The sequence below is a fragment of the Phyllostomus hastatus genome, unplaced genomic scaffold, assembly GCF_019186645.2.
Source record: "Phyllostomus hastatus isolate PE091 unplaced genomic scaffold, TTU_PhHast_1.1 phas_scaffold_345, whole genome shotgun sequence".
NCBI lineage: Eukaryota > Metazoa > Chordata > Mammalia > Chiroptera > Phyllostomidae > Phyllostomus > Phyllostomus hastatus.
The window spans coordinates 24,082,136-24,150,695 of record NW_025334024.1 but is presented as its reverse complement, the minus strand read 5'-3'; the positions used below and the strand labels follow the sequence as shown (position 1 = coordinate 24,150,695).

The window sequence follows — 68,560 nt, the reverse complement described above, 5'->3', positions numbered from 1 at the left end:
TGTCCCTGTATCTAAGAGCTTATTTATATGTTTATTTTTATTTTTATTTCTGGAGATTCCACATGCAAGTTCGATCACACAGTTTTTGTCTTCATCTGCTTTGTTTCACTGGGCCTAGTGCTCCCTGAGGACCCCCCCAGGCCCATCGACAGAGTAGAAAAGGGCAGGGTTTCATTCCTTTGTGTGGCGGAGTCGTATTCCGTTGTATACGCGCACACTTGGCCCTTGAACGACATGGGTTTGGGTTGCACTTAGAGGCGGATTTTTTCAATAAATATGGTAAGTACATTTTGTCTTTCATAGACTTTATTGTGAGAATACAGGATGGAATACATAGAACATACAAAATCTGCGTTAATCGACTAATCAGTAGGGCTTTTGGTGAAGGGTCGGCTCTGAGTAGTTAAGTTTTGGGGGACACTCAAAAGTTATACGTGGGTTTTCAATTGTGCGGGGGGTCAGCGCCCCAACCCCCACAGCAGTCAGGGGTCAAGTGTAGACCATGCATCCTTTATCCATTCGTCCACCGGTGGACACCCCAGCTGTCTTCCTACCACGGCCGTTTCAAACAACGCTGCGGCGGACACGGAGGTGCGGGGGTCTTTTCCAGGCGGTGTTTTCATTCTTTCTTTCTGGATAAACGCCCCGACGTGGAACGGCTGGATCCCACGGCAGTTCTAGTTGCGATTTCTTGAGGAAGCTCCATGCTGCTTCCCACGGTGGCCGCACCAGGTTCCAGGCAGTGCGGGGTGGCGGAGGGTTCCTTTCCTCCGCATCCTCACGAACACTGGATATTCCCTGCCTTTGGGATAGTAGCCATCCTAACGGGTGGGAGGTGACATATCCAGGTGTTCCTAAACCCAAACAGCAATTTTAAAAAGTCCTGAAAATAACTCTCGTGTCCACCGACCAGACCCTGGGTGGATAAATGTGGCGTTATCTGGCGGTAAAAAGGGACGGTCCACGGCCACACTTGTGAATGTGGGTGAAGCCCCCCGAAATAATGTTCAAGGACCCTTGTGGCTGCAGTGGCAGCAGCCCGAGCAGGTGATTGTGACAGGGAGGGGCACAGGCTCTGGACTCAGACCACGGAGCTTCAAGTCCCTCCTTGGCCCCTTACTACTGTGTGTTCCTAAGCCAGAGCCTCGGTTTCCGCACCTGTAGGACAGGAAGGGTCACGTACCAGCCTCACAGGGCCATCGTGGGGACTCAATGGACTAATCTGCCGAAAGTATGTGACACGGTGTCCGCCGGGGTCAAAGGCAGTCCCTGTCACAAAGGTGTCTTGGGGAGGCAAAGGGGTGGGAAGGAGGCTTGTGGGGGCTGCGGATGGGGGGCCGAGGTGGCAACTGGGTCTTATCGTGGCGGCCTGGCGGGAAAGCTAGGCCCAGGACTTCACCCCGCGTACAGTCAGGCACGGAGCAAGAGGTCTGAGCCAGGGAACAAAACCAGGTTCAAGAGGCAGTCCCCTGGCCCAGCAGCCTGCAGCCTTGCCCAGCCCGAGAGCCGCACCGACCCTGACATTGCACCCCTCCCCTGCAGATGCTGGGTGCAGAGCCCCGGGGTGCATGGGGCCCTGGTCATAGGCTACGGCGGCCTCACGTCCCTTTTCAACCTGGTGGTGCTGGTCTGGGCGCTGCGGGTCCTACGCAGAATGAAGGCTCAAGAGAAGGCACCAGGCTCCCGGGCCTGCAAGGACACGGTCACCGTGCTGGGCCTCACCATACTGCTGGGCACCACCTGGACCTTGGCCTTCTTCTCCTTTGGCGTCTTCCTGCTGCCCCAGCTCTTCCTCTTCACCATCTTGAACTCGCTCTACGGTGGGTCCTGTGGGGGGCCCGGAGGAAGCCCTGGGGGGCCGGGCACACCTGGCAGGTGTTTACTGCTGAAAGGCTCAGGTCGAGGGGTGGGGTCAGGAGCTGGCAGCTAGCCCCCTGGCCAGCTGGGAGGGGCCTACCTCCTCCAGGAGGAAGGGATGTGACTCGTAATCTGCATAAGAGGAAGGGGCGTTGCCTTGTTATCTGCACCCTCTGGGTTTGCGGTGACTGGGCCCTCCTTCCTCTGCGCCCCTCCCCTCGGCCTCCAACAGTCGGGCTTTCTGAGAATTACTCGTGGGCCTCTCTTCCCCACAAGGAGGTCCCTGGTTTCTGGGGGAGGCCCCATGGCACTCCCACAGTGTTCTCATGAACCAGCCTTTCCCTCGCAGGTTTCTTCCTCTTCCTGTGGTTCTGCTTCCAGAGGTGCCGCTCCGAGGCGGTGGCGGCAGCAGAGGGGGAGATGGAGGCGTTCAGCTCCTCCCAGATGATGCAGTAGCCTGGACCTCTTGGCCTGGAACCGCCGGCCTCTCTAGCTGCCTGCACCCGGAGGTACTGGCTTCCACCAGCGAAGGTGGCAGGCCCGCTGCTGGCCACCGGAGGCGCTATGCCCTCTTGGGAGGCGTTTCACCACTGTGCCTTCCCCAGGTCCAGAGGGAAATGCCGAGAATGCCCTTGGCATTCTATGCTGGGTCAGGTCCAACCCCACCAGGGGGCAGCAACCTTGGCCCCGGTGCTTGGGGCCAGCGGGCCGGGCCTGTGCACAGAGCTCTGGCCGGGGAGTCAGGAGGCCATGTTTCAAGACTAAGTCCTGTAGGACTTCGGCCTGTCGTTTCTAAACTGACCGTCAGTTTGCACATCGACGTGAGTCAGATGGCTCTGGTCCTGGCTAGCCTAAGCTTTGGGAAGACTGAATGAGACTGGGGAAGAAGAGGGCCGTAGTGGGCCTCATGAATTCCCCCTGCTGCTGGGGTCAGGGTCCCAGCCAGCCTGCTGGGCCCTGCCACCTTCCTCCTGCCCACATCCGTGCCCCGGGCCCAAGGCTTAGGGACCCACCCACTGTCTGAGACCTCACCAGCCTATGCCCGAGGCCTCTTTTCCTTTAACCTCCCTCCCAAATTGTGATGACCCCAATGCCATGCCCACCCTTCTCACAGATCAGAAAGTCCAGTCCTTCCCAGAGGCTCCTCCCTCCTGTGTTCTCAAGTCTCCCTAGGCCATTTAGACCGGGGCCAGGGCCACAGAACTTCCAGAGGGTGGGAGGGGAATGTCTCTTTCCCCTACACCTGAGCCAGCAGGACCTCAGTGACCTGGCTACTTGACGATAGGGTAGAGCTGAATTTCCCTTGGTAAGCGTGAAAGTGTGGGTTCTAAATCCAAGCTCTGGCCACAGTTGCAGAGAATCAACACTGCCCCTTGACCGGCAGGGGCAGAGCAAGTGGGAAACGCTTGAAACCAGAGCTTTCCCCAGGTTGCACACCAGGGGGCACTGTTGGCCTGTGCTCAGAAGCTATTGGCCCCAAAACTGCGCTGTGTCTGGAAACGCTGAGATCACCTATCCGTGATCGGGACCCACCAGAGAGAGAGGTCCTGCTTCCAGGACTGCACCTGCTGAGTGACCAGAAGGAGGAATGTCCACACTGTTCACACAGCCATCTGTCTCTTTACCCAACACAGCTGCCTGCTCCGGCTCTCGCGATCTTGTGCTCTAGGGCCCGGCTGGCCCTAGTGCAGTGAGTGGGACAGGCTCCGGGCCCCCGGGCCCACTGTAAGGACTCTGAGTGGCACAGGGAAGGAGCTAGAGCGGGACCCCTTCTGTTATGCCCTCTGTTCATTTCTCGAGGCACACAGCCCTTCACGGGGCGGGCAGCGGGGCCAGCTCCGGAGCCAGGCTGCCTGGGCAGCTCTGCCGCTCGCTGACCAAGCGGCTGTGGACGAGCCGCTCAGCCTCTTCGTACCTCAGTTTCCCCACCCGTGCCTGGGGACGACAGCAGGACTCGCTTTGAAGGTTAAATAAAACAATCCACAGGAAGAGCCTTGGCACAGAGTACGTGCTCAGAAAATGGTTGTGGTTCTCACGAGTGTGTTCGCTATTTTTATTCACAGTGGTGGCTGAGTCTCTGCGGCCAGCCTGTCAAAGCCCCAGCCCCAGCCCCAGCCCCAGGTCGGCTGGTCCTCACAGCCCCCGCCGCTCACTGGGCACCTGCCGCTGCCCCTCAGCCTGGCCGCCCCCTCCCCCTCTGCACAGAGTGGTCTGTGCTCCAGTCTAGCTGGCCTCGTGTCGCTTTGGGAATGTTCCCCGCACAATGCCGTTCCCCTGCGTGCCGTCGCCCCACGCCCCCCATGCAGACTCTGTCTCCCAGCCCCCTGCCCCATGTGGACACCAGATGGCTCGGTGACCGCTTCTTGCGCGGAAGCACCACAGAGGAAGTGTCTCTCCCACTCTGACTCCACGCAGAGTGCACCCTCACTTCTATTGGGGGGATGGGAGCCCCGATTTGGTTTAGGTTTAGCCTAGCCTTGTGCAAGGCTCCCCAGGCCTTGGGGTGGTCCCTATTCTAATTAGGGCGCTATGGGGTCATGGAAACTTCCAGCCCCTCTCCTGGGCGGTGCCAGGGAGCAGTGACCCAGGCCGGGGGAGTGGGCAGCCCAGTGCGGCAGGGCCTTGCCTGGGACCTCCCTTTTCACCCCCAGTCTGGGCCTGGCTTCTTAGACCCTGCCAAGGGCTACTCAGCAGAGGATGTGGCCAGCCATGGTGACAGGGGTCTGGTGGTTCCCGGAAACAGTCCCAGGCCTGTGGCCCTGAGCCCCATTGGGGTCCAGACTCTGGGATGCGACCACTTCCTGGAAATGCTCCCCCGGATGTGGGGGCAGGGATGAGTGAATTTTATTATGTGTAAATGTACTTCAATAAAACCAACTTAAAGATGATCAAATAAAGAGAAACCAAAAAATCCACCATCAGCGAGGAATAGTTCAAGTGCTTCTCAACGACTGATGGCAACGCTGGAGAAGTTGGGCCGTGGACAGATTTGCACAGCGTGAGCACAGAGCTCGATCTAATGGACATTAATTGAACCCTGCGTCCAGCCAAATTGTTCTCAAGCACTTACGGAGCATTTTTTAAAAATTAATTGCATGCTAGCTTTGAAAGCAAGCTCCCCAAAAGTTCAACAATAGATATTGTACAGAGAGCACTTTTTTTTTAACCTCAGTGCAATGAGGTTAGGCAGTAATAACAAAAACACAATGAAAACCCCCCTGTATGTTTAGAAATTTGTCAGGGGGATAAGCGGACCGACCAAGGGCACAGGAAAGAGAGTCTGGAAGCAGACGGAGGCGTCTTAGCCCTCAGCAGCTTGCACATCAGCGAGCAGGCAGGAGGGACCCTTGGGGGCGTGGAGCGGGTCAAGCTGCTCGTGGACGAGGCACAGCAGGTGCAGCTGAGTCACTGCTTCACCGTGTCTTCAGGGACCAGGCCGTGAGAGCGCAGTGCAATGGGTGTGAATGAACTCGGGTGCAAAACTGCCGTGCGTCATTGTTAATTTTTGTATCACATTAGGCTCCAACACCCTCCACCCTCCGCATGAGGAGGACACTCGGCTTGTCGTCTGTGGAGGAGGCCCTTGCGTTCAACGACGATCTGGGAGGCTTACGTTTCTTCCGGAAGGAATCGGGGGACAGGGCCTGCGGCTCAGCTGCAGCCCCTCCTGGTCACCGGTCACTGCGGCCATCCTCGTGGTCAAGCCCATGGGGTGTCTCGTGCTGGCTTCCCCCCTGTCCCTCCTCAGGCTTCCCGGTGTGGGGGGAAGCTTTGCCTGAGGCATCTCAGACCTTCCCCTTCCTTCCAGTAGTCCCCAACGGTGGGAACCTCCGGTCTCAGGCAGGTCCTGGCTTCATTCGCTCAGCCCAGATACCCGGGATGCAGAAACACAAACCTTCCCGGAGCCGGAGCCGGAGCCGGAGCCGGAGCCGGAGCCGGAGCCGGAGCCTATGGGTTGGGTATTTCCTTATCGGGGGGGTGTTAAATCAGGGTGGGGGGTGTTAGGTCAGGGTGGGGGGTGTTAGGTCAGGGTGGGGGGTGTTAGGTCAGGGTGGGGGGTGTCACCCCACCCAACAGGAAGGTTTCTTATGAGAAGGGACTTGTAGTTGAGACCTCATGCTGAAGAGGGTGGGACAGGGGAATGGGGAAGGTGAGAAGTGTTTGGGGCAGAGGCTTGGGGTTGGGGTGTGAAGGAGACAGAGAGAGTGAGAGAGAGAGTGAGAGAGAGAGAGCAAGTTAGTGGGCTTGGTGGGCAGGATGGCGGTGGAAGGGGTAAGCAAGGGGCCAGCAGGGAGAGTAGGGATGGAGAGAGGGGCCGCCGGGCTCTGAGAGGTGTTGGGAGGTGGGTCCTCCACGGCGTGGAATGCCTGACTGGAGGTCAGGTGGAGGGGGGGTCATCAAAGCTGACACTGGGGGTCCTGGGTAGTGGGGGTGGCCTGTCTCTAACTCGGGTGGGGAGCCCAAGAAGGAAGGACAAGTGGCGGGTGTGTCGGTTTTATGTAACTGTTTACTTTAAACATTAAAAAGAGTGTGAGCCATCGAGGACACACACAGGATACACACACAGTTCGACGGCCATTATACAGCGAACCCCCACATCACCGCCACCCAGAAGCCCCCAGGCGCCCGCCCTCCATTCCCCACCTCCCCGCACTGGAGAGGGAAACACCCCAACATTTAGAGGAGCTGTTCCTCACCTTTTGACAGTTTTTTTTTTAAAGATTTTATTTATTTATTTTTAGAGAGGGAAGGGGGAGAGAGAGAGAGAGAGAGAGAGAGAGAGAGAGAGAGAGAGAGACATCAATGTGCGGTTGCTGGGGTTTATGGCCTGCAACCCAGGAATGTAGCCTGGCTGGGAATCGAACCTGGACTTTTGACAGTTTTACCACCTGAATCTGCACGGCTACATGACAGAGTTCTGGTTATGCCTGTCTGGGGAGGCGGTACAATGTAACAACAGAACCTGCCTTCTTTCAACTCACCGTCCTGTTTGCGGGAGCCACCTGGGTTGCTGCATGCAGACACGGTGATTCTGTGTTCACTGCTCTGTGCCATTCCAGCAGGGGCCAGGCCGCAGACTGTGGGCCCACTCTCCTGCGATGGGCACCCGGGACATTCTGCAGGCTGGGCTGCCGCTGTAAGCAGGGCTGCAGGGGCACTCTCATGTGCAGGTTTTGGTGTGTATACCTGCGGCTTTCTCCAAGTGCCATATCTGGGAGCAGAATTTCTGGGCTACAGGTCGTAGGTGGCTTCAGCTTTACTGGATGTTGCTAGTTTTCTGAGGCGGTTGGACAGAGCTGGAGTCCCACCCACCCTGGGTGACCGTTCGTTCCCGTGACTCCCCGGTTCCACACTGGGCACGGCTGACTCTTGGTCGTCTGTGGAGTGTGCGGCGGTACCTCCTTGTTGCATTCATAAGTTGCGTTTCCAAGGCAATTGGTGAGCTAGAGCCGCTCTTCGGGTATGTGTATTGGCCAGCTGGATTTCCTCTTTTATTATTTTTTTGAAGTGCTTATTCACATCTTTTGCCTGTTTTCTATTGGGCTGATGCCTCTGGTGCCAGTGTCACTGTGATTTCAGCCACCGTGTGGTGAGAAGCCAGGTTCCCGATGTCAAAAGCCTGGCCTTCCACTTTCTCCCCCAGATCTCCTCCAACACTGTGGAGGGTCGGCGGGTGGAAAGTAGGTTCTCCAGCTTTCCGACCTTCGTAGCAGCAACTCTGGAGGCCCTCAGAGGTGCTGGAGAAGACCCCCTGCCTTCCACAGCGACCTTGATGATGCCCTTCTATTGGGGTGTCTGCTTACGTGTCCCGTCGTCCCCACCACTGGCTGCTGCCTCTGGCAGTTTCTTCTAGATACGCCGCCACAGTCCAGTGCTCATCCCGGGCTGCCTGCTCACCTTTTCCTTACTGGTGTGTAGCGGACATTCACACATTCTGGGTACTACGCTCTTGTCTGTTGCATTACTGCACATGTATTCTCTCCCTCAGTGGTTTGGGGGTTTTTTCCCTCACTTTTTTCCCCCCGTCCATTTTTGATAAACAGAAATTCTTCAGTTTCATTTATTCACACTGATTTAACGTTTTCTTTACAGCTAGTGATTTTGTGTTTCAGAAACCCTCCCCTGCTTCAAAGTCAGGAGGACGTCTGTCTACGTCGTTGCCCCAAAGTTTTACAGCTTCTCACGGTGAGACACTGTCATTCACCTGCAAGTGATTTTCATGAATAGCGGGTGCCAGGGTCAGACTCTGGTTTTCCGACACGGATACCCAGCCGTCCCAGCCCCGCTCACTGAGCAGTCAGCTCTTTCTGTAAGGCTCAGAAACGCCACCTCGGTCACCAGCCAGGAGGCCACATACGGGTGGGACCGTTGGTGACTGCTGCAGTCTGCTTGTGCCCATCCCGATTCAGTTCTAGAATTTCCCCCTGAGTTTTGCACATTTCTGGTTGGGTTTATTTCTAGTTACGTGACGTATTTTGAAGTAGTGTCAAGGGTGGTTGTAATAGTTATCCATTTGCATGTTAACGAGTCTCGCTCCAAACTTAGTGTCGACAACAACAGACGTTTTCCATCTCCAGTTTTTGTGGGTCGGGCACCGAGCCGGGTAGCACCAGCCGAAGGTCTTTCCTCGGATTGCAGTCAAGTTCATGGCTAAAGCTGTGGTCTCACCTGGAGGCTTGACTTGTGGAGAGACTCAGGGGGCTGCCTCATGACATGGCAGCCAGCTTCCCCGGGGCCGGAGGGGCGGGGGAGCTGAGGGGGACAGAGCACGCAAGACGGAAGCCACAGTTGTTTAATAACCTGATATCGGAAATGACGCCGTATGCTTTCTGCCATATTCTACTCATTAGAAATGAGGTACTAACTGCAGCCCACACAAGGGGAGGGGACCACATAAAGTCGTGGCTACCAGGACGTGGGGGCATTTGGGACCAGCTTAGAAGGACTTTTTCAATGATTTAAAAAATATTTTATTGTCTAATGGTGGCTACTATACAGTGTTGTATAATGATGTTTTAATATTGATTTTTGTATCCAACCTAAGTAAACTCGAATGAATTCTAATAGTTTATCTGTAAATATTTTTATGAACTCAAATCATCTGTGACTGATGAAGTTTTGGTTTTTCTTTCCACTTCTTGTGTATGTTATTTCTTCTCCTTTCCTCACTGTGCAGGCTAGGTTTTACATGACAATATTGAACAGCTGTAGTCAAAGCCTACTTCCTTATCTCACTATCAGTTTCAAAGGGAAAGTTTTTTTGACAGTTTTGCCTTAAAATACATTTGCTATAGGGGTTTTTTTGTTTTTGTTTTCTCAAAACACACCCTTGGTGTGGCAACCGGGGCCTGGAGTGGGGGACTTTCAGGGCCCCCAGGGGACACCACAGCAGCAGAGGGGAGGCAGGGCGTGAGAGGGTGGGCTCGGAGCAGGTGGGCTGTCGGCTGGACCAGTGCCGCGCCCCTCTCCCTGGGTTGCAGGAGGTCTCCAGGAGCCCCGCCCCAGCCAGTGTCTTGGCCAATGGGAGCGCGGTCCTTCGAGGGAGCAGCCCGTGGAGAGCCTCTGGGTGCACCTGGAGCGTGCCCCCGGGCCCACCGCCCCTTCCGGGCCACGCAGCAGGCCGCTCCCACACAGCGTGAGCCCAGAGGAGTCTGTGTTCACCTTCGATGGCCCGTCCAGCCTGAAGCATCTTGCTGGGCAGAGGCTAACTTTTCCTCCCCAGCATCTGGATGGACCACGGTGTATGTATCCGTTCATCTGCCGCTTTCAGGATTTGGTGACGATGAATAAAGTTGCTGTAAACCTCCCCGACTTTTGATAAGCTGCTGCCTCCCTTACGGCCGAAGTTCAATGAGGCGTTCAAACTTCATCCACCTGTTTCCTTTACTCCTGCAAAAAAGGACCAGATCCTGGGATTTTTCTCCAAACGACGAAGAAAGGGGAGGAGGGAAAGTAAAAACAAAGGATGACATTACAAGCCCGGCCAGAAGGACTGGGCAGGTGTCACTAAGGTCACAGACCTGTACACAGGAACAGGGGTCTATCAGGGGTCACCTGCGTGTGCCCAGCCTAATCCCAGGAGCACTTTAACAAGCACCACGTTCTCTCCAGCTGGACTCGGAGGTGCAGCATGTGTGGGGGACTCGCCCCGCTGTTGCTGGAGGGAACAGAAGGAAAGCAGGAGAAGGGAAACCAGCGGCTTCTAGGAGCAAAACTCAGCCCTGGCGGCGAGCCAAGCCCAGAAAGCGGAGCTCGGTCCTGCAGTGAACCGCGAGGCACTGAACTCAGCCCAGAGCTGGGACCCGGACTCGCTGCTCCCAGAGTCTCCAGGGAGCTGCGCAGCCCCGCCGCCGAGAGGCACCAGGGTTTCCACCGCGGCAGAGAGCCTGCTGCGCCGTCCTGGGCCCGGCCGACCTACCGGGGGGAGGTGATAGATGGGCTTCCTCTGATGCCGTCGCGCTGTGGTCATTCCCGGGGCCGCAGAAGAAAACGAAAGTGTGTGTGGGAAACAGACAGAGTTGTACCCACTCAGAACACAAGACAAGGCAGGCCCTTTATCAGGTGGAGGGAGTTCCTTCCTAGTTCTAGTTTGCCGAGTGTTTTCTTTCTTGAATCGTGGGTGAATATTGGATTTTGATGAGCATCTATTTTGTGTATATTTGGATGGTGATTAGGATATTTGCCCTTGATCTATTAATGTTGTGAATTACATTTTTTTTTCTAATGTTACATCTACCTTACAAAAGACAATGTTGATTTCTGTTGCTTTTCTTAATTGTATGTTTGCTTTCTGTTTCATTAATTTATGCTATTATATTTATAATTTTTTTAGGTTTAATTGACTCTTCTTTCTCTACCTCCTTGAGACAGATGTTTACCTAATGAAGGTTAAGTCCTTATTCGTTCCTAATATATGTTATATATTTCCTCACATGTATTACTTTAGAAAAATTGACTACTGGTTTTGAATGGTGCTATTTTCATTATTGTTCTGTTAGAAATTTAAAATTTTTATTTTTTACTGACTTGAGAGAGAAAAAGGGAGAGAGAGAGACACTGATTTGCTGTCCCACTTGTTTTTTTACTCAGTGGTCGCTTCCTGTCTGTGCCCTGCTGGGAGGTCCATCCTGCAGCCCTGGCATATCGGGCATGACACCCCACCTGACTGAGCTACCCAACCAGGGTGAAATATTTTTATTTTTTAATTGCGACTTCTTCTTTGACCCACATGTTATTAAAAAGAGGGTCTTTACATTTTTCAAAATATATGGAGATTTCCTAATTATAAAATTATCTCAAGCCCTGGCTGGCGTAGCTCAGTGGATTGAGCATGGGCTGCAATCCAAAGCATCGCAGGTTCGATTCCCAGTCAGGGCACATGTCTGGGATGCAGGCCACAGCCCCCAGAAGCCGCACATTGATGTTTCTCTCTCTTTCTCTTTCTTCCTCCCTTCCCTCTCTAAAAATAAATAAATACAATCTAAAAAAAAGAATATGAAGGAACCACTGCATCAGTCCTGACACCCCCAATACTTTTTAAAAAATTATCTCAATGATTTAAATCCCTTGCAATGAGTTGAGATTTGTTTTATTGCCCAGAATATAGGCTGTATTTATCAATGACTGTCTGGATATTCTCGGAATGTGTATGTGCAGGGTTTTGTGTATGCTCGTTAAGTCTAGCTCATTAACTGCGTCTTTCAAATCTGCTATGTCCTTGTGTCCGTTCTCTGTGAACTTGAAAAAGGTGTCTTAAAATCTCCTATTGTAACTCTTAATTTACCTATTTTTCCATGTAGTCCTAGTAAATTTGCTTTGTATATTTTCATCTTATGTTATTAAGTACGTACAAATTTAATTTTATGTCCTCCTAGTCCAATTAAGTTTTATCCAGATCTTTACCTCTGGCAGTGCCTCTTGCCTGAAATCATACTTTGTCTTTTAGGAGCAGAGGTACATCGGTTTCTTTTTTTTACGACGATTTAATGTTATTACTTGAAACTTTCCTCTATTCTTATGTTTCAGATGTGTCTGTTCATTTTCAAACAGCATACCCCCTCCCCTTCACACATCTGAAATCCTTTGCCTTTGAACTAGATAGAGCGTTTAGTCCAGTTACAGTTGATGTAAATGTATGTGTGGGTAAATTAAAGGTAACGTGCATCTACTGCAAACATTTAGAATGAAATCTTACTTTATGCCACTTACTTCATTCATTTTCATCTTTTGTTCTTCTTCCTGAGCTTGGAAAAAATTGTTTGCATGTATTTTATCATTTAATTTTATTCCCTTAACTAGTTTGAAGTGATAGACTTTGTCTCTCCTCATTAACTGCAGGAGCTGAGAAGCTTTTTCTGCAAAGGGCCAGATGGGAAATATTTTTAGCTTTTTTGCGCCAGTCGGTCACAGATTCTTTGTTCGAAGTTTTATAAACTTTTTGGTATGTAGACACCATTCTTGGCTTGCAGGCCATACAAAAGCAGACCGCGAGCTGGATTCGGGTCACGGTCAAAGTGCCCTGACCCTTGTTTCATTGCTCACCCTGAACATTATAACACACACACACACACACACACTAAATTTACCAGAGTCTAAGATTAACCAAGACCCTTGCCCTTCCTCTGGATAGCACTCTGCTATTAGAACATTTTGGTTCTACAGTATTTACTTCTACCTCCCAATTTATGTGTTATGTATGTTGTCTGGTATTTTCATTACATTTTAAAATCTGCTAGACTTTATTATTGCTGTTTTATACAGTTCATGTTTTATACATTTTCCTACATACTTACCACTTTACCTACTCTCTGTTCTTTTTTTTTTTTTTGTACCTTTAGCCTTCCGCCTAGATAATTTTCCTACGGCCTCAAGTACATGTTTTAGAACTTTCTTTAGTGAGAGTCTGCTGGTGATGAACTCTCTCGGTTTCTGTTTGCCAGCAAAAAAAGTCTTTGTTTTGTCTTCCTTCTTGAAAGATATTTGAGCTGACTATAGATTAGAGGTTGGCAGTTGTTTCATTTCAGAAGATTAAATATTTTATTGAACTGTTCTCTGGTTTCCATCCTGGCTATTGAGAATGATCTGTAAGTCTAGTTACCATTTCTTCCTTTCTTTTTCTTAAAAAAAAGATTTATTTATTTATTTTTATAGAGAGGGGAAGGGAGGGAGAAAGAGAGGGAGAAAAACATCAATGTGCGGCTGCCTCTCACACGCCCCTGCTGGGGACCTGGCTGGAAACCCAGGCATGCACTCTGACTGGGAATCGAACCCGAGACCCTTTGGTTTGCAGGCCGGCACTCAGTCCTCGGAGTCACATCAACCAAGGCTAATTGCCATTCATTTCAAAGTGAATTTTCCCTCTGGATGGTTTTAATATTTTCTCATTGTTTTTATCTTTCTGTTAAGTATCAATTTCTTTGTATATTTTCTGGTTGGGCCACTTGAGTCAGAAGATGGATATCTTGCATCGGTCTTGGAAAATACTCAAAGTATTCAGCCACTGTCTTTGGATATTTCCTCTGACCCATTCATTCTCTTTCCTTGGGATTCTGATCAAATAGACATTAGATTTCTCTCTCACTAATCCTCCAAGTTTCCTACACTCTTACCTTCATTTTCTATCTTTCTGTCTTTATGCAGTACATTCCAGATAATTTATTCTAATCTATCTTCAAGTTTGCTCATTTTTTCTTCTACTCTGTCTAGTCTGCTGCTAAATGTGTCCACTGCATTTCTATTTTCATTGACCTTTGTTTGAATTTCCAAAAGTTTTCTTTGGTTCTTTTTAACATATGCATGCTACTTTTTATAGTTTACTGCTCCCTGCAGGTATTTTCAGGTTGTTGCTCACTTTTTTTAAAAAGGTAGTTATTTTATCCTCTTTATCTGGTCCTTATAATATTTGCAACAACCACGGATCTACCCTGCTGATTCTGGCTTACATCCCCCCTTGTCCTTGTGTACTTCGTCGTCGTCTTTGACCTTGTGATGGTCATTGGCTTTGAAAAATTATCTGTGGGGCTTCCCCCAATGTCTGGAACGAATGTGGCTCCCTTCAGCCTTGCATTTGTTTCTGACAGGCAGTTGGGACGCTTACATGTGGAAACTTTTCAGGCTACTGTTCTAGGGGTGGCAAAGTGCATAAGTAATAGTCTGTGGCCACCAGTTCTCAGAACGGCTTTCTTCCACTTCCTCTTCCCCTTTGCTCCCGCTCTTCCCTGTCCCAAATCACCTTCCGGGGCCCCAGGGAGGGGCATGATTCAGTTCTGGTTTGAGGTGGGGGACCCGGTCTACGTGGAAAGGTGTTGCTCCTCTCTTGCCTTGACTGGCCCTTGGCCTTCTCTTCCATCCTGCTCACTCCGAAAGCCCCCCAACTGAAGGCCCAATGCATGGCATCTGCAAACACCCTAATACAGAAGTGGCTTCGGTGATTCTGTCATTTTGCTGACATCCCTGGGTTTATGTTTTTTTCTTTGAATGTGGCCTGCTATTTCTCCATAATCACTTAAACTCTTCAGTCCCTTAAGACATTTCACTCGGCATTCTAAACTGTGTCCCGTGGGAAGAGCAAGTCTGCCGTCACCGGCGATGAGTGTCTCAAGGTCAGTTTTAGATTCACGGAGTCTGAGGGCCCCTAAGGGGACGCATCCGTCGAGGGGCCGTAGCATGTGGAGTTGCATAAAAGAAAATACTGTGCCCTGGCTGGCGTAGCTCAGTGGATTGAGCATGGGCTGCGAACCAAAGTGTCACAGGTTCGATTCTCAGTCAGGGCACATGCCTGGGTTGCAGGCCACGGCCCCCAGCAACCGCACATTGATGTTTCTCTCTCTCTCTCTCTCTCCCTCCCTTCCCTCTCTAAAAATAAATAAATAAAATCTTTAAAAAGAGTGATTTCCTAGATCGTTGACTAGTGACAAAAACAAAACATTAAAAAAAAGAAAATACTGTTTTTGTAATGCCAGTTTCTGTACGTGTCCAACCGGCAACTTGTCACCACTTTGGTGTCCCCGTTGCTAGGAATTCGTGTTCTCTGAGGTGACGTGAGCAGAAGTAAATTAGATGTGACGGGCAGGGCACAGAAGGGTCAGAGGACTTCCTTCCCTGGGGAGGCAGATAAGTGGACCCCAACTCCTCAACTACAGGCACATCTCTCGGGGACTTCTCCTATGCCTGCCTGGCCCCACACAGCTGCCCCGAGAGCCTCCTTCCTCTTCCTCCCTGGCTGGTTTATGACATGGGGGCGTGGGGGGGGCTGGTGAAGAGTAAGGGCTCTGAAGCCAGGCTGGCCAGGTGGAAACCCTAGCTTCCTCATGAGGGAGTTATGCAAACCCAGGGAAGTGACCTCACCTCTCGAAGCCTCAGCTTCCAGATCTGCAGTAGTGAGGGGTGATCATAATTGTACATTGTACCTCACAGAGTTGGTAGGAGAATCGGGTTAATTATTGTCATGCCCTTAAGAGAATGCCTGGTATATAAATAAAATCTGCTTTAAAAAATGGGATTGTAGTCCTGGCTGGTGTTGCTCAGTGGATTGAGTGCCGGCCTGTGAACCAAAGGGTCACGAGTTCAATTCCCAGTCAGGGCACATGCCTAGGTTGCAGGTCAGGTCCCCAGTAGGGGGCGCTCAAGAGGCAACCACACATTGCTGTTTCTTTCCCTCTCTTTCTCCCTCCCTCTCTCTCTAAAAGTAAATAAATTAAATCTTTTTTAAAAAATGGGATTGCAAAACTGCCTCAAGCTCCCCTCCAAGTCAACTGAATGAATGGACACAATATACTGTCCTGCTCACTCCTCTCACCTAGGGCGACCCCTTCATTTTATAGATGAGAAACAGATTCAGAGAGGGCGGAGAGTCAGCCAAAGCCACCCAACAGGCCGCTGGCTCCCTTGCCTGGAGAGCGGCACTCGGGGGTTCTAGTCCCAGCCCTGCCACCACCGAGCGGCAGTGTGACCATGGCCTGGTCTGTTTCCTCTCGGGACCTCAGTTTCCCCATTGGTAAACCCAGAGGAAGGGCCGGTCATCCCTCTGTCTGCCTCCAGCTCCATCCGACCTTCGGGGGTGGGTGTGTTACAGCCAAATGCCAAGGTCTGTATTGGGAGGTTCAGGGGTTGTGGTTGCTGAGTTTTCCCCCAAATGGTTAGTTGGTTGAAGCTGCCTACAGAACCCACAAGCTTGAGAACTGCAGGGCCCCAAACCAATTGCCTTCACACCTATATCTCTAACAAGGGTGTCACCCAATAGTTGGCTTGGGTGAGCAACTTCTCACGGCAAGCGACAGCGCCGGGGGACAACTTCCTGCTGCCCTCTGTCCTGCCTTCCCTGAGCTGAGGCGGGTTCTGGCCTCCAAGTCTGTGCTTGAAGCCAGTCCCTGTCCCATTCTGGGCCTCGGTCCCTCATCAGTGAAAAGGGGTGAGGGACACCATACAGAAGTCTCAAGGGCCCCACCTGCCCTACCTACTCATCAGGCCAACCAGTGTGTGATGGTCCCTCCCAGTGTGTGGCCCGGACTCCACCTCCCCCACTGCAAGGGGACAGGCAGCACTGAGTGTTAGCACGGGGACCCCGGCCCCAACCTTGTACTGTGTGTCCTCTCTGAGCCTCCTTCCTTCTTCCCTGAGTACACAGGGCTGGGATTACGTGAGCTAACCCACCCAGGGCCTGGTGCAGTGCAAACTCTCAGTAATGCAAAAGGTAATTCCCACCCGCCAAGGCCCCCTCCCTGCCCCCGTCAGGCCTGAGGGGCTGCAGTCAGCTGCCAGGCCCTCCCTGGTCCCGGGTGTCCACATCCATGGGAGAGCCTTGGGTGTGGCGGTTTCAGAACCGGTGCCACAGTTCCTCCTCTGTGGCCAGGGCTCCCACACACCCAAATTCCGCAGGGCCTGCCTCCAAGCCATGCTCCAAATCCGTTATCATTCAGTTAAGGCCGCCAGCCTGCAGGCAGTGAATTGCTCCTATTAGCACGATAGGAAGATTTTAATGAGCAATTAATTCACTGGTGACTGGAGAGCCACTTCCTTCAGCAGGGACTGATTTTATTAACTACTCTGTCCCCCGGGCAAGGGCTGCTGTCTCCAAGATTGGCACCCTCCAAGACCCCTGGGGATTCAAAGGTGACCGGCCAGCTGTCATTTACAGAGAGCGAGACCGCGCCTAGTGCTGCCGTTTGCAAACCGCACGTCGCTCAGGCCTTACAATAAGGGACTGTTATTCTGCCTGTTTTACAGGTGGTGAAGTTGAGGCTCAGAACGGTTGTTTTCTTCCCCCAGGACCCAGAACTAAGTACAGTGGGTCCCAGTCTGTCTGACTCCAAAGGTATGTTCCCCTGGGTGGCCCCCCCAGATACTCCTGTTTTCTTTTACGGATGGAAGGCCCCAGAACCTGGGAGCCGAGGGGCTGTTGCAGGAACAGGGTGTGTGGACCCAGGTCTGTTCCCAAAGCAACTCCAGCGCTTTAGTGATGAAGGAGGCCCCCAGCCCCTCAGACGGGAGGGGGAGGGCTTGTCTGGCCCCCCCCCCCCCAATGCTCTCCAGCCCCTGAGGGCGCAAGCCTCCATCTTCAAGTTCTGGATCCTTCCACGGCTGCTCACTTACCTCTTTTGCATCAGGGGTTCTCCCCATGAGGCAGTATCAGTGCAATCTTAGATGACCCAGGGAGAGTGGTTTTTAATTTTAGTCTCATGAATAGCCTTTCGTTAATGAGGGCATGTGACCCTGGCTGCTTAACACAGGATATTAGGTTTTCTTTGAAAAGTAATCACTTTGCATCCCACTTAAAAAGATCCATAGATCTAAAAAGAACCTACGAGGTAAATATTTGGCAGATTTGAGTTGTAGACCTGGAGGAAAACGTGAGAAAGAACTTGCCTGGCTGAAGGTGGGGAGACCTGGCCTGGGATACCCGCTCTCTTCCCACCGAACAGGCCCAGGGAGGTGGCTGGGAGCCCCAGGAGAGGAGTCCTTCTCTGGAGGGGAAGTCGGCCTTCCTTCCCGGCCAGCGGGCTCATGCTGCAGCTGGGCGGCTCGCTCCTCTGAACGTGTTATCAGCACTCTACACGCGCACGGCTTAAAAAGAATTACGGTTGCCTGGGCCGGGAGTGGAGGGGAGGTTGACAGCAAAGGGGCCCAGAGGAACTTTCTGGAGAGATGGGAAGGTCGTATATCTTGATTGGGGCGTCTGTTACACAAGGTACCCATTTGTCCAGTCATTGACCTGTGCATACTTAAACTGTGGAAATTGTATTGTAGGTATAGAAAGTTAATTTGAAAGCCAAACCACCCCTGGCTGGTGTGGCTCAGTGGACTGAGCACCAGCCTGCAAACCAAAGGGTGGGGGGTTCGAATCCTAGTTGGGGCATAGGCCTAGGTTGCAGGCAGGGTCCTCACTAAGGGGCAAGAGGCAGCCACACATTGATGTTTGTTTCTCTCCCTCTCTCCCTTCCTTCCCCTCTGTCTAAAAATAAATAAAATATTAAAAGACGAAAACAAAACCAAAGCCGAAGCCACAAGTACTGTATTTATGTCAGGAGCCACTCAGATTCATCGTCAGTCCTGAGTTCTGAGACCTGCGCTTTGCTGCCCTGTAGTACATGCTGCTTCCCGTCTAGAAGTCACTTCAGCTGTTCCCAGAGTCAACATTTACAGTTCTGCCGTGTGCCAGTCGCAGGAAGCCTGCTTACGGTGGCAGGGAGTTCCTTTTGGCAAAGGGACATCACGAGTCACCAAGGAAATGACCGGTTAATCAACACCTGTGGTTGGGGCAATTGGCTCCCCTTTAGGAGGAAGTACAATCAGACCCTCCCTCCCATCCTACACACACAGGTGAGCGCTCCAGGGGGCTTCGAGGTGGGTGGGCTAAGTGTCAAACAGAACCATGAAAGTATCACAGGAAAATAACAGGGGGATTTTTTTTTTATAAATGCCAACAAGGGAAATCTCCGTCTATGAAAGCCAAAATTCATAAAGGATAACAACCTTTAATGATATAATAATGTAAAGCTTTCTATGACCAGAGACACCAAGAATGTCTTCTAAAAAGCCTGTCACAGACCACCAGAAAATACTGCCTCCTGTGTATTAAACAATTAAGGACATCCATATGAAAAGAGGTCCTATAAACCAGTAAGAAAATGAATGAATCTGTGACAAAAAGCCAAATTAAACACGGGCAAAGGACCTAAACACCTGTTTCGCACACGAAGAAACAAAAACGCATCAGGAAGTTAGGAGAAGGTGTCCGGTCTCCTCCCCCATCATAAACGGGCACGTGGCCACGGACACCGCCCCTCTGTAGGTTAGCAAGGGTTGAAACGCAGCAGTAGGGATACGAGGAAATGGGCACCTTCCCACAGTCCTGGAGGGAATCTGAACTGGTGCCGCTTTTTAAGGAGGGCCATTCAGCAGCACCTATAAAAGCGTGAATTACACGAGCTGTGACCCAGAGATCCCCCTCTTAGGGATAGCCTTCAGAAATGGGCCACAGGTGTGCCCCAGGGTTTACGTGAATTGCTGAGAAGCGTATTATACTAAAAAATAGAACCTGCCTGCATTCCCTTCCGTAGGAGGTTACGGGTAAATAAATATTCCATTCCGTGCAGTGGAATTCTTGCATCAGTGGGAATGAGACGGAACTCTGTGCACGGATCTGGAACAATAGTCACGGCATCTTGGCAAGAAGAAAGAAAGCAAGTAGCACAGTCTGTGTGTAGCCACATAACCCCGTTTCTGTAAAACAATTGCTCGCAAGAGTTACAGGCATACATAAATAATTATGTCTCACAAGAATACAAGCCAGCACCGTGGGGTGATGATTATTCCCATTCTGTAGACGAAGAAACTGAGGCCAGAGTGGTTAAGTAACCGGCCCCAGGTGGCACAGCTCATCAGTTGCCGAGTGAGGGTTTGAACCCCAGCAGCCTGACTCGGCAGTGAGGACACTTGACCTTATTTTGGCTTCTTAGGCCCAAGAATACTTCTGTTAACAGTGGTGGCCTCTCCAAACAACACTGGCGAGGCCGGAGTCACTTTTTAATAAATAGATATTAATAAACCTGAACCGGTAAAGAGGACTTATCGAAAGGCCCAGCTTCCTGCCCAAGGCCCCCCGGGAGGCCAGCCCTGTAACTGCTGCGGCTGGCGTTGGGCGTCGGGCGTCTTCGGGGCGATAAATAACACCCTTCTGCTGCTGTTTCCTGGTGTGCGAACCTCGGGCATTCTCTACTGACTGCTGCAAGCTCTGGAAAAAGGAAAAATCGGCTTAGCTTTTTTTTTTTCTTTTCCTGTTATGGTGCTTCGCGGCTCTGCCTCTAGGCTGGGTGCTGGGCTGGGCTGCTTTGTCACTACGTGGAGGCCCACTGAGGCGCAGAGTCCGAAGGAGACTTGCCCACGGTCACTACGGGGCAGAGGAAGGGGGACTGGACCCTTGTCTGTGTGTCTCCGGGGACGGGCTGTTTCTGTGACGCCCTGCGGCCCACCTCTCTCACTCTGGCGAGGCTCAGCAGAGCCGGGTGGGGTGGCCCTGGCTGGCGGCCAGCAGGAGGCCGGCCCCGGGGCTCCTGCCGCCGGGAGGTGGTGGCTGTTTGCGGAGCTGCTGGGGCAGCAGCTCTCACAGTGTTTGGCCATGAGAGGTCTTCATTCCCCACCACTGACCAGCCCGGACTTTGACCCTTTGGGGTCTCTGACTTTCACATCTCTGCCCCCATGTACCCCACTCCTCCAGGGGGGAGGCTGAGCCACTCACTGAGGCTGGGGGAGAGTTGGGTGCCTGACACCCAAACCCCCTGGGGAGAAAGCCCCACCCTCTGCGTTTCCTAACCCTGGAGTCACCTGGCGGGAGAAGCTTGGAAACAAATTGCCAGCACTGGGCGCCGTCCCAGACCCACTGAACCAGAAACTGCGGGGGAGGCCACGAGTGTCGGTGGAGAGGAGCCCAGAGAGGACAGTGACTTGCTGGCGGTCACACAGCACCGGTGGGAGGAGCACACGGGGGCCTGGGCTCGAAGGGGTGCCTGGCGAGCTGGGGGCAGGCTGGGGGGGGCGGCTGTGGGGAGAGGGGGAGGGGCAGCCTTGCAGAGGGAATGGTGTGTGGGGGAGGCGGCAGAGCTGTGGCCCCGCGTGTGGGTTGTGGGGAGGGCCATCCTGGCAGGGCCCAGCATGATAAAGGCAGGAGGGGAGGGGCAGGGGCAGCCCTGCAGGGGTCCACATGGACGGGGCTCCAGCCCAGCCCCCTCCCCAGTCACTTACTCCTCAGCAAGAGCCGCGTGTGGGTGGGTGCACTGCGCCCTTTCAGGGGTGTGGGTGGGTGAAGAGTGGGAGGGCAGAGCTCTGAGGGAAGGCGTGGAGGAAGTGGCAGACATGTCAGGGGTGCCGGCGGGAGTGGGGGCAACGTGGCAACATAGCCCCAAACCCAGGGCAGCCCCTGCCCTGAACCAGAGCTTAGCAGGCTCTGCACCCCCAGTCCCGACTGCAGGTGGCTCCGTGGACCCCTCCTTCTGACTCACAGCAGATGGGGGCATCACGTGAGCAAGCTTGGCAGCTGGGGTCCAGGACCGCAGGGAACAGGCAGATGGTGGGGCAGGGGCAGGGTTGGCACAGAGGGGCCTCTCCAAGGGGGTCCTGGACCCCTTGGACATGGGGGTGCCCTTGTCTGGGCTCAGCCTCTCTAGGCTTGCCCTCTGCCTGTCTGGTCCTCAAGCTCCATTGGGAGCTCCTGAGGTTCCTGGGGAGCCCTGCAGGCTCTGGGGTCCAGCCTGGGCTGCTGGGCAGAGGGGCCATGGGTCAGGGAGCAGCTTGGGACACACCGTTTCTGAACCCTGCTCCGTTCCAGCCTGCCCCGCCACAGGTGGGCTGAGGCACGCCCCGGGGCCCTCGAACCCCAGACTCTCCCTGGTCCCCTGGGGGCTCGGCCTGGGCCAGAGCCCTGCTTGAGCCCTCAGAGCCTCGCGGGCCCCGGGCTCCGTGCTTTGCAGGCTTTGAGGCTGGTGTGCGTGCTGAGCCCACTTAGAGGCCAGGACCCTGAGGGGCAGGAGGCTCGCCTGTGCGTGACCATTCGTGTTAGTCCTCCCATGATCTCCCTTTCGGCTGATGGGTGCCCTTGACCCCATGACCTCACAGCTGCAAAGGGAATCAGGGGGTGATGTCTCTAGTTGGGGGCCTGTGAGCTCAGCTAAAAACCCGAGGTTCTGGTCCTCTGGAAGAAGTGGGTATGGGGGCGCACCCAGAGCGTTTGGCCCGCGTCCAGGGGTTGCCGGCTGGAGGCCCGGGGTGGGGTCTGACCCCACACAGGCTTCAACAGCTTCTTAAAGGGCTTTAAATCCACTTGAAAACGGAAGGTCAGGGCACTCTGGGCCCAGATCCCCTCAGGCGACAGTTCGCTGGAGCTGGGTGGTGGCCCCACAGTGACCTGTACTCTTCAGTTCAGCCCCACCCCCCACCCCCAATGCCCCCTATTGCCTCCCACCCACCCACGGCTTCTCCCTCACTCTCACTGGCGTGGCCGGCCTGGCCCCTGTGGGCACTGCGGTTGGTAACTTCTGCTCCCGAACAGCCGTCCACTTCCGCAGACGAGGGACTGAGGCACGGAGAACAAAAGGGACTTGTCCAAGGTCGCCCAGTGAGCCTGGACCGGAGTTCGGATGCCGGCTCCCTCCTGCAAACTCAGCCTGTGCGCCCTCTGCCACGCCGGTCACCTGAGGGTCAGCCAGTTTCCGGGGCCCGTGACACCTGCCCTCGGAGCCTCATTGTTTCGGCCATGACCGCGGGACACAGGGTCACAGGAGGACTGAAGTGAGGTGCCGGGTCCTCGACACCCAGCAGCAAGTGCCTCCTTAAATTTTGCACCCCTGGCGCGTCCCTCCACCCCCCTGCACGAGACACACTCAGTATTGGAACACAGCTCGGAGATCAGCTGAAAAGCTGATTGGAAGGGCGTGGCAGCCCCTTCCGAGTGACGGGGACGACTCTCCTCCCCTGGGGCTGTGGCAGGGGAGCAGATCTGTGTCAGCCACCGAGGCGGGCCTGCGTCCCACCGGGCTGAGCTGCCCGGGAAACGCAGACGCCCTCTCTGAGTCAGGAGCCGTGCCTGCCGCCACCTCCTGTTTCCTGAGCTGGAGCCCTGGCTCAGGTTTTGGTTCTCAGATGACTGGGCCTGACCTCAGGGCACTGGCTCGGTCTCCTACCAGCGCTTGTGATGCTACGGCTCCAAGAAATGTCACGCAGCGGGGCCGGCCACAGCGTCCGGGGGGGGGCAGCACCCACCTGCACCCCTCCCCACCACAGCCCTGCACTGGGTTTCACACTCTGTTTATATACATCGCACATAGAGAAGTATGGGTTCGGTTTTGTTTTGACTGCACCGCTGACATAAGAACAAACATGATGGAAACCATTCTAAAGTGGAAAGAAATATCCACAATCCTGCCCGCTGACCTTGCTTTCCAACAGTGCCACTGAACAGCAGGTGACAGATGGAGAAACGGAAGCAGGGAGCTGTCGGGTCACCTCCTCAAGGTCACACCGCTGGCGTGGGGGAGAGCTGGGACTCGAACCCACTCCAGTGCCCGGTGCGCACCCACGCGCTCCTCACAAGGGCCTCCCCTGTCCGCGCCCCCTGCATCCTTTAGGCTCGACCCAGAGGAACCGAGTCTATGGCTCGTTCGTGCTCTGCAGGGCATTTCTGAGTGACCACCGGGCACCAGCCCTGCCTCACGACAGGGAAACAGACCCTGGGGACATGCGGACACATCACCTTCCTTCCCTGCTTACCGTCACCGAATTAGGTATTTATAAACACTGCTTTATTGTGACTGCATGCCCACGAGGGACAGGCGGCCCACTGTCCACTCTGCCAGGGACTGAGGCACTTCCGGGACCCCGAACTTCCAGTGCTCATGCAGGGACAGCCCCAGGCAAACAGGGATGTTTGGTGGCCCCGGGGGACAGAGCTAGGCTGTGCTTTCTGAACCCCTTGCTGGTGCCGGGCCCTCGGTCTGTCTGCAGCCCTCGGTCAGGCAGGCGGGCCGGTCTGCGACCACAGCACCCCCTCCTCAGCAGCCGGTGGAGGAGATTGGGCTTTGGGGGCTCCTCAGGGGAGGTGTGCAGGACACCAACCCAGCTTCCCTGGTCTGAGATGGCGGGAAGGTCAGCCAGGGACGTGGGGCGGGGCAGAGAGGAGAGAGGGGGACGAGGCCCATGGCGTGTTCTAGCCGCTCACACGGGCCCTGGGGAGCTGGTTGGGTTGTCACGTGCAGCCGCCGTGTGAAACAGTGCTTTCGGAATGGAATCACATACACTTTAAATTATGTTAAACATGGCGACTACTCGCACTATATTACTTTCTAATTATCACATCCCACTTGGCTTTCCTCTGTTGTTATGGGTTGGATTATGCGACCTCCTCCCAATTCATACACTGAAGTCCTGACCTTCAGCGTCTTGGGACGTGACCTTCTCTGGGGACGGGGTCTTTGCAGAGGTAATCAAGTTAAGAGGAGCTCATTACGGTGTGTCCTAATCCAATATGACTGGCGTCCCTCTCCAAGGGGACATTCGAATGCAGGCGCACACAGGGAGAATGGGGTGGAAAGAGGACAGCAGAGGTCCGGGTGCCAGAGGTCGCCAGCAGGGCGACCCCAGCCCCAGGTCCTTCACTGCAGTGGCCCCAACAAATGTATCAGCTGTGCTCTCGGGGTTGCTAAGGTCTGTCGTGTCGGCGCAGTGGGAGCGCCACTGGATGGCGAGCCGGGGCATGTCTTTTCCCACCTCCACGTTCGGCACCTGAACCTTGAACCTGGCCATGGTGGGAGGAGGCACACCACGGAAATCTGCAAATGCTACCAATCAGACATTGTTTTTATTGTTCTGTTGGTCGTCTAGATGGACGTAAGGAAGTGGTGGAAAAATACTAAGTAATCACATTCAACCCAGTGGGTCATATCTGTGGTAGTTACGTCATGAATAGCACAAAAAAAAAAACCACACACACAAAAAAACAACGGAAAACTATTGTCCCATTCAGGGCTGTGTTCAAAAGCTCTCATCTGAGTCAGCGAGGATTCCAGGATTTGAGAACTGGCATCCAATTCAGCCAAAGATCACTCACGTCACTGAGAACCAGTGAAGTTCCAATGTGTGCCATTGCCATTTTCCATGCTCTTCTCGCTCGTCCGTGTGAATGGGAGGAGCTGTCACTGTCCCCGTCCGCACGGTACTCACAGGGCCCACTGTTGGCATTTAGCAGCTCGCCGCTGGTGAGGGCCGGGGCGGCCAGCTCTTGCCTGTGCTGGACCGAGGGGCTCAAGCCTGCAGAGTGTTGACTGGTGGACGGACAGACAGACTGCCCGGTGGATGGGTGGATGCCCACCTCCCAGCTCTGTGGGAACCCGCTGCTGTGGGTGGACCAGAGTGTCTCCCCACTGGAGGGGGTAGGAGGCCGGCCCACTCTCTGCCGTGGGGGACTCCTGCAGGACTCCTGCCTGGCGATCTCTGTCGAGGGGACCCCGTGGTGGGAACAGCTGATTTCCTGCCCAGTCTGGCCTGTGCTGCAGGAGAGGCGGCCTCACGCGGCCTTGGCCAATAGCCATACTCACCAGCTGCCTGTTTCTTCCACACCCTGAGGTCAGTCCCCTCTCTGAACTTTTGTGCAATGCTGTTCCTTCTGCCTGCTGCGCTGTGCCCCAGGCAAGCGTGTTCCAAGTCTGGCTGCTCCTCATCCATCAGGATCTTGTTGCAAACGTTGCCTCCTCCGAGAAGGCTTCCCTGATTACGTGGCTAAGTAAGGCGGGTTCTCTATTGTGTGCCATCCTCACCCCTTCGGGTTTTGGTTTGCTGTCTTTGTGGCCCTTATGTTGTACGTAATGATTTGTCTTCATACTTATTAAACTACTTGATTAATTAATTATTGCATCGATATCTGCTTTCGTCCCCCACCCTATCAAGCTATAAGCCCCGTGAAGGCAGGGGTGGTAACCGTGTCTCGGAGCCCAGTGTGAGGCCTGGCCCTTCGCAGGTTTGTTGAGTCAGTCAGTGAAGCACATTTACTGAGAAGCCACATAACGAAGACATAAAGCATGGTCTCCCGGAAGTGGGTTCAGGTCCTGCCTCTGGCACTCACTGGCCACACACTCTGGGATAGGCTACTAAGCCTCTCCGGGCCTCAGTGTCCTTGTCTGCAAGGATAGCACCGCTTCACGGGGTTGCCATGGGGATGAAATGAAATCTACAGAGTTTAGGGGGAGGGCTTCTGACCTAACGAGGCGCCCAGGAGACTTAGCAGTCAGTATCTGTGGTTGAAGAGCTGCATGACTTTTGAGGTTCAGAGGTTCAGAGGCAGATTTCCAACAGGGGAAGATGGGGTAACTCCAGGAGGGCTTCTTGGAAGACGGGGCATTGGAACTGGGCTGCCAGTGGAGTGGCTCGGATCTCTAGGCAGAGTCGGGGGTGGGGAGAGCAGGAGGGGGGGCATTCCTGACCCCCGTATGCAACCCTGGGTGGGGGGCCCGTCTGGTCCATCCTGGGCTGTGACTGACGCTCTCGGTGCCTCTCCCTGTTCCAGGCCCCCCGTCTCCTGCCCCTGGTTTGCACCCCTTTTCTGTGCCCGCGTTTGGCTGCTGAACAGGCAGTGCCGAATCAGAGGAGGCGGGAGAATCGGCTGAACATGCCCCCAGAGGAGGTCACTCGCCCCGATCCCGGCCCTGGAAGAACTCGTCCACTCAACACGGGGCGAACCTGTAGGGCACCCCCAGGACGGTCCCAGGCCGGATCCCGCGGTGTCACGACATGCCGAGGATGTGGCCTGATGCCACCGACGCACGTGGATGTGGGCAAGCCACACGGACTCTCTGGGTCGCCCTCCTTGTCTGTACATGGGGAAAAGCAGGCCTCTGGGTTGCTGGTACGTAAAACGAGGCCTTCAGTCTGCACGGCATACTTCAGAGTGGGAAGCCCCTCCCTGCCCGCCCCCCTCTGTGGTCCATTTGAAAACATGGAGGATGGGCCCTCTTCTTATCCCCCTTGCACAGACGGGGGCTCTGAGACTCCGAGAAGGGCCCTGACCCGCTCTGCACCGCTCGCTAGGGAGGGGCAGGCCCAGGACCGGAGCCGGGTCCCCTGACCCCCACGCATTGCGCAGACAGAGGACCAGGGGCAGATGGAGCCTGGAAGGTGAGTGCGACCGAGTATGCAGAGGATGAAGAGCGAGCTCACGCTGGGAAGCAGGGTGACGGCCTCGGCTGCTCTCCTCCTCTTTTCTGAAGAGGGGAAGCCCATCCCAGCACCGCAAGGATGGGGGGCTGACCTTAGGGAGCTCCGGAGCTGTGGGCTTGGACATCACATCTGGCCAGGGAGATTACCTTCTTCCAGACGTGGCCCAGATGAAGGAAGGTTTGCGGATTGTTGCTTAACGTTCCCCACCCTTCCCAACACAGCACCCTCCCCGACACACACACACACACACACACACACACACACACACACACATTACAGAGTGGCTCCCACCCTGGCCAGGTGGCTCAGTTGGTTGGAGCATTGTCTGTACACCAAAAGGTTAAGGGTTCAATTCCGGGTCAGGGCACATACCTAGGATGTGGGTTCAATTCCCAGTGGGGACGTGCTGGAGGCGGTCAGTCTCTCTCCCTCTCTCCCTCCCTCAAATCAATAACCAAGTTCTCCGGGGAGGACTAAAACCAGAAGTGCTCCTGCCTCACAGGGTGTACCGAGGAGCCGGGGTCCTGGATGAGGGGGCCTAGAGGCCAAGCTCCTCGCCCCACAAATGCCCCTCAGATGCCTGCCCTAGCAGGACACTTCCCTGCCCCACCCCATCCCTCCTTTTGCCTCTGAGAGGCACTCAGAGGATGCGAAGGCATACATGTCTTAATGTAACAGATAGCCCGAGGTGCAGAGGCGCAGCAACCCTCCTGGTGCGCCCAGCAAGGGAGGGTTTGACCCCAGGGCTGCAGCCCCACCCCTGCGCCTGGCTCAGCAGGGCTCCGTGATCACATCACATGCTGGGCGCCCTGAGGGAGGAAAGGGGCGGGGTGGAGGGATGGAGTGTGGGTGTCGGGAGCCGGGTAGTCACCAGTGGGTCACTGGGACTCCCCCAGTGTCCTTATCAGGGTGGGAGGCCTCTCTGGGTCACGAGCGCAGCTCTCAGGGCCCTGGGGAAACTCCAGGGCTTGGGGAGGAGGCTGGCTTCTCAGACACGTCTCTCTGGGCACCCCCTCCCCTGTGCACAGCCTGTGGGGGCGGGGGACACAGCATCCTGCCGCCCAGGGCAGAGCGGAGGCAGTGTCAGCAGTCGGAAATTCGCTGGGAGGAAGGGGTGCAGGGGTGGTGTGGGGATTAGGAACACCGGGGGCCCTGGGCCAGCCTCCACGTGCGGGTCTGACCTGGGGCCAGTGGCAGGCCCGCCCTCAGGACTGGAGCTCTCCAGCCCCTCGCTGGGGCTGGGTCCACCTTTGCTCCCACCTGCCCATCTGTCCATCTGTCCTTCCTTCACCTCCTTGGTCTCATCTCTACCGCAACTCCATTCACCTAGACCCACCCCCTCCTCGCTCCGGAAACACACCGAGCACCAGCCCACCACAGGGCCTTTGCACGTGCCACCCCTGCTACCTGGAATTGTCCTACTCCGGACACTGCAAGTCTACCTCCCTTGTCACGTTCAGTCTGTGCTCAAGGGTCACTCCATCGTTCTTCCCCTCCCCCTGCTTTATGTCGCTCCTAGTTCTTCCCACTGGGTATATTTTGCATTTATTTGCATATTAATGTATTAGCTATCTCCTCCCAGCTCTAAGAGGGCAGAGCCATTTGTGCTTTGTCCTCTGCTGTGTCCCCAGTGTGTAGGACAGTACCTGGCATATAGCAGACCCGCGAGAAACACCTGCTACATGCATGGCTGAATTCATCCACTTGTCTGTCCGTCCGTCCGTCCATCCATCCATCCATCCATCCTCCATTCCTTCCTCCTACATTTTCTCCTTAACCCACCAGTCACCTGGAATGTCCCCGCACTGGGTCCTGAGCTGGGCTTGGGTCTGGCGACCTGGCAGGGCACACAGATAAGGAAGCCATGATGGGGACACTGGGGGACGGGTCCCAAGTGAGAGGAGCCCGGGGAGCTTCCGGAGACACGTGGGGGCGGGGGACATTTCCCAGAGCACCCAGAGACTCAGTGCCTCGCTGGGGCCCGCACCTGCCCGGCACGGACTTTGTTAAATGAACCAACCAGTGGCTTCTAGCGAGAAGTAGTGGCTCAGCTCTCAATGTGGGGCACACCGGGGGTGGGGGCGGGAATCAGAAGCCCCCTGGGGGCGTGGGAGCCTGGGTAGGTGAGAGCTTTGGAAAGCTCCCTCCGGAGAAGTGCTGGTTTGTCGGGGCCTGAAGGGTGGAGCTGGGGATGGCCAGGCGGGGCTGGGGGCCAGTGGTCCAGGAGCGGGCTGGCCAGCATCTCCATGGGGCCTCTTGGGTGGGGCAGAGGCTGCCTTGACCGCTCCCTTTTGTACCCCCCACCTCCAGTACCTGGAGCAGCTGCCCCCGTCCGTTCCCGTCCCGGCCCCCACCCTGTGTCTCTGTTCTGGCTTTGTGTCCTGCAGGAGGCTGGGTGTCCGGAGAGCAGGCTCCTCATTCCCTGCCCCGTTCCGCACTCCCCTGAGCCCCACGTCTCCCGCCTCCAGCCATCTGCGGGCTGTTGCCTTGCTTTTACTGCAGGCAGGTCAGCCTGGGCCCAGACTTCAGGTGGGGCCTGAGCTCAGGGAGCAGGCAGGAGGGAACTCGCAGAGTTGCTAATTACATATGGGGAGTGGCACCCCCCCAATTGCCCTGGGGGTGCTACTGAGGCTCAGAGACATCCAGTCTCTGGTGCCCCCCCCCACCCACACACAGGCTCATCCAGGATCCACCGATGGGCCCATAGCCCATGCGTCCCTGAGTGGAGGTGCCAAAGCTCTTGGAGGGCTAAGGTGAGGGGTGAGGGGTGCTCAGCACCCAAAGGGCCAGGGCGGTCAGCTCCTGCATGGAAACCCAGGAATGAGAGAGGGAGGTGGCAGCCGTGGCTGTGGAGCCAGCCGGAAATGGTGCAAGACAAACGGGCGGAGCCTCAGCCTCACCTGTAACCGCGTACCCAGACAAGTTCAGACTGGGAGCCGGGAGCCCGGGAGGAGGTGGGAGGGGAGGAGGCAGCGTCTGCAGTCAACACACAAAGGTAAGAAGTTGCTCTTCTGGGTGGGGACAGGGGGAAGAAAGGTCAACGGGGTGTGACTTCCCAGTGTGTCCTACTTGACCTCGGCTGGCCCCAGGTCTAGTTCAATGTCCTGAAGCCGCATGTGAGGCCTAGCCCTGAGCCTGCTCAGGGTTCTGGGCTGGTTTGGGGGCCCTGGCTGTCCTAGGCTTGCTCCCTGTTGCTCTGAGTGTGAGCTGGGCGTGTCCACGTGGTGCCCAGGGGAGCTGGCAGGGTGCGGGGTGTGTTCCCAGGGCCCGGATGAGGGGGTTCCAGATGTCGAAGGCCAGGGGGAGGCTGTGCACACTGGTGCTTGGATGGGGAGGCAAAGCCTGTGCCTACTGGGACCCACACTTTGCCCGTCCCCCTGCACCGGGACCTGCTGGGATCCCATGGGAAACCGGTTTGGGAGCAGGTTGGCCTGGGTTGTTTAACTTTGCACAAGGAGGAGGAAGGCAGCCTTGCGGTCAGCTCAGTGGAAGGGGCGGTGTCCAGGCCTGCGGGGGAGTCTGCCCCGTCTGGCCAGCCCGGGTTGCTTTGGCCTCGCCCCAGCCCCTCTCCCAATAGCACAGCTCTTCCCGTCCTGGCTGTGAGAGGCAGGAGGCGCAAGCCAGACTGTGTCATGATGCACCGCTTGTGCTCTCTGGGACAGGCCACTGCGACGAGACTCCTGAACAGCGGCCAAGGACACGCCAGGATGGGGTGGGGGGGCCTTGGTGGAGGAGAGGGCTCGGCCCCACTAGTGCCTCCCGGGGCTGCCTCCTCACCAGGCACAGGGGAGGCGGGCAGGGGCAGGGGTCTGCGTAGCAACAGTCCCCCAACCCCAGCCCCAGGCTTCCCCCGCTGCCCCCACCCCTGCAAACCCAGTCTCCTGGCCCCACGTGTCAGCCAGACAGAGGTGGGTGGCTGGAGTCGGTGGGGCCCTGGCGCCCGGCCAGCTCCGCCCCTACAACGTGGCTCCCTGGGGTGTATGGGCAGAACACCCCCACCCACGTTCCCTCTGTTAATTAGGCCACCCCTGCTAATGAGTAGCTATCATCCTTTCTCCATTACGCCTCCTGAGCCATCTGCGCCCCAGCACTTAGCGGGAGACCCGGGGGCACCCCGGCTGCCGGGCCAGAGGCACGGCCGAGGGAGGCACTCCTGGGTGGCATCCCAGGGTGCGGCTGGGTGCTCCGCGGGCTCTCCGGTGAGCTCACCCAACTCCGACTCTTCATTTACCGAAAGAGGAGAGGTGGCTGTCCTGGTTTTCATGTAGAAGGACCCTGAGGCGCCCTCTTCGTGACTCCCCAGGGGGTCCCCAGCAGGCCACACCCTAGCACAGCTCGGTGCTGGGCACCGGTCGGCGTGTGTGCAGGGGCAGGGGATGGGGCACGAAGGGGGTCAAAGGCAAGATTCTGGGCCCCGTGGACCCTGTGGCAGTGGCGTGAGATGGCACACCATCACCCTCAAGACAAAGCGAGGGCTGCCCTCTCCGCATCCGCGGTGCTGCCTTGTGGGGACTCCCTGCACCTCTCTGGGCCCCGTGTGCCTCCCTTGGCGTGGGAGTGACCGTGCCTCGTTGCCCGACCACAGGCGCCTGGACCAAGCTGTGGGTTGCTCCCCAAACCTCCCGGGGCAGGGCCGAGGGGGCCACGGAGACAGTCACAACCGTGGGGACACCAGCAGCAGCAAGGACGGCCCATCTGGGACCTCCGGCCTGGGCGGCACCTCTGGAGGAGATGGAAGCCTGGTCCACTCTCTGTGCTGGGGGAATTCGCATTTAAAAGACACCCTGGGAAAGCGGCAGCGCCTTGATTGTCTGGCCTGCCAGGCAGGCCTGGCTCCGTTTTACACCTGTGTGGGGGTGGGGGGCACTGAGGTGCAGGCAGCTCAGAGCTGGCAAATGGGATGCCAGGTCCCATGCTTTGCCGCTTTGGGGGCTTGGGGGGAATGCTGGGGAGAGTCCAGGTGGGGCAAGGAACAGTTAGGAGCCTCCCATCACCGGGTCTCCTTTGGGCCTCAGCAAAGTGCCACTGCCACCGTCACCCCCTGAGGAGGGACTGCACTTCTGGCTGCAGAGGCTGAGCTCACCCAGCTCCAAACCCCTGAGCTGCAAGGGCGGGCTGACAGGCATGGATGGCTAGGGCCTCACCTGAGCACCCTGGGCCCCTGGATGCACGGCCCTGCCCCAGCTGCCTGCGGCTGGGGTGGCCCAGGCTGACCGGCATGGGACAGGGAGAGGGCTTCTGGCCCACCTTTGGTGGGCCCGTCCTTGCCCTGGTCTCCGGAACTTCGGAAGGCTGGGAGGTAGGTATGTGGCCACAGCGACCTTCCAGGCCTGTTCTGGCTGGATCCAACCCTCCTGCCAAGTGCATGCGGGGGCTGGGCCAGGGGTCAGACATTCCGTCATGTGTAGGAAGAGAGGGCGGCTGCCCCGTTTACCCTCTATCTCGGGCAGCTGGGCACCCAGGCGTGCCCGCCTCCGGGGGAGGTCAGCAGGGCCGGCCCCGGGAGGCCCAGCCAGCCCGAACTCTATCTGAGGACCTGCGTTCCAAAGTGCCCCCTCCCCCAGGACAGGAGCAGGGTGACTGTAGCAGGGGTGATGTCTGTCTGCCTTCCCGTCTGGGCTGGGCCCAAGGTCACTGCTTATTGGCAAGTGGTCAAGATGCCAAGTGGTCAGGGAACCAAGAAGGGGGAGGGAACCGGTCCTCAAGTCAGGTCCCGGCTCGCATCCTGTGTGACCTTGCACCAGCCCCCCTCCCTCTCTGAGCCTCAGTCTGCTCCTCCGGCACCTGACGGGGTGTGGGAGAAAGCATCAAGTCCTTTGCCTTCCAGGCCGTGCGTGCTCAACAGGGGCAGGTGGGCTCCGGGTCCGCCACCTGCTGGGGACAGGTGTTGACGCGGGAGCCTGGCTGGCATCCGGGAGTGACTGGCTCTTCCTCACAGGCTTCAGAAACCTGATCCAGGTAAATGCGGGCAGGGCCCCTGCCTGGGCTCCACCCCAGAGGCAGCCAATGAGGTTGAGTCTGTTCTGGGAGCTCCAAATAAGGTCTCGGAGAGCTGGCTTGGACCTGGGCCTTTCATGTGCTGATGTTGTGGGAGCGGAGCGGGGCGGCACCAGCCTCTGGCCCCCCAAGCCTAGGCCTGAGCCGCCATTAGCCGAGCGCTATTCTAACGGCCAACAATCCCTCCTGCTCTCCTCGCTTCTTGGATTTGTCAGGCGGCCTGCTTCGTCTCCAGCTGGGGGACGAGCAGGGAGTAGGGGAGGCAGGCCCAGGGCACAGGGCACACAGCTTCCTTTGTGACTGTGGCTGAGTCACATGGGCAACGCCAGCCCCTGGGCCCTGGGGCGGGTGTGATGGGAGATGGCGTTGTTGTGGGGCTGCGGCTGCCCCCACGCCTGCGGCCAGGAAGCTTTCCCACGGGAATGTATGGGGAGGTGGCTGGGAGCACTGGCTGAAAAGCATGTTGTCTGGATCCCAGGACCTGGGTTCAAGTGCTGGCTCTACTGAAGATGTGTTGTGAAGCTCTGGGAAGGGTCTCTCCGAGCCTCAGTTTCCACCTCTGCGAAATGGGAACAACCGTCACTGTTCTGTAGAAGGGATACTGGACACAAAAGGGCTGTGTGCACTGTGGCTGTTCGGCAGTTGTGTTGACTTTATTTCTTTTTTTTAAAGACTTTATTTATTTATTCTTAGACAGAGGGGAAGGGAGGGAGAAAGAGAATGAGACAAACATCAATGTGTGGTTGCCCCTCGTGCGCCCCCTAGTGAGAACATGGCCCCGCAACCCAGGCATGTGCCTCGACTGGGAATCGAACCGGTGACCCTTTTGTTGGCAGGCCAGCATCCAATCCACTGAGCCACACCAGCCCCAGGGCTGTGCTGACTTTATTATAATCATAATTGTAACCAAACAAGAACAGAGGTTTGGCTGCGTGTTGCCACAAAAGCCACACGTGCGAGACAGGTGCTAGTGCCAAAGGAAGCAGGTTTTATTCAGGTGCCGTGCAGCCTGGGAGGATGGGGGAGTCCCGTCTCAGAGCCAGTCTCCTCTTTCTGCCCTGGAAAAAGCCCAGCCGCCCTCAGAAAGACCAAGACAGAGGCCAGTGTCCAGAGGTCCTGCTCCGTTTTGAAGTACAGTCCCAGGGGCAGTCTTAGTCCCCGTCCAGGCAGCTGCGCTTGCCCCCAGCGGCCACCCTCTCAGGCTCCCTCCCGGATCCTGCGTGTGGAGCCCACACGGCCATGGGCTGAGCGGCTGCTGGAGCCTCATGGTCACACGCTCATCACCAGGCGGGCAAGAGAAAGTGAGAGAAGCTCCCCCCTGGAGACCAAGGGCCACATGGGTGCTGAGGCCGTGGGCCGCGGCGTTGCTAAGGCACCATGCAAATCCTGAGCCAGAAAGCTTCTTTGTTCCCCTGGGATTATCTTAGCTTGGGTGTGGGACGGACCAGGTACTTTCTCAAGATGACCAATCAACTCCCCAAACTTCCGTGCGCGTTGAGTGGGTCCACCTCCCAACCCGTCCCCTCCTGCCTCATGCTATACTGACTGACGGGTCTCTGTGGACCAGCTCCTCCCCCTGTGCCATTTTGACTTTAATGGTCCAGGTGCCTGCCTTCCCCTGGAACCACCCCCAATCTGGTACTGGAGTGGGGTAGACTTTTTTTCCTCTGTCCAATGGTCTCTGTGTGAGAACCTCCCCTGCCACCATCTCGGCCACCGGGAGAGACTCCCCGGCACTCCGAAAGTCTGCTTTACGGTCACGTGATCACGTCTGCTCCACGTTTGTGGAGCATCACCGCTGTGTGCCAGGTGTGGTGCTCAGTGACGTACAAGGCCACTCAGCTTGCAAGGAGAGAAGCCTGGACTCGAACGCTCTTGTCCAATAAAAACTCACCTCCAAACAGGCAGGGCTGGCCCGTGACCCTTCCCACCGGTGGCACAGTTCCGTGCTGTTTGCAAGGCTGGCTCACCCTCCGGCTGGAGCCTTAGAGACGGGGAAGGGTGAGGCCTCCGGCAACAACGCCGTGTCCTCCCACTGGCCCGGGCCTCTGTCCCAGTGGGCACCACGGACGTCCCTTTCTCTTACCCATTTCTCTGGCCCTGGGGTCCTCGCATGCTCCCAGACCTCCCACCTTCCCGGTGGTCCCATTTCTATCGCATTTGCAGGCCGCTCTGAACTATCAAACCCTCACAAACACATCGGGGGGTGCTCATCTGGGCCTGGGCCAGGAGCTTTACATGCGTGTCCTCCTTTATCATTACTGGTGGCGCCGTTACGGTCCCCACTTAAGTCACCCAGCTGGCAGAGCCGGGAGTCAGAGCCACTTGGCCTGAGTCGAGAGTAAGTGCGGCCCCCTCTCTTCCACCCTCGAAAAGAGAAGTCCTTCTGGACTCCCCACCTTGTCTCTGGCCACTGTTACCTCCAGCAACGCACATCAATGTTTCTCTCTCTCTCTCTTTCTCCCTCCCTTTCCCGCTCTGTAAAAATAAATAAATAAAATCTGTAAAAAAAAAAAAAAAAAAGAAAGAAAAAAGGAAAAAAAAGACCCAGCCAGGGCTGGGGTCAAACCCTGGCTCTGTCCCTGCAGGGCGTGGCGAGCCCCTCCCTACTTTGTGCCTCTATCCCTGTCCCCTGAAGTGGGGTAGTGACTGTTCTGAGAACCGGAGGAGGCAATGACTATGAAGAGCCCAGGAGGACCTAGGAGGTTCGAGCCCACGCATCAGGAGGCCGGGCCACATACCAGCTGTGTGACCTTGGCTGCGTGACCTTGGCAGTGTTACTTTGTTTCTGCCCTACCAGTGGGACCCCCGCCACAGCACGGGGAAGGTGAGATCAGAGTGACCCACGTGAAACAGACGGTTGTTCTCGGTGTCCCTGTGGACTCGGCGGCTGCCCTCGGGCCCGTCAGGAGGACTAATGGTAGGCAGTGTTGTGATTAACAATAATTTATTTGGATCCTCTCCTTTGACTCCCGAAGCCTTCTGGGAGCTCTGTGGTGCCAGTAACTGGCTCGCTGCTGTCACCCTGATGTGAGTCAGGCTTGGAGCTGAGGCCTGTTCCCCACCCTCACCCAGAGTCTGGCACAGCACCCAGCACATAGTAGGTCTCTGAGAAGCCCGATGGTGAAAGGGCAGCCAGAGCTGGGCCAGCCAACCACTGCCCTGGCCAGGCAGCCTCAGAGGCCTGGCCAGGCCTTTCCTGTGTGGCCAGGGTGGCAGCTGACTCCAGGTCTCTGTGTCCCTTGCTTGGGCAGCCAGCCCGGCAGGACCCTGCCGTGTGCAGAGAGTGGCGCCTCCAACTCTGCATCTGTGCCCTGCTGGCCAGCACCCTCTGGTTGGGGGCGGGGGTGGGGGGTGTGGCTGAGGGTAGCTGCCCTGCACGCCTGGGTCCCAGGGAACAGCTGAGGCTGACCCACCTAGCAGGTGGCTGAGCCCTGAAGGACAGACCTTGGGGAAACTGAGACTTAGAGGTGGTGACTTGCCTCCTGAAAGGTAAGGGACTCCCCATCCTTTCCTGGAGAACTCCCTTTTGCCCCCTTATTTCTTGGTCCTCCATGGTGGGCCGGCCCCTCCAGCCCTGATAACGGAGTGTCCACGTGGCCCTAGGAGGGAGCGGCAGGCCAAGGGCCCTCCCCTCAGTGGGCGTGAGCCGCAGTCTAGACAGCCCGCTGCTGGGCAGCTTTATTGCAGTTCTTCCTCCCTGCAGCCTGGTTTATGCAGGCAGGTGAGGGGTATCCCCACCTGCAACAACCCCGCCCCCCCGAGGCTGCCTACAAAGTTCCACGCAGGCTGCCCCAGACAGGTTTCCTCCTCTTTCAGGGAAGGGACCCGCAGTGCCCCGAACCCGAGTTTGCACTGTGTGCGGGCCCCACCCCGGAGGCCGGAGCAGGCTGCATTTGTGAGTGATCGGGACAGCCAGTGTGCAGCCGGGCCACTGGGCTCCGCCCCAACTTCCCCACTTCTAGCTGTGTGACCTCAGGCCAGTGAACCCCCTTCTCTGAGCTTCCTTTCTCTGCCTTGTGCTCCGTCTCCCTCATTACCACATTCACAGCAAATATTTTTTGAGGGCTCATCCAGCAGCTGGCGCTGGTCTGAGCGACACGTCACTCCCCCCCCTGGCCCCCCGCCACACACACACACTGTCTTGGGCGTGACGTAGTCTGAAATGTAGTGAATGGTCGGTCAGTCGGAGTAATCACCATGGTCGTTGTTGTTGTTCCCATCGCTCGCCCTCGTGATGGTGTGAAACCCTTGCGGCACCTGCCACTTGGCAACCATTCGTCCCTGTTGTAAAGATGGGGGGGAGGGCAGGGCTGCCGGGAGCCACGGGAAGCCCCCCGCCTCCCGCGACCTCAGCTGTGGGAGCGAGCGGCCGACAGAGGCCGGGGACCAGAAAGGGGATGGGGGCGTCGACCCACGTCCAAACTTCTCTCTGAGCAGTTTTTGTAGGCACCAGGGATGGTTCTTCACCTGGGCCTCAGTTTCCGCTTTGGCCTAGCAGACGGACTAAAGGATGCCTTTTCTAGAAGTGTTGGGGTCTCAGAACCCAGAACCTGAGTCTCGGGACGTTGGAACTGTGTGTGCTTGGGGAGCACTGTGCTGGGCCCCGTTGCTGGGAGGCCTGGGGCTCGGGGGGGCTCACAGTCAGGTAGCCAGTTGTGTACGGACTGGCTGGCTGCATGCCAGGCGCGTGGTGCCCCTCCCCCAGTGCCTTCCGCTCTGCCGGGCAGGTCAGCCCCGGCTGTGGGGCTGCGGCTCCCGTCTGCTGCCAAGGAGGTTGGACTCTTTCAGGAAAGGGCAGTTGTGTCCTGGGCTTGGGGGTGGGGGCAGCATCAAAGTGGCCTGTTGCCGTAGCAACCCTGGCCTCTGTGGGAACTTTGGGGAGAACAGCCCTAGGGCAGTGACAGACAGAGAGTGAGGAGGCAGCCGGGATCTGTCTGTCCGGGACGCCTGGCACCTGCCCGCCTGAGGGACGGGTAAGGCTGAGGTGCCCCCTTGTTCACTGCTGAGTCACAGGCATCCCTCAGGGTCGCCGCATCAGCTCTCAGCCCTGCCCCCTCTCAGCCTCCCTCTGAGAGTGTGTGACTCACTCACGTCCGTCATCCCTAGCAGGGCTGGGGAGGAGGGAGGAGGCCATCTGGGGCAGGAGGAGGCATCCCCCCCCCCATCAAACCCCGGCGCTTCCCTGGGCTCCTCCTCCTCCTCAGCACTGGCTGCCCGCCTGCCCTGCCCGCCCTGCCCCGTGCAGGAGAGGGGCTGGGCAACCGCCACACGCACGCGAAGGAAGGAACGGGAATGAAGGAACGGCTCCCAGCAGGACCGCGGCAGGCAGGTTAAGCCTCGGAGGTGGACCCTGAAAGGCAGTTCAGCTGCCTGACCCTACTTGGGACCCTCTGCCCGGCACCAGGTACCAGACAGATCAAGGAGGGAGGAGGGATGGGGGGTGTGTGTGGCAGACAGAGGGGTGGTGGTACGGTGCGGAATTGGGAGGTCTTGGTACCTGGCTGGGGGCCAGCCCGGGGGAGCGTTGTCGCGCTCCCTGGAGCTGGGGGTAGACGAAGAGGGAGGCAGAGCGGTGGAAAGGCGGGCGGAGCTCTCAGAAGCGCTGGTCAGTGGCGAGCTGGAGCATCTGAGGCTTATTGGCCTCAGCCAGCGGGGGCTGCTCCCTGGGGGTGAGACTGCCGTTCACGCCCGCTCTCGGACGGGAGGACCAAGGCTCTGAGAGAGCAGGTGCTCTCCTGCGGCCACACGGCAAGTCCGGGGACGGAGCTGGGGTCCAGCCTCGGGGAGGAGAGGCTGCCGCAGCGGGCAGGGCACCTGGCGCTGGAAGGCTGGGGCTGGGGCTGGGGCCCCAAGGGAGCCGAGGGCAGTCTGGCTCTTCCTCACACGGGCGTCCCTGGGGAGGAGGTGGCCCTGGCTGTGCGGTTTGAATTCCGGGGACCAGGGGAAGACGGATGGGGAAGCCGAGGCTGAGGGCTGGAGAGTGCGACGCCCACTAACCACCGGGCCCCAGGGCTCCCGCCTGCTGGGCACTGATAGGGCCTGCCCCCACCCCACCCCCGCCCCGGGGGGCTCCCCTGTCCCACCACGGGGAAACTGCTGGTTCCTGTCCTTCCCGCCTCCCCCACCAGCCTCCTTCCTGTGGTGCTGAGCTGGGGTCTCCCAGCGCCCCGAGGGGGAGGGCTGGTGCCCATTTTCCTAAGGAGGGTGGCAGGGCCCCTCTCACCACTCCCCCCCACCCCCCAACTCCCACCCCGCCTGGAGCAGCCCTGGACTGTGTGGTGTCGGGGGGGGGGGGGGCAGGTGTGTAGAAATAGCCTTTGTGGCTCCAGAGGGCCACGAAAGTTATACATATAAACGTTTATTGAATACCTACTGTGTGTCAGCTACTGTCCTAGGGGTGAGGGACAGGGCAGTGAATGAGATAAATAATGTGTCTTAGAACTCGTGGTCCAGAGGCACGGCTAAGCCCTCAACACGCCCCTCGCCACCCTGCGGGTGCCCTGAGGGCAGAGGCGGGCTCCTTGGGGTGCAGACTGAGTGGGAAGGAGTGTCTTCAGTGCGTGAGAGCCACCAGCTGCTGAGTTGGTTCCCAGAGTGGAGGCCGGGGTCTCCACCAGCCAGCGAGGGGGTGGGGGTCTAGGCCTGGGACCCGCTCCTGGGGCTGGACATGCCCCCCGCCCCTTTGCTGCAGAGACTCAGGTACAGACCCACGTTGGTCTTGGCAGCACCTCGGCCACCTTGCCTCCCCTCTCTCTGGGCTGCAGCTGAGAGCGTCAGGTCATGCAGGACACCCCTGCAGCTGAGGTCCGTGAGGGAGGCCACACCTGCAGCTGGGCGCCTTTCGAGGTCCATCTGCAAGGCTGACCTGCCTGCGGGGGGCCTGCAGGGTGGGCCTGCAGGGAGGGAGCTGCGTGCAGGCTGGGCTCCGGGCAGGCGGGCAGGCAGGCAGGTGTGGTCTCCCAGGCAGCCTTCACTGTTGTTGCCCCGGGCCACTGGGCAGGGGCCAGGACTGTGTCGGGGAGACAGACAAACAAGACAGGATCTGAGGTTGAGGAGTGAGATGAGCTCCTTGGTGGAGGCGGGAGAGGACTCTCTGGCTGAGGAGGACTGGGGCGCTCTGCCTGGGGCGCTCCGCAGGCGGAGCACATCTAGGCTGGGTGACAGCGGGGAGGGTTGAGGTTTGTGTGCGAGGGTGGGGGGGTGGGCGTTCCTGGCAGGGGAAGCTGTGGGAAAGGGTTTGGGAATGGTGAGAGCCCAGGGGGCATGGGGCGGGGATGGCACGGGAGAGCAGGCAGGCACCGGTCATTTCACAGTGAGGGTGGGGGCGGCCGGAGTTCCAGTTCAGCAGGTTCCAGTCTGCTCCTGCGGTGGGGGGCGGGGGGGGGGCAGGGAGTAGGGGGAAGGGATGGTAGGACGCCTTGGGCAGGATGGGGAGGGCAGCGCTGGTGGTGTGGGGCCCCGGCTGGTGCTCGAGGGACCATGTGTGGGTGGTGGGAGCTGTGCCCATTTCAGGGATGTGGGTGGGCTTCTACATGGCAGGGGCGAAGAGCCAAGGGCAGAGCTGGTGGGGGCACGAGAACGATGCGGCAACAAAGCCCCAGACCCCGGGGCTACCCCACCCCAGAGCTCCAGCAGGCTCTGCACCCTCAACCCCAACCAAGGGTGGCTCCATGGACCCCTCCTTCTGACTCACAGCAGATGGGGCATCACGTGAGCAAGCCTGGCAGCTGGGGGACCAGGACCCCAGGGAACAGGCAGATGGCGGGGCCGAGGGTGTATAGGCAGCGTTGGCACAGAAGGGCCTCTCAGAGGGGGTGGGGCAGGGGCCTGTCTGGGCTCAGCCTATCCAGGCTTGTGTTTTGCCTGTTTGGTTCTCAAGCCCCACTGGGAGCTCCTGAGGTTCCTGGGGAGCCCTGCAGGCTCTGGGGTCCAGCCTGGGCTGCTGGGCAGAGGGGCCATGGGTCAGGGAGCAGCTTGGGACACACAGTTTCTGACCCCTGCTCCGTTCCAGCCTGCCCTGTCACAGGTGGGCTAAGGCACGCCCCGGGGCCCTCGAACCCCAGACTCTCCCTGGTCCCCTGGGGGCTCGGCCTGGGCCAGAGCCCTGCTTGAGCCCTCAGAGCCTGGGGGGCCCCAGGCTCCGTGCTTTGCAATCTCTGAGGCTGGTGTGTGCGCTGAGCCCACTTAGAGGCCAGGACCCTGAGGTGTAGGAGGCTCGCCTGTGCGTGACCGTTCGTGTTTGGGGCTCTCATCCACCCAGCTCTCCTGCCCCTGGGTGGGGAGGTACTCCTCAGCCGGCACGGCCGTGTGCTGGGTGCCCCTGTCTCAAACCCCATCCCCGCCACTGCCCAAATCCTGTGGGACCCACAGAGAGAGCAGGGCCGCTTGCCCGGGCCGAACCCTGGCTCTGCTCCTCTCTGGCCGTGGGAACTCGGGTGTCTGCCTCAGCTTCCTCTTCTGGAAAAAGTGGGTAACGATAGTGTCTCTGTGGGGGTCGTGGTGGGCAGGGAAGCGCTTGGAGCAGCCCCTGCCTCGTGTAAATGTCTGTCGCACCATGATCTCCCCATTGGGCAGATGGGAGCACCGAGGCCCAGGACATCTTGTAATGGCCTGGGGGACGTAGCCCCGCCTCCCCCCAGGAGAGCTGGGGCCACCTGGGCTCTGGGAAGAGCCCTGCCCCCGACCCCCAGCCTCACTTGTGCTTTGGTGGAGAGGCCTGTGGGGGGTGGCGCATCTGCTCCTGGGCTGACACCAGCTCAGGCCGACGGGGGTGAACTTGGCAGCTCCAGGCTGGCAGAGACCAGAGCCGAGGCCTGGAGGAGCTGGCAGCGCTTCTGGGAACCGGGGGACAGGCCTCTGCGTTGAGACAGCCCCTCTGCGCTGTGTCCTGAAGCCGGCCCGGCTTCTGTCCCTAAATGGCTGGAGGTTCTGTAGCTAATGGCTCCAGTGTGGCTGCCCGGGCTCAGGGCCACCTAACCGAACCCCAAACAAGCCACAGTGAGACTAGAGCCGCCTCTGCCATCTCTCCGTCCCTTCCCCCCCTTACCGCTCTAGGCTCTCGGGGTAAGCGGGGGCTGGTTGCCTGCTGCCCAAGGCCCCAGCCTCCTGGACCTCTATGTCCCCACCCACACACAGGGGTGGCATTATCACCATGGCAGGGCTGTTGCTGGAATGCGGGGCAAGAAACGGCTGCAAGAGTGGACTTGGCCCACTGTGCACCTCCGAGAGGCCTTCCCAGACTGCAGCCGCAGGCTTTGTCTTCCGGGCCGTGGGCCGGATGAGTTAGAACAAGCTCAAACCCTTGAAAAGCGACCTTGAGCAAGCAAGCAGCTTAAGACCTGGAAGCGTTACTATGCAGGCGGTAACACTGCAGGGACCTGAATCTCCACTATCCAAACGAGGCCCTGCAGGGATTAGCTGTGACAGCCGCACTCCGGGCAGGGGGGCCTTCTCCAGCTGTCCCGGACCTCGGCTCCCCCACCGCCCGGCTCAGCTGTTTCGCTGGGAGAGGCAGCGCAAGGTGCGGCAGCCCTGGGGCCTCGCGGTGCCATCCCAGCCCCGTCAGCCGCGCGAGTGCGGACGGCGGTATCGGCCCCTCGGTGCCTCGTTTTCCCCAGGGATCTCCAGTGCTGAGCACGGTGCCTGGCACACCGTGGTGAAGCTGTCATGGCCACCGTCCTGGGCCCGCCCCAAGCCCTTCTGCTGGAGAGCAGCAGGGAGTCTGCCCTGGAGCCGTGACCCTGACCTCCCGTGGTGTCACCGGGAAAGGCATCAGAGAACCTGCTGCCGCGGGCTCCCTCTCCCAGTGGGGTTCTGATCTGCTGGCCCCAGCTGCTGTCCAAGGCCGGGACTCCCTTCTGCTCCCTGGCACCCAAGGCCAGACCGGCCTGGCCACCGGCCTGGGCCTGCAGGGGAGGCCTGGGTTCAAGTTGGCCTGGTTTCCCAGGACGGCCCTCTGCGGTCACCTCTCTGCTGGGCTCCGTTCCCTTGGGCCCTGGGGCTTCTTCTTTGGTGTCTGGCCAAGTCTGGCCCTCAGGGTGCGGCTCTGTGGCTGGCACCCTGTGTCCCTGACCCTATGGCAGGGGAGACAACTGCCCAGACCCACCTGCCTTGTGGGTGACAAATGCAAGGGGGTGAACCCCAGAGGCTGGCCGTGCTTGGGGCTGCTGAGTCATGCTGGGCCTGGTGCCCTCTGGCCCCCGCTTCTCCAGCTGTGTCACCATCTGGGCATGCGTCAAACCCTCGGGCAGCTCAGAACCCAGCGCCCTACCCCTGCATGTGCGGCTCCACTGCCAACAAAGCCCCTCACTCAGGCCCCCAGAGACTTACATTTTTATCCTTATTTCACAGAGGAGGAAGCAGGTCCCAGGTCCCCAAGCCAGTCAGAGGTGCCGGGGGCCCGAATCCAGGTCCCCTGCTTTCGAGCCTGGATTTTTCCCCATGACACCACGGACGGCGCTCCTGGTTGGGCGAGAGCAGGTAGACACCTGCAAGGGTTTGAGTTTGACAGGGAAGTTAGGGAGCTTGGGCGTCATGTGGGTTCTTCACGGCCCTTTCCAGCCCCGAGCTTCTCTGGTCCTGGGGGTGAGCGGCACCCAATGCCTGCCTTCTTCCCGGGGATTGAGTCCCTGGTGGCACACCGGTCCCTCCAGCAGCACCGGGCGGAGTTTGTGGGCAGGCAGAGCTTGTATCTTGAAACCCTCTCAGAGCCTCGCCGGCCACCATGCCAGGACTTCCACCACGAGCGCTGCCCGGCTGCATCTCCAGGGGCTCCAACAAGCCGGCTAATGGCTCAGAGAGCTGGATGAGAAGCACAGAGGGAGAGGGGCTCAGGGGAACGGGACCGGAGTGAGGGAGGGGTGGGGAACGGGGGACACCCTAAATCAACGGGGGGCTGGTGCTGCCCCTTGCTTTCTGTGACCCAGTGGGCCTGCGCCTGGGTAGGTAGGGGTGCCCCTAACCTTGAGGCCCTTACCCCTCCCGCCCACAATGCACATGACGTTGCCTTGAGAGAGCCCTGGCAGTGGGCAGGGCCGGAAGGAATCCTCCTGTGGTTTTCTCAAAGCTGTACTTGTCCTGTGTCCGTGACCGTGCCTGCCGCACCCTCCTGGGCTCTGCCACCCAGGCACACGCCCCAAACCAGCTGGGCAGCGTCTGTTCTCAAGCTCCCGGGTGAGAGTCGAGCAAGCCGCGGTCTCGGTGCCTGAACTGGGTAGAGGGAGCCCGGGTGCAGCACGCATCACGGGCAGTGATGGTGGGGTGGGGGGACAGCAGTGCCACAGGTGCCAGCACCCCCCGGAGTCCTGCCTCTGCCCTGCCTGGCAGTGGGCTTGGGGAACCAGAGTGGGCAGCTGCAGTAATTGCTGTCCAGGCAGAATGGGAACGTAGGGGCGAGGGGACCTGGCCCCCGGTCCTGGGCCTCTTGGACCTGCGTTGTCCACCACCCTGAGGACAGAGAGAAGTTGGCGAGCAGTCGTGCGGCCCCCAGCCTGTCACCAGACATGAAATGAGCCTCATCCTTTGCCCCCCACCGCCACTCTGGTCAGCGGTCTCATGGGTGCGAAGTGAGTGTGGTCAGCCTCTTTGGCGGAGACGTGGCTCCAGGCAGCAGAGAGCCGCGAGCTCTTGTGGGCATTGCTGCTGTCACAACAGCCCAGCAGCTGTGGGTGGGACCCAGGATGCTGTTCCTCTCCCTCTCTGTGTGTGCACGGCTGCAGTTTGCAAGCACCAAGTGTGTGCGAAAGGCTGGGGGGCCCCATCTGCGCCCCCTCCCCGGCTCCCCTGAACCACAGGCCCCCTGCCGGTTCCCTTGAAGCACAGGATCTTTTGATCCCACTGCGATGGCGACGGCCTTCTCTGGCCCGGCAGGCCCTGGAGTCTCTTCCAGGACAAGGTTCTACCGAGAACAGCAACTCCTTTCTTTGCTTTCTCTTCCGCTTCCCCCGGGGCCAAAAATAGTGCCTGAATGGGACACAGCTCTGGGCCAGCAGCAAGACAATAGCCGCCTCCTGACTGACTGAGGCAGGCCTCCTGGCTCCTGTCCATTGGTAGGGGCGGAGGTGTGGGGGTGCGGGGGAGGGGGTGCGTGGGCACTCTGACCCTTGCTGTCTTTCCCATGACCTCTGCCAGAAATCACCCCACATCCCCGCCATTCCCTTGGAGTGTGATGGCCAAGGCGTTTCCCCACTTGTTCCGGGAAGTGCTTGTAGCTGCGTGGCTGAGACCCTGGGCTCTTAACCCGCCTGAGCAGCCCACCCAGTCTCCCCACCAGCTGCTGGTCTGGAGCCGGAGGCCTTGGCGGAAGTGCCCACCCTTGTCCCCTTCTGTGCCCTGTCTGACCCCTGGAAGCCACCCCACAGCTCTGATGTCCTTTTCCTTTTGACTCAGTGGGATTTTCTAGAGGCCCCTGGGGAGGAAGTGAGCTCCCTGTCACAGAGGTGATCAAATAGTCTGGATGTGCACCGGATAGGGGCCAGGATTAGTCAAGCATCAGATCAGCCTTGGTCTTGACATCTTCAAATCTCGGAGGGGAACTTGGTTTGGATTCCATGCCCCTCTCTTACCAGCTAGGTGGCCTTGAGGAAATCGCATCACCTGCTCAACCCTCTGTTTCCTCATCCGGATGATGGGTTCAACGGAGCTGACTTCTCAGAGTGGTGGGAATGAACCCCCACAGTGCTCACTGCAGTGGCCGGCACACAGATGGGGTTTCAGAAGCTCAGCCCCTGTTCTCCTGTAGTATTGACTCTGGGACACATAGAGGAGGGTCTGATGCACTCTTGGACCCTGGGGAGCTCTGGAAAAAAACCAGAGGGATTCCCCAGAGCCAGGGTTCACTCAGAAGGAAGTTTCCAGGTGGGCTGTGGCAATCTGGGAAGGCTTCCTGGAGGAAGGGGCTCCTTAAGACGCTTCCAGGGTAGTATGGCACATTCTGCATGCATGGCAGCCCATGATGGGAGTTAAAGAAGTGTCCAGCCTGGGCTGAGGTCAAGGCCACAGGCTGGCAGCCTCTAGAGGAAAATGCAGCTGACAATAACCATTTTGGGTCACGCGGTTAGCCCCCTCCCCCCCCCCGCTGGGTTCTAAAAAGGTTTGGGTTTAATGTCAATGCTGACAAACTTAGATGGGCAAATGCTCTCCAAAAACTACAGTCCTGAACGCTGCCCTTCCTCCTGACAGCTCCCAGCCTGGCCTGGCCAGCACCCGAGTCACCGGCACTTGGGTAGGAGACAAGTTAGGGGGCCTCAGCTGTGTTGGGTCGGAGCCTGGCAGTGACGTAGTTCCTGAAGCTGCCAATGGTTGCCAGGGGAACGGTTGCCAGGGGCTGCTGTCACCTGCGCCCCTTCTCCCGCGCTTGCTGGCGCTGGCTGGCGGCTTGTAGCCTATCTTCCCTGGCTACCCCCTTTGTTTGGAGCTCCGTGAGAGCAAGGGGGCAGGGGCTGAGGTGGCTGGGCTTCCAAGTCTCCCTCTGGCCTCTCAAACTGGGAGAAACTCACCCAGAGCCCCAGTGGCCTCGGCCTGCGCGCAAGGTGCATTGAGCTCTTTCTGCATTTTCAGTCCCCTTGATTCCACAGAGGAGGAGCCCAGGTATGCCTCCCTTGCAACCCTCCTCCCCTCCTGCCTCCTGGGCCTGCTTCTCCCTCCTCCCCCTCTTTCCTCTTCCTTCTTCACCCCTGCCCTCCTTCTTTCCCCCTCCGTCTTTCTCCTCTCCCCTTTCTTCCCCACATCCCTCCATTCCCCCCCCCCCGTCCCGACCCCTTCCCTCCTCCTCTGTCTTTGTCCTCTTCCCTCTGTTCCCCCGGCATCCCCATCCCCCCTTCTCCCCAACACTGACAGTGTGGCCGATGGATGGGGGTGCGGTGGGGGAGAGGCTGGGATGGCGGAAGGACCCCGGCGGGGGGGAGTTATAAACCCCACTTTTAGGGGAATTGGTTTATTAAACAGCTTTAAGAAGAGCGAGGAAGTGGTTTGGGGTAAGGAAGGTCCTCACACCTTTCCCCGAGGTCACACCCCAGCTACAGATGATTTCCGTCCTCAGGGCACACCCCCATGGTCAGAGACGAGGGTCCAGGACCTGCAGGGGACAGGACGGAGGAGTGGAGTGGGGATGGGGTCACCTGGGGGTCCTGACCGCCCCTAAGACTGGGGCCCTGGGGGGTATTCAGTGAACCCCAAGGAAACGCATTTTTTGGAGCATCTTTTATCCTGAGTTGTCAAGCAACGCTCTTCACAGTCCGGTCGGGTCCGGGGGAACAGGCAGCAAAACCAAGGGCGTGAGTTCGGGAGCCCGGGGCCTGGGGTCGCATCTCATCGCCGCCTTCCGCTAGCTGTGTGACCTCCAGCAGGTAACTTGACCTTCTGGGGCCCTTCTGGGCCCTGTTTTCCATATTTACTAAATGGGTACAATGGTACTTGTCTCATAAGGCTTGGGGAGAATTAAGTGTGTTAGCTTGCGTAAAATGCTTAGAATCTAGCGTTGCCTTTTCAAAGAGCTTAGTTCACGTCAGCTATGTTCCTGGAGGTAGTGAGCACCCCGCCCATGGGGTGTGCAAACAGCAGTGGATCTGCAGAGGCCGTGCTGTGCGCTCAGTGAGCTCGGATGGGATCTTGACCTGCCCGTCCCAGGAGGGGACAGTGTACCAGGACTTGGGTCTTGAGCCCCAGTCCAGTCCAGGCCTCCCGCCAGGGACCAGCGACCTGGAAGAGAAGAAAAGAAACGGAGGGTGCTGGCCGACCTTGGGAACACGAAGGGTCCTGGACTCCAAGGGCAGGTGCTCGGCCGGGACCAGGGCAGCCGAACGAATGGCAGCCTCCAGAAAGCCAGCAGGGAGGCCGTGGCCGGCCCTGTGGGCCTGGCAGGGGCACAATGGGGAAGGGGAAACTCAGCCAGACGGCTGAGGTCCGACTGTGGTTTGCCAGAAAGGGGAGTCTGGCCGGGAGGGAGGGGGAGACTACCGGCCCCGTCTGCCCTGGCTGCCAGCCGGGAGGTAAGCCTGGCCCTTCACTGTGAGCCTGTCGCTTACAGCGGGGCAGGCGGGGCACGGGGCTCAGAGTTCCTGACTCAGCAGAGGAGGACGCGAGGCCCAGACAGGGACACTCGGCTGCGTAGCCAGTTCTGGACTTTGTGCGTCTCACTCCCGCCCCCCCTGCTGGGGGCTGGGCCTTCCCCTGGCAGGTGCCGACAGGACAGGTGTGTGCCGTGGGGTCTTGGAGTGCAGCCTCGGCGGCTCCTCAGGGGCAGGGCTGGGGCAGACTGGGCCGTGGGCTGCAGGCTGGCCTGGAGCATGGCGCCGACAGGGGCCGGCACCGAGTCCCTGGGCTTCGCGTGAAAAACCCCAGTGCCTGAGCCCCACCCCAGGCTGGGCCGGATCTGGGACCCCTCCTAATCCCGCCTCCTCCTCCTCCTTTAGGGTCTAAGTCTCCTCAACCCTCATAAAATGCTAAGAAGCTTCGATTCTCAGCTCCTGAAAGCTCTTGTGTCCTCACACTCTCTCTCTCTCTTTTCTTTCTCTCTCTCTCTGCCCCACACTCTAAGTGTCTCGGCGGCTTTGAGGCAGGGCCGAGGGCCCAGCTGGCTGTGGTCAGCTTTAATGGAACAGCCAACCTGGGGACAGGCTGGCAGTGCCCTTTCCTCAAGAGCGGTGGTGCCGGCTGCAGGGAGGCGGCATGGGGGCCGAGTGTACCCCGGGCTCCCTCCCGGGACCTTCTGCCTGGAAGTGTCAGGGATGCCCTGGGGACTATCACAGCCTAAATGGCTCCTGCAGCCCATCTCTAATGGCCTCTGGGACAGCTCAGAGGGGAGGGAGGGGCTGGAGACGGGGAGCAGGGATGCCGACAGGCTTCAGGTCTGTGCGGTGTCAAGCTTTCTAAGAGCTTACTTTCGTGCTGGTAACTGTTGCCCATGCAAAAAAAAAAAAAAATGGGCTACAACATTGGACCAGGATGCTAAGGGCAGCCACGCTCTGTGGATCTTCGTCCTGCAGGACTTATCAGAGCCTTTGATGTGCTAACATAATGCAAGGCCAAGGGGGCCTCCAGCCCTCGTCTAACTTGGGAAGCGGTCCTCCTTAGAAAGTGCCCTGGCGAGGTCTCTCATGGTCGAGTCCCGGAGGAGGGAAGGGACTCCGGAGACCAGAGTGGCCAAAACCACGGGCTTTAAGGTTGAACCAATTTGGGCTTGAGTCCTGGCTTGGCTGCTTATTGGCTGGGAGATCTTGGGCATCGCTCCGCCTCTTCAGACTTCAGTTTCCTTATCTTTCCACTAGGGATAGAATAGCTTTTGCTTCACGGGGCGATGGTGAAGACTGCATGACAATTCGTGCAAGAGCTTTGCACGACACCCGGCACCAACTGGGCGCTTGCCCGGTGGGAGCTGTCCTCCCCCTTCTCTCTGGGATCCCTGGGTCCTTCTCACCGGGCGGATTTCAGATGAGGATGTGGAAGGCGCAGGCTCAGGGCACCTGGACCTGCACGGACCTGTCACAGGGCTGGCATCCCGGCGTGTGCAGAGGCTTGGAGGCAGGAACACCGAAGCCCAGGCTCGTGTCTGGTTGGCTGACCATATGTTTGCCTCTCTGCAGTCCCTTAAGCAAACGCTCGGGTCCCGAGAGAGCAGACCACAAGGTGGGCGGCTCTGGGTGACTGAGTCCTTCCACGCAGGCTGGGAGCCTCCCCCTTCTCCCCTTCCTGGGCCCCCACGGGGCCAGGGCCCGGGCCCATCTGGGCACCCAGAGGGAGGCAGGGCCACGGCAGGACAGCCCACCAGCAGATCCGGGACAAGAATGTGGGAACTCGCCCTGGGCAGTGAGTGAGCAAGGCTTTGGCATCTCCAGTCTCTGGGGGGAAGCTGCTTGCTTCATTTTATTTTCCTGTATTGTAGGAAAATTCCTGAAACCTGAAGTCACCCCGCCTCCCCCAGCAATGCCAGATCCCTCTTCCTGGGGGGTGCTCTGTGTAAGTCACCTAGCTTGGGCCTCAGTCACCCCACTTTTGAGCAGGAAGAGGGGCAGGAGAGAGGCTCGGTGTTGGCGAGCTGTGCCCCCCCCGGAGCCCTGCGCTGGGGTGGGGGCAGGGGGACTGTGCTGAGACGGAGGCGTGGCCCTTGGTCCCACAGAGGTTGCCTCCTGCGACTTGCTGGGTGCAGGTGTTTCTAAGTAAGACTGACTTTTATAAAATAGTTTGGAAGCCGAGGGTGGAAGGTCCTCTTGGCGCCCCCCCCAAGGAGGAAACACCTGCGAGGGTGTCCCGCCCTGTCCCGATCTAACTGCCACCCCCAGCTGGCCCCGGAGGCCCGTCTGAGCAGCCCCTCTGATCTCCTCCTCAGAGCCAGCCTGCCCGCCCCCCAGGCTTCTTTCTCTTCATCCTCGGTGCTGCCCTGCATCCTCATATGCACAGGCATGCACGGGCACACACATATTTGGGCACACATGCATGGTTGTGCACACAGGCAAACACACATGGGTGTACACACACAGGGGCACACACATACATGGGCACATTCACAATCACATACATACTTGCATACTTACACTCCAAAGGTTTCATCCTCACCCCCACCCACCCCTCTCCCTGTCCCTCTTCTGGGACAAGCCCTTGCTTCCTAAGGCCCTCTGCCCAGGGTTCAAGGAGGATCACCAGCTACTTGATACTGCACCCCCACCCCCCTGCCCCAGGAGCAGCTGAGGACCAGGCCTGGAGCAGGAAAGCTCAGCTGGGTCTTGTCCCTCTGTCCCTCCCCACAGAGGAGTAAGACCAGGCTCATACCCGAAGACCCACTGGGGGTCCTCTCCCCGGGGCCTCTTCTCACCACCCACACCCTCCTTCTGCCAGCTGTCTTTGGGAGGGAGGCCTCTTCTAGGTTCCAGAAAGCACGACACATCGTCCCCAGGTTGAGAAGAGGTTCTGCCTGGACTCAGGCTGCCTCCCCACTGCCCCCCCCCCCCCCCCGTCCCAGCCCTGCCGTGTCTCCGCTGAGCCATCGGGGGCGAGGCCCACCCCTCTCTGACTCTCTCTGTCAAAGAGGCTGCTGGTTTTCTCCAGGCTTGTCACCCGGTGGTCCCCAAGCCTGTGGAGTGTCGGTCCAGGGGACGCTTGTTAAAGCCAGCGCCCCAGTCCCACCCCAGACGTGCTGTGTCTTACTCTCAGTGCGCGGGGCTGTGAAAGTGCATTTTCGTCCACTCCCTGGGGGTCTGACCCCCACCACTGGCAGGTCCGGCGCCCCTGATGTGCACTCTTTGACAAGGGGGGGCATATAGGGGTGAGTGTGGGCTGTAGTCACTGTCCCACCCACTCCAATAATTCAGAAGTTAATTCTGGTGGGGGATGGGAGGTCAGGTAGAGCTTCAAGGCGGGGGGTGTGTCTTAAGTGACTAGTCCCAAGGATTGGGAAGGCCTTCCAGGCAAAGGGACATGAGGCAAGTGGGGTGTGGCCCACCGTGAGAGTGGGGGACCAGGCCCTGGGGCATCTTCCTGCCCAGGAAGGGTTAACCCCAGAGCCACCCAGGTCCTGTCCACTCAACTTCCACCTCCGTCCTCTGCGGAAATGGGTTTTCCAGGAGCCTGGACCGGGCTAGCGGTGACACGTGGCTGGACACGGTTGACAGAGGAAGTGACTCAGGCCCCCGGGGGAGAAAGTGAGGTGCGGGTCTCCTGCCCGTTGCCCCCTCTGCCACCGGCAGGATGGCAGGGCTGGGCCTGAGCTGGAGCCAGAGCCCCTTCCCCTGGGCCCGGTCGAGTCTGGATCTTTGGGGACCCTGTGAGTGGCCCCCATTGTGTGGAGCTGGGTCGGACTGTTCTGTTCTCGCCGTGTGTTTACGGAAAGCCTGACGTCAAGGGCAGCTGCCCTGGAAGGGCAGTGGGGGGGCCTCTGGGAGCTCGGCCCCCAAACCCTCTCTCCCAGGCTGGAACTGTCTGCACAGCCTGTGCTGTCCCCCCTGATTTTCTCTCCTTTTGGGGGGGATCTCCCAAGCCAGGGGAGCGTGCCCCTCAGGGAGCTTTGCCAGCACCAGGTCTGCAAGGCACTCTCCAGAGTGAGACCCAGTCTGCGCCTTGACCCCACAGCAGCAGCGGTCACGGAACAATAGCCCTTCCCTCGCCTCGGGGTCCACCGGCCGTAGTGGCGAGAATCCCCCTCGCAGCCCCTCCCGGCTCTGGCCGGTGCTGTGCGAGGGTCCACGGGCACTGGCCTGGGGCCCGTGGTTGGCTCTAAGGGTGTCTGGTGGCTGGGGTCCGTCCTGCTCTGTGGGCCCACGGTTCCAGAGACCAGGGACAAGGTTCTGGCCACACGGTCTGTGTGGAGGTTCATGCATGGGGTTCAGTCTTCAGAGCACGGAGCTGCTCATTCCTGGCTGAGCCAGGTGGGGGCACCTGGGGTGGAGAGCAGGGCATTCTTCGGCCCTGCTGGGGGTGCTGCCGGCGGTGGGGGGGTCACCTCCATCACGGAGACTGACTGTGCCCTTGGGGGAGGGGTGCCGTGTGGGGTGGCCGGGAGGTGGCGGTGGGCAGGGCTGCAGTGTGGGGTGGGGCTGGGCAAAGTTCGAGTGCCCAAGCGGGACAGTGCCCTCCCCCCGCCCCGTCTGGGTTGGAATCTCCTCCCGGTCCCCAGTCTGCTCCCTGGTCCCTCGGAGGGTTCCACGGACAGTCCCAGGTCCAGACGGATGGCAAGGAGGGAACTTTTCTGGGTGGGGTGTCCGTCTTCCCATTGCGCTCCCGGAAAGGAAGTTTCATGCTCTAAGAATTTCCCGGCAAGGTGCTAGGGAGGTTGAGCTGGCGTGGGGGCCACAAGGGCAGGGCACGGAGGTGGGGGGGGGGTGGGGGAAGCAGGGAGGGCCTGCGATGGGTCTGGGGGTTGAATTAGGGGCAGGCGTGGGCTGGTCAGAAGGTGTACAGAGATATTCAGCTGTCAGAGGGGGCGCCTACTGCATACACAGCCCTGTTCTCAGCCCTGCATGGGTATCAGTTCATTTAATTCTCCAAATGACCCTTGATGTGGGCTTGACTGTTAGTCCTATTTACAGATGAGGAAAGTGAGACCCAGAGAAGGTGAGGAACTGGCCCGAGGACACACAGCAGTGACTGGGGGACCTGGGATTTGAACCCATGTACTCCGACTCCAGAGTCTACTCTAATAAAGGTGGACTAAAGGAAGCCAGGCAGTCCCTCCCTGTCAAAGCCCAAGAATGTCCATGTGGACAGAGTCAACCACCTTGGAGTGGCTGCTCAAACAGCCAGGGTAGGGTGGGGATGAGCCAGGAAGTGTCAGGGCCGTGCAGTTAGTCCCTCCCTCGTCTGTGTCTGAGTTTCTTTCACAGCGCCCCGTGGTGGTGTAGCCTCTCTTGTGCTCCTCCAGTGACGGGGAGCTCACTCTCTGTCTCTGTCTTTTGCTCTCAAAGGCCAACCTGGGAGGGCAGGTGCGAAGGATAATTCTACCCTTTCCTGAGATCTCATCTACTGACAATGGCAACTCACTTGGGAGGTCACTGAGCCCCAGAGATACGTATCTCCCAGCCAGCTCCATCCTCACTTCCTGTGTGATGCCAGGGAGTTATTGGCCCTCTCTAGCCTCAGATGTAAAAGCCAGATTTTCAGAGTGGTCCGTGAACTACAAGTTCATAAGCGTAGAGCAGTGGTCACCGCAAGGGGGAGCGAGATGCCTGGAAGAGGTGACATTTGGACTGGAAGTCAGAGGCAGACAGCACCAAATAGGCAGAAAGGAGAAGGAAGGATGGGGTGTAGGGGGACATATTTTTGTCCTGGATGCTGGGCTTCCTTCTTCTTGTCTGGGTGGCAGAGGCAGTTTTAAAAGGAGCCAAAAATGCTCAGAGGCCACGGCGTAAAACTTAAAAAATTGCCACCTCAGAAGCAGTGGCCGTTCCCTAAAACACTTTCACATCCTCCTTCTAAGGTGTCCTGTGAGCAGATGCCACCAGAGCAGGCCAGGGAGACCCACTGATCAGTGATTGGACTTACAAGGCCTAAGAAATTAGAGTTCCATTGCATGTGGTAGGACACCAGAGACTGGCTCCAGGGCAGCTCAGTGAAGGTCCATCTGGGGCGAGAAACAATGACCTCCTGCTTGGGCCACCCCTACCTTTAACACTATCCTCAAATAGCCTGCCCCAAAGCCACCTCTTCCTGGAAGCCCTCCTTGGTTTCTCCCAAACTCAGGCTCCTTGTGTGCCTCTAGGCTGCCAAGCTTCCCTTCGTCTGGCTTGTGGCAGATGACTGTATCTGTCACCACAACCATATGCAGCTCCCCACAGAATGAGCGTAACTGTCTGTGTCTGTCTCCACCCAGCTTGGTCACAGGGCCAGGTGGCAGTGGGGAGGACCAGGCCACCCTGGCATCTTTCTATGAGTGCCAGGCACACAGGTTCCCTGCCAGGCACTGCAGCTCTGACCAGGCAGGAAAAGTTCTTGGCCTCCGGAGTGATCTTGGGCAAGTCATTGACCTTGGGGACCTCAGCACAGTGCACCTCACAGGGTTGGAGTGAGGGTGACTATTGGCCCGAGGGTGGCCCAAGCACTGGCTGGGAGGCAGTCGGTGCTCTACTAATAGAGGCCATAGTAGGTCAGAAGTTCCCCATCTACACCCGGGTGGAGGTGGAGGTGAGGGTAGCTGGGCCCCCTGCTCCTTAGGCGGTAAGGTGAGTGTCTCCTGGCCGGATCTGGACATCCCACTGCAGTTCCAGCTGCCCTAAGCCCCGGGAAACTGGCTCCCCTTGGTGGTCATAATGGGAAGCGCCCTTTGTCTCCAGCCCCTATAGAGAGCGCTATGGGCAAGCTGATTGTTAACTCTTCTTCCTCCACACGTTCACCCACCCAGCCTTGGTCCAGCAACCTCCCTGGCACCAGGCCCTGCCCATAGAGATGGATGAGGAGGGCGCTCCCTGGCTGGCTGAGGAGGGAACGCACCACCGTGCACCTCCCTGGGAGGCTAACCGAGGGGGCCCTGGCCAGTGGTGGGAACTAAAGGAGGCCAGGACTCCCAGCAGAGGGACATGTGGAAGGCTTCCTGGAGGAGGTGTCCTCTGAGCTACGTCTCAGGGATGGTGATGGTGAGTTTCCCAGGGAGAACCCTGAGAGCCCCCTTTCCCCTGTCTCCTCCAGGCCTGGAGCAGGCACAGTGGCTCCAGGGGGCGCTGTGGAGCCTTCCCCACCCCATTCTACCTAAGATTAACCTGTCACTGCCCGTCCCGAGGGAGGTACAATGATCGGCCCCATTTTCCGTGACTTATACAGGGACATGTGGCAAGCCAGAGGTGGAGCCAGGAATTGAATGTGGCTAGGAGCTACAGTCTCCGAAACCACACAGAGCGGACCCCAATATCCACGGACTGTTCTCACACTTGCCTCCCCCTCTGCAGGGCTGACCCCGCTGACCCGCACTCCTGGTGTCTTTCAGGCAGTGACTTCACAGAGTGACCGCTAAGGAGGAAGATGGCTGCCCGGGAGCCGGTGCAGATGGCACTGCTCCTGCTGGGTGTGCTCCTCAGGGTTCAAGGTAGGCTTCCCTGGCGCTATTGGGACTCACGTTCTCGTGCCCCGTCTCTGGGACAGCTGCGGGACACCCACTCGCCCCTTTGGGCAGGCACAGGCCTGCAGACGCAGTGTGGCAGGTGGATGCGGGACCCTGGAGAAAAGAGAAAGGCACCTTCTTTTTCTCTGGCGGATGTAGTCCTCCGGCGCTCGGGCTGGGATGGGGCACACGGGCTGGGTTTCGGCCCTGCTCACCTCTGAAGCCACGGTAACCTCCCTGCGCAGTGCGCAGCCTGCGGAACGGTCTACGGTGGGCGTGGCCTCATTAAACACCCTGCTGCTATCGGGGAATGTTTTGCCTTTGACGTTATTATTAATTTTGAGTTTGTTCTTTTTCATAATTTGAACCCAGTAATTTTTGACCGGGGCAGACTCAGGTTTTTGTAGACCCTCTGAGGTACAGGCCTTTGAAATGTGCGCGGGTCCCAGGCCCTGGGCCCCTGTGTTCTGGGCCCAGGGCCTGCCCCCTCCTGTGGCTTCTCCCCCAGAGTGCCACCTGCGGGTCTCTGCCTCCGCAGGTGCCCACAGTGCGGGCTTCCGGGAAGACTTCCGTTTCTGCGGCCAGCGGAACCAGACGCAGAGGAGCAGCCTCCACTATTATCGGTCGACAGAGCTGCGCATCTCCATCGAGAACTCCGAGGCGGCCCTCACAGTCCACGCCCCCTTCCCTGCAGCCTCCCCGGCTTCCAGAGCCTTCCCGGGCCCCCGGGGCCTCTACCATTTCTGCCTCTACTGGAACCGCCACACTGGGAAATTGCACCTTCGCTACGGCAAGAATGACTTCTTGCTGAGTGACCGAGCCTCTGACCTCCTGTGCTTCGGGAACCAGCAAGAGAGCCTGGCCCCGGGCCCCGCGATGCTCGCTACCTCGGTCAGGTCCTGGTGGAGCCCCCAGAACACCAGCCTGCCCAGCGCTGCCGGCTTCACCTTCTCCTTCCACAGTAAGCCAGGCAGGAGGAAGAGCTTGGGCAAAGGCCCTGAGGCAGGGAAGGCAGAAGAACGCAAGTCGGGGTCTGAAGGTCCGCTCGCTCTCGGAGCTTGGGCTCTGGTCACAGGCAGTGGGGAGCCACTGAAGGTGTCTGAGGGAGGGGAGCGTGTGACCCAAGGCGAGCTTCAGCAGGCGTGTTGGGAGGGTGGGGGGAGGGTGGAAGGGGCAAAGTCCTTTCCAGAGGTTGCAGGAAAGTCCAGGGGCAGGGAGATAGGGTCTGAGCAGGGTGGGAATGGAGAAAATGGAAAGAAGGGACTGGCTGCCAGGAGCCCGAGGAAAAATTCTGCTTCATCAGCATCATCAGCGTAGCTGGTTGGTCCCCATTTCACAGAAGGGCAAACTGAGGCATAGAGAGGCACAGAGGGGCACAAAGTTGCACAGCTAGTAAGCGAGGGAGCCAAGATGGGAACCCAGCAGCTGATTGGCAGGGGGTGGGGTGGGGAAGAGCCAGAGAGGTCCAAGTTCAGGAACGCAGTGAGGCTGGCTCTGAGGGACCGCGTGTGCTCCCCGGGATGTGACAGGTGTGATGTGGCCCCTGCCTCCCGTTAAGTGCTGGATCAGGGGCAGGGAGGGAAGGGCGGCGAGCAGAAGCTGGAGGTGGTATTGGAGAGAGGCGTGGCCTAGGGTTTCCCTGGTTCTGTTGCTTCCAGGCAGCTCCAGTTTGGGGCGGGAGATCCCCTGGCGGGTAGGGGGTGGGGGCCCAGCACTTCGAATATGTCGGCAGCTCCAGGCCCACGAAAGTGCTGGGGGTGGCAGGAGCAGGCCGGCTCCTGGCCCAGGTGCTGTCCGGGGCAGCAGATAGGGCTGGGCAGTCGGTGGGGTACCTCGCCCCCAGCCTGGGATTCCGCCCCAGCCTGGGAGGGTCTGAGGACGAATTCAGGCCCGGCTGCCAATCAACATCCTGAAGAACAGATCTGGCCTCGTCTTACTGGGCCTGTAGCGAGGGTTTTAAACAAAAACATGAGCCAAAGGTTTCAAAGCACCTAAAACTCAGGCTTTTGCCTTATAAATTCAGATGTGGCCACCCAGGGCCTGCCTTTCCTCAGGGTCCCCACCCCACAACATGCACCCGTCCCTGTCTGCCTGCCTCACAGAGTCCCATCGGACTGCTGCAGACACCCACGCAGACACCCACGTTTGCAGCCCTGTGGTGCGGGAACCCAGGCGGAGGGCCTGGAACCTGGGGTCAGGGAGGCTGGGGAGAGGGAGTCCCCGGGGCCAGCACATGAGCCGCCCCCAGGCCCTCTTGAAGGAAGTCTGGCTGGGCCAGGGCCCTGGAAGGCACCCCGCAACCCCCACTTCAGAAGGGCACCTGGGAGGGCGTGTCCCGTGTCACCCTGCTGGGGTTGCAGTTGCCGGAGGTTCCATGTGACAGAGTCCCTGGCTGGCTGGCTGCATCGCTGAGTGACTTTGGGGAGTGCACCCCACCTGGAGGAGCCTCAGTTTCCCCTTCTGTAAAATGGGAACCAGTATCGCAGAGTCGGGGAAGGACTGAGAGGCTCGTGAGTGTGGCTCGGACCTCAACCAAGGGTCTCGGGTGGGTCTGCCTGTGCCCCCAGGTCCTCCCCAGACGGCCTCCCACAACGCCTCCTCGGTGGACATGTGCGAGCTGAAACAGGACCTCCAGCAGCTCAGCCAGCTTCTGAAGTCTCCCGGGAAGGGGTCCAGGAGGCCCTCGGCCACCCAGGCTGGCCAGTGAGTGTGGCTGTCAGTGCGGGGGCGGGGGTGTCGGGGAGAGGCATCCCCCAGGCCTGGGTACAGGCCGGGGACCTGGAGCGGGGAGGGGCCGAGGTGGAGGCTGTCCCTGGGGCTGGCACCATCTTCTGGCCTTTCCGTCTCGTCCCGGTGGGGTCAGGGTACAGCCTGCCGGCCAAGCCCCACAGCCGCCCGGGTCAGTACAGACCACCGTCTCTCCTGTGGGCCCCCGACAGCACTCCCCAGCCCTCTCCCCAGCAGTAAAGGAGAAAGGATGGGCCCATTTTACAGCTCAGCAGACTGGGGCCCAGAGATGGTTAGGGCAGGCCCACGGCCACAGAGCGAGTCGGTCCAGGCAGAACTGGGCCCAGCAGAACACCCCACCCCTCCCTTCCTGTTCGCTGGGGTGTTCCCGCTTCCTCCCTCCCTCCTGCCGGTCGTTCTCTCTGTCCCACGCTGTTGTTCCCTCCTGCCCTCTCTCCTCTCTCCCGACCCTCTTTCCCGTCTCGTCTCTCCATCATCTTCTTTCCGGTGCATCTGCCCCAGTCCCCTCTTGCCCCTGGCTTCCCGCTCTCGGCCCAGATCCCCTTCCCAGCAGCCGCCCACTCTCTCTCCCCCCACCAGGCGGCTGCAGAGCCTGGAGTCGAAGCTGACCTCCCTGAGGTTCACGGGGGACGCCATGTCCTTCAAGGAAGATCGGGTCAACGCCACCGTGTGGAAGCTCGAGCCCACAGCCGGCCTCCAGGACCTGCGCATCCACTCCGGGCAGGAGGTCAGGGCTCAGGATCAGGCCGGCTGGGGCAGGAAGCAGATGTGGAGGCTGGGAGCACCCCCTCCCTGGCCTCCCGCGGCCAGATGTGTGCTGACCAGGAAGGAGCCAGGCCCAAAGAGTAGCCTCAGTCTGTGGCTACCCCGCGGCACTGAGGACCCTTCCTGGCACAGTGACGGGGACAGAGGTGGGGGGGACCCGTTCCCCACACTAGGGGCTCGTGTGACACACCCATGTGAACAGGTGACCAACCCCCAAATGCCTGTGCATGCACCCCCCAGTCTTGAGGCTGCCTCTTGCGTGGGCGTGGTGAGCTGGGGGCCGCCTGCGTCCCGCTGCACCAGGAGGCTGCAGGCAGAGTTGGCCCCGGAAGCCCAGACCACAGGGTGCCACGTGGTTTTCCCAGGCCTGTAAGCCCCCGGGGCCCTGGGCTCTAACCACAGAGCTCCCCAGCTAATGCTGGTGCCAATTGAAGGAGGGGGTGAGGAGGGCTTCCTGCAGGAGGTGTGCTTAGAGATGGCAGCATCCGGGAAGGTGTGGGGGGCGGGGGGCTGGGGGCGTCTCTGGCTGAGCCCTAATGGTGCCCTGGTCTGCAGGAGGAGGAGAGTGAGGTCCTGGAGTACTCGGTGCTGCTGCCCCGCGAGCTCTTCCAGAAGACCAAAGGCCGGAGGGAGGAGGCTGCAAAGAGACTCCTCCTGGTGGACTTCAGCAGTCAGGCCCTGTTCCAGGTATGGGGCCCTTGTCCTGGGGCCTCCCCCACCCCCGGGAAAGGCAGTGCCTATCTGACGGGAAGACAGAAGGAAGGCATGGAGCCCAGCCCCCTCCTCCAGGAGTCAGAGCCTTTCTGTGTAAAGTCAGAAAAGGGCTTAATGGTATTGTTCTCACTACAGTGTAAATGACTACATGTGCAATAACAGTTTCTAGAGGGAGACCCGGCATCTCAGAGACAGGAGCCGAGAGAGCCTGGGGGACTTCTGGGCGTTTCTTCTCAGCCCTGAGCCCCGTCCCTCTTCTCTCCCCCCACCCCATACTTCTAGGACAAGAATTCTAGCCAAGTCTTGGGCGAGAAGGTCTTGGGTATTGTTGTGCCGAAGACCAAAGTAGCCAACCTCTCGGAGCCCGTGGTGCTCACCTTCCAGCACCAGCCACAGCCGGTGAGTGTGAGCAAACCAACCAAGGAGATGACAGTCCCCTTATGTCCAGGCTTCCCTTGCCCGCCCCGTCTTCTGAATCCCTGGACTTGAACAAAATGACAGAGTGGCCGAGGGCACCAGCCAGTCGGGTCCAAATGGGGTGGTGGCCGGACACCGACTCCCTTGGTCCGGCCCATGAGGGGGTGGCCTGTAATGGGATCCCCTCTGCCTTCTCGTCCCTGCAGAAGAACATGACTCTACAATGCGTATTCTGGGTTGAAGATCCGGCATGTGAGTGTGGAGGGATCCCTGTGCCAGGCAGGCACTTGGAGGAGAAAGGGGTCCTGGAGGGTGGGAGACATGGGGTTAATCAGGGAGGGCTTCCTGGAGAAAGGCAGGCTTTGAAGAGGGAGCAATGGCAGACGAGGGAGCTGCCAGATGGAGCCAAGGCTCAGTAGGGTGATACAGTCATGCATTTGGGGGTACAGCGGGGCCCAGGGGGCTGGGCTTGACAGAGCCCCATGCTGTGCCCTCCTCAGTGAGTAGCCCAGGGAGCTGGAGCAGCGCCGGGTGTGAGACCATCAGGAGGGAGACGCAGACGTCCTGCCTCTGCAACCACCTGACCTACTTCGCAGTTCTGATGGTGAGGGGTCCCCCACGCCTGCGGCCACACCGCAGGCCAAGTCCTTGCTGTGTGCCCGCCGCTTCTCAGACGGCGTGCCCTCCCTTCCTCACAACAAGCCCCGCCTATGGCGGCTCCTGCTGTTGTCCCAGCTTGCAGACAATGAAACTGAGGCTCAGAGAGGTTAAGCGATTTACCCAAAGTCACACAGCTAATAAGTAAAAGGGCCGGTCTCTAAAGCCCTTACTGTGTGTTGCCAAGTTTTGGTGCGTGATAACAATGCAGATTCCTGCCCCTAACCTGGAATTCTGACTCCACAGGCTGGGGTGGGGCCAGGAGTGTGTTTCTAATGAGCCCTCGAGGGGGTATCAGGGCCTTGAGGTGGGCGTCAGTGCCCCCGAGGCCTCAGAAGCTTTATGTCCCAGGCTCATCGTTCCAGAACCTTAGGCCCAGCACCTGAGGGGCCACAGTGGCTGTCAGCTCTCTCTGGGGGTGGGCACTTCCTCCCCCAACAGAAAACTCAGTCCCGTGTTGAATGTCGTGTAAAAATAGCCAGCGCCAGGACAGAGGAGGGCTATCCGGTGAGGGTTCTCGGCCTGTGTGGGTCAGGCACCCACTCGAGGATGCGGTGAAAGCGATAGAGCCCTCCAGAGGAAGGCACTTGTGGGCCGCCTGGTTCTCAGAGGTGGTTCGCAGACCCCCAAGGCCCACCCAGGGACCACAGGTTCGCCTCGCATCTGGGGGACCCTGGGGCCAGCCCTGACCTGTCTCGTGGACCCAGGTGGCCTCCGTGGAGGTGGACTCCGTGCACAAGCACTACCTGACCCTCCTCTCCTACGTGGGCTGCGTCATCTCTGCCCTGGCCTGCGTCTTCGCCATCGCCGCCTACCTCTGCTCCAGGTAGGACCCGGGAGGGAGGGGTGGGCAGGGGGGGAGGGGCCCCACCGCCATGGAGACCTGCCTGCCCTGGAGACTGGCCCTTGGACCGGGGTGGGTGTGTGGTTGTGGGAGCCGTGGGAACTGGCCTCTGGGGGCCACATTTCCTCCTCAGATCTGCGGTGTTGGGGCAACAGCATCTGCCAATTTTATTAACTGTCCACATTGCAAATGGGGAGAATTGACATGAGCATCTAGATTTCTGCCTTTGCGTAATCAGATGCGATACCACGAGGGTCACGTTTAATATGATAATAATAATGACACTAGTTAACGCATCAAGCTTCCCACGTGCCACGCACTGTTCTAGGTGCTTTCCATGCATGCACTCGGTTCATCCTCTCCAGGGCCCTATGCAAGAGTGCTCAGAGAGGGTGAGTGACTTGCCTGAGGTCACACAGCAGGGAAGTGGCAGAGGCAGCCTTGAGCCCGGGTGAGCAGCCTCCAGGTCCCCAAGGCCTCAGTCACCGGAGCTGAATGGCAGCCCTCCCCTTTTGGCAGGAGGGGAGACCCCCTTAGTTCTGTGGGACGAGGCCAGGGCGCTCACTGCCTCAACCGGGAGGTGGGGTGGGTGGAGCCGTGGGCATGTGCGTACATAAGCGGTGGGTCATGTGTGCCCACAGCTGTGCATGTGGTGGGGCCGGAGTCGCTGGTGGGGAGGGACAGCCAGCAGGCTCAGTGGAGGGCGGAAGGCAGGGCCACAAGTCCCCAATGCCTACCCATTGTCACCAAAGCGCCCAAGGACACAGGGACAGGAACCCTTAGGGACTGAGCATCTCAGCTATGCCAGACACTCCATATCAATGTGACCCTCACCCCAACCCTATGCGAAAGGCTGCCCTCCCATTCCACGGATGAGTAAACTGAGGGCGAGGGGCAGCCCGAGGCAAGGCAAGGCCAGTGCAGGATTCCAGGACAGAGACACTGGGACCGGAGTATCCTGTCGTGCCCTCTGGGACAGGCAGTGGGTGGTGTGGGCAGAGCATGGCTGGGGGTGGGGGTGGGGTGGGCAGGAAAGGCCTGCGAGGCCCTGGACCATGCAGAGTCCTGGGGAAGGGCTGGTGCTGGGAGGGGCACACACAGACTTGCAAACCTGAAGGCAGACAGACTCCCACACCCCATGCTCACAGACTCACAGACACAACTGTGCGGACAGGTGTGCACAGCAGGGGAGGCATGGGTTCTCCGGGACAACAACAAATCCGAAGCCTCTCCCCTCTGACTTCGGGAGCCTCTGGTTGATTGTAGTGGCTGACTTGTCTGTTGTGCTCTGTCTGGCTAAAGCTGCTGTTAAATGCACATACAGTGCCCGAGCCCATGGGTGCTGGGCACATAGTAGGTGCACAGGGACAAGTAGAGTGGGGAATGGCCTGGCTGCAGCCATAGGAGTGTGTGTGTGTGTGTGTGTGTGTGTGTGTAGCCTGGGAAGGCTGCCTGGAGGAGGAGGAGCAGGTACCCCCCTACCTCCCCACACTGGTCACAGGATACCCCTTCCCCCTTGCCCCCGCACCCCCTACCCGCAGGAGGAAGACTCGGGATTACACCATCAAGGTGCACATGAACCTGCTGCTGGCCGTCTTCCTGCTGGATGTGAGCTTCCTGCTCAGCGAGCCGGTGGCGCTGACGGGCTCCGAGGCCGGCTGCCGGGCCAGTGCCATCTTCCTGCACTTCTCCCTGCTCGCCTGCCTCTCCTGGATGGGCCTGGAGGGCTACAACCTCTACCGCCTGGTGGTTGAGGTCTTCGGCACCTATGTCCCCGGCTACCTGCTCAAGCTGAGCGTTGTGGGCTGGGGTAAGTTGGTGGAGGCTCTGGGCGGGGCCCCCAGAGCTGTGCCTCTCCGCCTCCCTCTGTCACTGCTTCCTTCACCCCTCCCCCGGCCTCAGGGGGTCTTTACCGCAGCTGGGTCCAGGACCGTGAGGCCAAGAGCCCAGTCCGCAACAAACACTCGCAGGTTCTGGGTGTCACTCACCCCCTTTACCAGGGAAGTTTGCAGGCAGCGACCACGCACAGGTGCACGGGTTGTGCGCTGCTCGAAGGCACTCAGTCCCCGGATGAGGGGGCTGTCATCCAGTCTTCCCCTCACCTACGCCCCCCGCCCCCCGCCCCGGGCTGGCAGCGGCCCTGCCTGTGGATCCCCCTGAACCTCGGGCGACAGAGTCCGTGTCTCCGGCATTTGCTCTCGGCCAGTGACGACCCAGTTCACGTACGGCCCAGACCTGACTTCCGTCAGACTGGAGGCCCCGGGGGCACACACCAGGAGCCCTGCGGACATTGCGTGGGCCCACCAACCTCCACGCGTCTCCGGCCCAGCTTGCTGCTTCTCCTGTGTTTCCCATTCTCGTTTCCCTCCTGTGACTTACGTGAAACTCCTCCAGAGGTGGCTCCCTGCCCAGACCCAGGTGTTTGGTGGTGGGACAGCCCCTCAGGGAGCTCTCAGTCTCCCCCTCGTGGACAAGGTCAAGGCCCAGCGCAGACACCCCCTGGGGCAGAACTCTGGATCTCCCTTTTGAACTGTCCCCCACCCCACCAACGTCCTGTTTGCTTCTCCCATTTTCCTTGTGACATCTAGCCCCTCAGCAGGGACCTGCGGGTCCTTTCTCCCAAGGGCCCCCCGGAGGGTGAGGGGGCAGGGATGAGGTCAGGAGAGATGGGCTTCCTCTGTGGAAAACCCAGACTGGAGTGGGGAAGAGGCGGGCCCAGCCTGGAGGACCCACCCCAGACGGACTGGGCGGGGTCCAGAGCACAGGCTGAGAAAAGGTCCCGCCAGAGGGCCGGGGAGGGCGTGACCCTCGCAGGGCTGGAGGTGGAGCTCCACGCTTTGCTGTCCCCAGGCTTCCCGCTCTTCCTGGTGACGCTGGTGGCCCTGGTGGACATGAACAACTATGGCTCCATCATCCTGTCCGTGCACAAGACCCCGGAGAGTGTCATCTACCCTTCCATGTGAGTGGCTGGGCGGGCGGGGCAGGAACTTGGGCCTCGCTGGGCTTCGCCTTTGTACCATCGGTATTATTACTTGCTTAATAGTTTTCTTTAAATCGTCTAACATGGTCATTTAAATATATGTCTAAAAACTATCGTATCAACTACAACTGGGAAACAGGCATCACGGTCAGAAACAGCGAGTGATCATCAAAATAGACGCAGCGGCCAGGCCCCCCCTTTGACCACAGAGGAGGAGCGCAGGGGCATGGAGAAGAGGGGGACTTGGGGGCGGAAAGTGGGGGCCCCCGCGCCTCCCTGCACCAGCCCGCATGCCCTGAGCCGCCCTTCTCTGAGCACCCCCCGCCCCGGTCCGCAGGTGCTGGATCCGGGACTCCCTGGTCAGCCACATCACCAACCTGGGCCTCTTCAGCCTGGTGTTCCTGTTCAACACGGCCATGCTGGCCACCATGGTGGTGCAGATCCTGCGGCTGCGGCCGCACACCCAGAAGTGGCCCCACGTGCTGACCCTGCTGGGCCTCAGCCTGGTCCTCGGCCTGCCCTGGGCCTTGATCTTCTTCTCCTTCGCTTCCGGCACCTTCCAGCTGGTTGTCCTCTACTTCTTCAGCATCGTCACCTCCTTCCAAGGTAGGCATGGGGAACACCCTACCCCTGTCTGGCCAGGCTGCCCGTACCTGGAGCACAGGGCAGTGGAGTAGATGACCCGGGCCGCCAGGAGGCACCCCTTCCCTGGGCCTCAGCTTTCCCACTCATAAGCGGGGGTCTTCCAGGCCATGGTTGACGGGTCTGTATTGAGTACCACTCTGGGCAGCCCTGTGCTCAGTCAGCCCTGAGGCTACCACTGTGAACTGGCTGGGTGGCGGCCTCATGCATCTCCAGCAGGGGAGGCTGTGTGACAGGCACCAGGCAGCCATCAAAGGAGGTCTTGCAGAGCAGGGAGCAGCGGTGATGGACAGGCTGGGCTGGGCAGGGGCCCTCTGGGGAGGGTAGCCATGGTGACTTCGGTGTTGGAGACATTTGAAGACAGCAGGAGGACCCGGCCAGGGAGAGATCAAGGGCTCTGTCACTCAGGCGTGTTCCTCAGACCAGCAGCATCAGCGCAGAGGTTGTTGGAAGTGCAGACTCTGCCCCTGCCCAGACCGCAGTCAGAACCCGCATCACAGCAGACGCCCAAGGTGCTGCCGGGCACGCTGCAGGCTGCAGGCTGCAGGCTGGGGAGACCCGCTCTGGGGCTGGGGGAGGAGTGCTCCAGGCAGCGGCAGACACAGAGCAAAGGCCCCGAGGCCGGGACCGCGTGCAGCAGGGAGGCTGAGCAGGGCTACAGGGTAGTGAGCGGGGGCAGAGCAGAGTGGGGCTGAGGTGAGCGGGCAGGAGCAGAGCGTCTAACTTGAGGACAGAAGAGTCCCTTCCTGCTGTGCCTGCAGCCCTGCACCACCGCCCCCCACATCTCACACACACGTGTGCACACACATGCACACGCACACCTCTGTCCTCGGAAGGACTCGGGCAGGAAGACAGGGAAGGCGTGGCCGGGCCTAGGGCCACACAGGGGCTGTGAGGCTGGCCTTCTGCACGGGGTCCCCACGGATCCAGCGTCGGGGGTGGGAGGCCAGCCTTCCTTTCTCACCTGTGACGTGGAGGGGGCTCTGGCGGGATTGTAAATGATGCCCACCGACCCCCACACACACATTTGCTGGGCCGTCACATCGTCGAGTGAGGACCGGAGAGGAGCGAGGCTGAGTGAGGAAGCGGACGGGCTCCAGGCCCGACCACTGCCCTTGGATTCCTGGCTCGGCCGAGTCCCCGAGCGCCCTGGGCCTCAGTTTCCCCATTTGTAACACGAATGGTGTTGAGGGGGCCTGGCCTTACAGGAATGTCAGACGACAAATTAAGAGGGTGCACAGTCAATTGCACAGGGCTGGCATGTCGCAGGTGCCCCGCGGTGCCTGAAGGAGCGCAGGGGGCTGATCTGAGTCCAGGTGACTCTGGGGGGAGGAGTCTAGGGGGCGGGGGTGCTGCCGCCAGCCTGCTGAGCTCCGTGTCCCTCTCGCCCACAGGCTTCCTCATCTTCCTCTGGTACTGGTCCATGCGGCTGCAGGCCCAGGGCGGGCCCTCCCCTCTGAGGAGCAGCTCGGACGGCACCAAGCTGCCCATCACCTCGGGCAGCACCTCGTCCAGCTGCATCTAGGCCAGCGGCCGTCCACCCAGTGTGAGGGAGCAGAGACGCCGGCTCTCCTCACCGCCGCCTGCGGCCCCTGCCGCTGGGCCTGGCTGTTGGCCGCTCGGCCGGAGACTTGAGAAGGAAGGCCCCAGGGCCTCAGAGGGCTGGAGCTGTTGCTATGGCGGCCGGACTCCTAGGCTGGGCCTCATGCATTGATTGGGCTGCGGACAGCTCGGCTCTTAGGCTCAGCTCACAAGGGGCTCTGGAGTGGTGGGACCATCTTCCTGGCCATCCGAACCTGGGGCTGAAGGCCAGTCTTAACTCACCAGCACCGGGCTTAGCCCTGGTGGCTGGGGGCTGGGAGCCCGCAGGCCCCAGAGTCTGGTCACGGACCCTGGAGACCTGGCAGCATCCCTGGTCCTGCGCCCTCACCCGGGACAGAAATGTGCCACCGCTATTCTGATTCCGGCGACCACCACGAGCGTACTTTGCAGCCCCCGTCATTTTAACCAAGGGTGGCACCCAGGGCAAAAGGGGTTGGGGCCGAGCTTCAGACCCCTGGAGAAGGAGAGTCCCCCGCCCCCGATCCCCAGCACACAGCAGCAGCTGCCCTACCTCTGAGCCCAGCTCACCCCTTCCTCTCCCCTCCCCTTTCCCAGCCTGGGGTCGCCAATTCCAATGGTGTATTTTGGGTCATGGTCCCCAAGAGCCACCTGGTGCCTGCTGTAAACCTTTATCTACTGCAAGGGCCTCTGCTGGCCCCTGACTCAGGCTTAGTATGTATGCTCTGGGCTAGGCTCCTTTGTCCATCTGGGCCTCTCTATAAGCTGTACCACCCTTGCTCACCACTGCCAAGCCCGCACCTCGCAAGGGACCTCAGCCTCTCCCATAGGCCTCTGGCGGCAAGAACTGTGGAGCGTAGCAGGCTGTCTTTTCCCACCGCCACACTCCGAAGACTGAGACATATCTCCCCTGGCCTGGAGCCCGTCACAGTGAGTTCTGCTGAATGCAGAGGGCCGGGCCTGCCACTCCCACTGCGAACTTTCAGTCTAGTGTGTGAGGCATGCGCAAGACAGGACCTCCTGGAGCTGTGGCCATTGGGTCAGGGGAGCCATCCTCCTGGCTGGAAATCCAGGAAGACTTCCTGCAGGAAGCCGCATTTGATCTAGACCTCAGCCTTAAACATGGGGAGGCTTTTCTTTTTAATGACTAATTCTTTTGTCTTTGGTATTAAAAACAAGTACGTGTTCACTGTAGAGAATTTGGAAACTGTAGAAGAGTGTAAAGAAGAAAATAAAAATCAGCTGTTGTCATCACCAAACCAATGTAACTGTTTTGGAGCATTGCCTTCTGAGTTTTCTTCTCCGCGTCTGTGAAGGGTCACTAATTAGGAAACGTGAATGAGAGAAGAGGACCATGTGTGGGGAAAAAAATCTACTGCTGGAGACTTTATCAAGACAAGGGGGAAAATAAAGGGCAACTTGGTGTCGGTGCTGGGGAGGCAGTGGGGAGTGGTGGGGGCTGCGGTCGGCTGGAAACGCACACCCGCACTGCGGGGGCAGCTGCGACTCACCTGCAGCCGGTCACCGCCTGCCTTGCAAGGGTGAGGGCCGGAGTAGCCAGACCGCCTGCCTCTGATGAGAAACGGGAAATGCAGATTGTGCTGGTGTCACATCCCTTGACTTTAACACAGATCATCCCCCCAACTTCGCTGGCCCAAGAAAT

The 68,560-nt window shown here is 58.9% G+C and overlaps 2 protein-coding genes across 12 annotated transcripts in view; both read left to right on the top strand.

Moving 5' to 3' along the window:
- ADGRG5 (adhesion G protein-coupled receptor G5) overlaps positions 1-4,013 on the top strand; it is an 18,327-nt gene extending 14,314 nt beyond the window's left edge. For all 3 annotated transcript variants that reach the window (XM_045818406.1, XM_045818407.1, XM_045818408.1), the window contains 2 exons: positions 1,543-1,820; positions 2,207-4,013. In XM_045818406.1, coding sequence (XP_045674362.1) covers positions 1,543-1,820; positions 2,207-2,313 — 385 coding nt within the window. In that variant the 3' untranslated portion in view covers positions 2,314-4,013. The remainder of the gene's footprint in view (positions 1-1,542; positions 1,821-2,206) is intronic.
- A 25,942-nt stretch (positions 4,014-29,955) lies between these two features.
- On the top strand, positions 29,956-68,156 carry ADGRG1 (adhesion G protein-coupled receptor G1). Of its 9 annotated transcripts, none has more exons than XM_045818725.1 (15): positions 29,986-30,049; positions 32,882-33,012; positions 55,457-55,555; positions 56,109-56,531; positions 58,138-58,273; positions 58,898-59,045; positions 59,639-59,770; positions 60,080-60,196; positions 60,421-60,466; positions 60,715-60,818; positions 61,579-61,697; positions 63,257-63,525; positions 64,566-64,674; positions 65,033-65,301; positions 66,732-68,156. In XM_045818725.1, exons 3-15 carry the CDS (start codon positions 55,492-55,494, stop codon positions 66,860-66,862), a joined length of 2,067 nt encoding a protein of 688 aa, XP_045674681.1. In that variant the 5' UTR covers positions 29,986-30,049; positions 32,882-33,012; positions 55,457-55,491; the 3' UTR covers positions 66,863-68,156. The 9 variants fall into 9 exon arrangements, with proteins under 9 accessions (XP_045674679.1, XP_045674681.1, XP_045674685.1 ...); XM_045818729.1 differs by having other exon boundaries at positions 55,419-55,555; XM_045818723.1 differs by lacking the exon at positions 32,882-33,012 and having other exon boundaries at positions 29,956-30,049.
- The last annotated feature ends 404 nt before the right edge of the window (positions 68,157-68,560 follow it).

Bases quoted from the DNA above. Each gene is read 5' to 3' on its own strand.
- ADGRG1 (XM_045818723.1), top strand. From the start codon at position 55,492: ATGGCTGCCCGGGAGCCGGTGCAGATGGCACTGCTCCTGCTGGGTGTG. The intron at 63,526-64,565 runs GTAAGTTGGTGG...TGCTGTCCCCAG, and splicing joins GCTGAGCGTTGTGGGCTGGG to GCTTCCCGCTCTTCCTGGTG. The intron at 65,302-66,731 runs GTAGGCATGGGG...TCTCGCCCACAG, and splicing joins CATCGTCACCTCCTTCCAAG to GCTTCCTCATCTTCCTCTGG.